Source organism: Triticum aestivum, chromosome 7B (assembly GCF_018294505.1).
Source record: "Triticum aestivum cultivar Chinese Spring chromosome 7B, IWGSC CS RefSeq v2.1, whole genome shotgun sequence".
NCBI classification, from domain to species: domain Eukaryota; kingdom Viridiplantae; phylum Streptophyta; class Magnoliopsida; order Poales; family Poaceae; genus Triticum; species Triticum aestivum.
In genome coordinates, this window is record NC_057813.1 from 565,619,299 (window position 1) to 565,691,387 (window position 72,089).

General features: G+C 44.6%; 2 protein-coding genes across 2 annotated transcripts; one reads left to right on the top strand and one right to left on the bottom strand.

Annotated features, from left to right (window-relative positions):
- Positions 1–19,899: 19,899 nt before the first annotated feature.
- Positions 19,900–43,656, top strand: LOC123158181 (protein BONZAI 3-like). The gene is made up of 17 exons (XM_044576272.1): positions 19,900–19,989; positions 20,588–20,635; positions 34,056–34,201; positions 34,286–34,334; positions 40,223–40,279; positions 40,420–40,590; positions 40,668–40,802; positions 40,944–41,005; positions 41,089–41,137; positions 41,618–41,656; positions 41,751–41,874; positions 41,950–42,026; positions 42,101–42,226; positions 42,708–42,872; positions 42,940–43,053; positions 43,280–43,376; positions 43,481–43,656. Exons 1-17 carry the CDS (start codon positions 19,900–19,902, stop codon positions 43,654–43,656), a joined length of 1,725 nt encoding a protein of 574 aa, XP_044432207.1.
- A 163-nt stretch (positions 43,657–43,819) lies between these two features.
- On the bottom strand, positions 43,820–46,782 carry LOC123159603 (putative tRNA (cytidine(32)/guanosine(34)-2'-O)-methyltransferase). Its single transcript, XM_044577419.1, has 11 exons — positions 46,561–46,782; positions 46,351–46,444; positions 46,191–46,240; positions 46,066–46,115; positions 45,869–45,977; positions 45,721–45,781; positions 45,578–45,630; positions 45,151–45,243; positions 44,800–44,863; positions 44,504–44,611; positions 43,820–44,416 (listed from the first exon to the last, which is right to left on the bottom strand). The coding sequence occupies exons 1-11, from the start codon at positions 46,585–46,587 to the stop codon at positions 44,160–44,162; spliced, it is 966 nt and encodes a 321-aa protein (XP_044433354.1). The 5' UTR covers positions 46,588–46,782; the 3' UTR covers positions 43,820–44,159.
- Positions 46,783–72,089: the final 25,307 nt, after the last annotated feature.

Genomic DNA, 72,089 nt, shown 5'->3' on the forward strand with positions numbered 1-72,089 from the left:
AGAGTTTGCTTTTGTTCTCTCTTGTCTTTGTGGTTGAACTTTATTTGCTTTCCCTTGCTCGAGATACTTTATTGCCTGTGTGATACAATGATGATCATGTGTTTGATCATATGCTACTTAATGCTTGTTGGATGACATTATCCTTGTTATCTCTATACGATCATTCACTTTGCTTGGTGATGAGTGCACGTATTTTAAATATTATCATTTTGAGTGCTCCACCAAGATGTATGTGACATGGGAGAGTAACTCATGAACCTAAATCTATGTGCATTTGCAGTCCAAAGCAAATATTAAACTATGCACAAATTTAGGGGGAGCTCTCACATTTCACATACTTCTCAAAGCGACGACGTTTTTCAATCTTATTATCATTTGTCGAAGCTTTGATCTATATGTTGTCATCAATTACCAAAAAGGGGGAGATTGAAAGTGCAACTATCCCTAGGTGGTTTTGGTAATTCCTAACAACATATAGCTCATTGAGCTCATACTATTCCAAGACAAATATTTCAGGAAAGCTCAATGAATGGCATGGCATGGATGAGAAACGTGGACCCCTCAAAATGCTAAGGATAAAAGGATTGGCTCAAGCTTCAAGCTCAAGGCTCTACATTTTATATTTTAGTGATCCAAGATCACATTGAGTCTATAGGAAAAGCCAATACTATCAAGGAGGGATGAGGTGTTGCTTAATGAGTTTCTTGCTTCATAGTGCTTAGTGATATGCTCCAAAACCCTCAACTACTTTCCCACATCCACATATGACCTAAACCTAAAGTCCAACTCGGCCCCACCGATTCTTTCTATCCGGCGCAACCGAGTTCATATGTCATAGCCACTGCCACAAACCCTAGGCAAATCGGTCTCACCGATAGGGATCTCGGTCTCACCGAGATGGGATTGTAATCTCTCTATTTCCCTTCGTAACGTTTCGTTCTAACCGAGATGAGCGATCGGTCCCACTGAGATTGCAATGTAAACTCTCTATTTCCCTTTCGTAACATTTCGGTCTCACTGAAAAGAGCGAACCGGTCCCACCGAGTTTACCTGACCAACTCTCTTGTTAGCTTATTACCAAAATAGGTCTCACCGAGTTTGTGTAACCGGTCTCACCGAGATTACGTTATGCCCTAACCCTAACCATATCGGTCCTACCGAGTTGCATGTCGGCCCCACTGAAAACCCTAACGGTCACTAGGTTTACTAAATCGGTCTGACCGAGTTTGTTGATTCGGTCCCACCGAGATTGGTAAATTGTGTGTAACGGTTAGATTTTGTGTGGAGGCTGTATATACCCCTCCACCTCCTCTTCATTCGTGGAGAGAGCCATCAGAACAAACCTACACTTCCAACTTATCATTTCTAAGAGAGAACCACCTACTCATGTGTTGAGACCAAGATACTCCATTCCTACCATATGAATCTTGATCTCTAGCCTTCCCCAAGTTGCTTTCCACTCAAATCTTCTTTCCACCAAATCCAAATCCTGTGAGAGAGAGTTGAGTGTTGGGGAGACTATCATTTGAAGCACAAGAGCAAGGAGTTCATCATCAACACACCATTTGTTACTTCTTGGAGAGTGGTGTCTCCTAGATTGGCTAGGTGTCACTTGGGAGCCTCCAACAAGATTGTGGAGTTGAACCAAGGAGTTTGTAAGGGCAAGGAGATCACCTACTTCATGAAGATCTACCGCTAGTGAGGCAAGTCCTTCATGGGCGACGACCATGGTGGGATAGACAAGGTTGCTTCTTCGTGGACCCTTCTTGGGTGGAGCCCTCCATGGACTCGCGCAGCCATTACCCTTCGTGGGTTGAAGTCTCCATCAACATGGATGTACGATAGCACCACCTATCAGAACCACGGCTCAAAAATCACCGTGTCTCCAAATTGTGTTTGAAATCTCCAAACCCTTCCCTTTACATTCTTGCAAATTGTATGCTTTATTTTCCGCTGCTCATATACTCTTTGCTTGCTTGCTTGAATTGTGTTAAGATTTCTTGACTTGTGCTAAGATTGTTAAAATCCACCAAAGACTAAAATTGGGAAAAGGTTAAGTTTTTATTTGGCCAAGTAGTCTAATCACCGCCCCCCCCCCCTCTAGACATACTTCAAGATCCTACATCAACGCTGGCACCAAATAACAATTATTTAGGTCTAAAACTAATCCCGATGGTAGATGTAGAGGTAGCGTGCCGACCGCAATCACATCAACTTTGGAACCATTTCCCACGCGCATCGTCACCTCATTCTTAGCCAACCTTCGCTTAATCCGTAGCCCCTGTTTCGAGTTGCAAATATGAGCAACAGAACTAGTATCAAATACCCAGGTGCTACTGCGAGCATTAGTTAAGTACACATCAATAACATGTATATCAAATATACCTTTCACTTTGCCATCCTTCTTATCCGCCAAATACTTGGGGCAGTTCCGCTTCCAGTGACCAGTCCCTTCGCAGTAGAAGCACTCAGTTTCAGGCTTAGGTCCAGAATCGGGTTTTTTCTCTTGAGCAACAACCTTTTCGCCGTTCTTCTTGAAGTTCCCCTTCTTCCCTTTGCCCTTTTTCTTGAAACTAGTGGTCTTGTTGACCATCAACACTTGATGCTCCTTTTTGATTTCTACCTCTGCAGCTTTTAGCATTGCGAAGAGCTCGGGAATAGTCTTGTTCATCCCTTGCATATTATAGTTCATCACGAAGCCTTTATAGCTTGGTGGCAGTGATTGAAGAACTCTGTCAATGACACAATGAACTGGAAGATCAACTCCCAGCTGAGTCAAGTGATTATGATACCCAGACATTGTGAGTATGTGTTCACTGACAGAACTATTCTCCTCCATTTTACAGCTGTAGAACTTGTTGGAGACTTCATATCTCTCAACTCAGGCATTTGCTTGAAATATTAACTTCAACTCCTGGAACATCTCATATGCTCCATGATGTTCAAAATGTCTTTGAAGTCCCGATTCTAAGCCGTAAAGCATGGCACACTGAATTATCGAGTAGTCATCAGCTTTGCTCTGCCAGACGTTCTTAACGTCATCAGTAGCATCTGCAGTAGGCCTGGCACCAAGCGGTGCTTCCAGGACGTAATTCTTCTATGCAACAATGAGGATAATCCTCAAGTTACGGACCCAGTCCGTGTACTTTCTACCATCATCTTTCAACTTAACCTTCTCTAGGAACGCATTAAAATTCAAAGGAACGGTAGCACGGATCATTGATCTACAACAACATAGACATGCAAAATACCATCAGGTACTAAGTTCATGATAAATTAAAGTTCAATTAATCATATTACTTAAGAACTCCCACTTAGATAGACATCCCTCTAATCATCTAATTGATCACGCGATCCAAATCAACTAAACCATGTCCGATCATCATGTGAGATGGAGTAGTTTTCAATGGTGAACATCACTATGTTGATCATATCTACTATATGATTCACGCTCGACCTTTCGGTCTCAGTGTTCTGAGGCCATATCTGCATATGCTAGGCTCGTCAAGTTTAACCCGAGTATTCTGCGTGTGCAAAATTGGCTTGCACCCGTTGTATGTGAACCTAGAGCTTATCACACCCGATCATCATGTGGTGTCTCGGCACGATGAACTGTAGCAACGGTGCATACTCGGGGAGAACACTTGTTCCTTGAAATTTAGTAAGGGATAATCTTATAATGCTACCGACGTTCTAAGCAAAATAAGAGGCATAAAGGATAAACATCACATGCAATCAAAATATGTGACATGATATGGCCATCGTCATCTTGTGCTCATGATCTCCATCACCGAAGCATCATCATGATCTCCATCGTCACTGGCGCAACACCTTGATCTCCATCGTAGCAGTCGTCTTGCCAACTATTGTTACTATGACTATCGCTACCGCTTAGTGATAAAGTAAAACAATTACATGGCGATTGCATTGCATACAATAAAGCGAGAACCATATGGCTCCTGCCAGTTGCTGATAACTTTGTTAAAAACATGATCATCTCATACAACAATTTATATCACATCGTGCCTTGACCATATCACATCACAGCAAGCCCTGCAAAAACAAGTTAGACGTCCTCTACTTTGTTGTTGCAAGTTTTACGTGGCTACTACTGGCTTCTAGCAAAAACCGTTCTTACCTACGCATCAAAACCACAATGATTTTTCGTCAAGTGTGCTGTTTTAACCTTCAACAAGGACCGGGCGTAGACACACTCGATTCAACTAAAATTGGAGAAGCGGACACTAACTAGCCACCTATGTGCAAAGCACGTCGGTAGAACCAGTCTCGCGTAAGCGTACGCGTAATGTTGGTCTGAGCCGCTTCATCCAACAATACCGCCGAATCAAAGTATGACATGCTGGTAAGCAGTATGACTATTATCGTCCACAACTCTTTGTGTTCTACTCGTGCATATAACATCTATGCATAGACCTAGCTCGGATGCCACTAAAGGGGAACGCAGTAATTTCAAAAAAATTCCTACGATCACGTAAGATCTATCTCTAGGTGATGCATAGCAACGAGAGGGGAGAGTGTTGTCTACGTACCCTCGTAGACCCAAAGCGGAAGCGTTATGACAACACGGTTGATGTAGTCGTACGTCTTCACGATTCGACCGATCCTAGCACCGAAGGTACGGCACCTCCGCGATCTGCACAAGTTCAGCTCGGTGACGTCCCATGAACTCTAGATCTAGCTGAGGTCAAGGAAGAGTTTCATTAGCACGACGGCATGGTGATGGTGATGATGAAGTTACCGGCGCAGGGCTTCGCCTAAGCACTACGACGATATGACTGAAGTGCATATCTGTGGAGGGGGGGCACCGCACACGGCTAAAACAATTGTCAACTTGTGTGTTATAGGGTGCCCCTGCCCCCGTATATAAACGAGCAAGGGAGGAGACCGCCGGCCCTCATGGGGCGCGCCCCAAGTAGGATTCCTACTAGGAATCCTATTCCTAGTAGTTTTCCAACAAGGGAAGAGAGGGGGAAGGAGGAAGGAAGAGGGAGAAGGGAAGGAAAGGGGGGGCCTTCCCTTATCCTATTTGGACTCAAGGGGGCGGGGGGCGGCCAACCCCTCTTGGCCCTTCCTATTCTCCCACTAAGGCCCATCTAGACCCAGTAGTTCCCCTGAGGGGTTCCGGTAACCGCCCGGCACTCTGGTTTTATCCGAAACTTCTCTAGAACACTTCTGGTGTCCGAATAAAGTCGTCCAATATATCAATCTTTATGTCTTGACCATTTTGAGACTCCTCGTCATGTCCGTGATCACATCCGGGACACCGAACAATCTTCGGTACATCGTATCACTTAAACTCATAATACCAATCATCATTGAACGTTAAGCGTGCGGACCCTACGGGTTCAACAACTATGTAGACATGACCGAGACACGTCTCCAGTCAATAACCAATAGCGGAACCTGGATGCTCATATTTGTTCCTACATATTCTATGAAGATCTTTATCGGTCAAACCGCATAACAACATACGATTGTTCCCTTTGTCATCGGTATGTTACTTGCCCGAGTTTCAATCGTCGGTATCTCAATACCTAGTTCAATCTTGTTAATGGCAAGTATCTTTACTCGTTTTGTAATACTTCATCCCGTAACTCAAATTGATGTGCTTGATGCTTGTGCGGATAATCCAGGCCTCTCCACGGCCGAATGGCAGATCCGCTACGGTCTTGAAGAGGCTCTTTCGGGTATTCATCATCAGGAGGAAGTTTATTGGAAGCAAAGAGGCACTATTAACTGGACCTTAAAGGGTGACTCGCCCATGGCCTATTTCTTTGCCATTGCAAACGGTAGACGTCGGAGATGCCTGATTGATAGTCTCCTTATCGAGGGTGTAAGGGTCTCTGATCAGTCTGTGATTATGGGGCACGTGGCCCACTTCTTTTCTAACCTCTTATCTGCTAAACCGGAGTTGGGTTTTAGGTTGGCGTCGTCCTTTTGGACTCCCCTCGAACAGGTGTCGAGTTTTGAAAATGAGAGTCTGATGATTCCCCCTTCTGAAGAGGAGATTTTCGAAGCGATTCGATCTGCCAACTCTAATGCGGCTTCCGGGCCTGATGGATTCTCCATTCCTTTCTTTCGGAAATTCTGGCCTCAGTCAAAAGGCCTCATCCAGGCTATTACACAAGGTTTTTGGCTGGGAACTGTTGACATCTCTAGACTGAATTACGCGGTACTCACTCTCATCCCTAAGGTCAAAGGTGTTGACTTGATCTCCCAGTTTAGGCCCATTGCTCTAATTAACAACTTTGCGAAGATTCCGGCTAAGGGCTTCGCTACTAGGGTTTCTCCGATCGCCCATCGTGTCATTAGTCCTTCTCAATCTGCGTTCATAAAGGGGAGATTTATTTTGGATGGGGTGCTTTGTGCATGAGATAGTCCATGACCTATGGACCAAGGACACTAAGGCTGTGGTTCTTAAGCTTGACTTCGGAAAGGCCTATGACTCAGTGAGTTGGAATTTCCTTCGCCAAGTTCTTCTTGCTAAGGGCTTCGAGGGAGCGGTGGTTCACCGTCTTATGCAGCTTGTCTCGGGTGGGCACACGGCTGTGGCGGTGAATGGTTAGATTAGTAATTTCTTTGCTAATGGTAGGGGCCTTAGACAAGGGGATCCGGCGTCCCCGTTGCTCTTTAATTTCGTTGCGGATGCTCTCTCTCATATCCTTTCTCGAGCAGCCAATGCTGGGCACATTACGCCTGTTAGTTCTCACCTTATCCACAATGGCATCACTCACCTTCAATACGCGGACGACACCATTATTATGGTTGAGCTTAATGAGGACAGCCTCACGAACCTGAAATTTCTCCTCTTATGCTTCAAAGCGCTTTCGGGTCTTAAAATCAACTTTCCAAAGAGCAAAGTTATTGTGACTGGGGTGCCTGATTTAGAAGCTCAGAGAGTGGCTCATCTTCTCAATTGTTCTCTAGGGTCTTATCCTTTCAAATACCTGGGCCTACCAATCTCCGCTCTCAAGCTCTTGGCTAAAGATTTTGCCCCGACAGTGACTAAAGTAGGAAGTAGAGACTTGTCGTGGAGAGGCCGTTATAATTCCCAGGCGGGCAAGGTTGCCCTTACTAATGCGTGCCTCTCCTCCCTCCCGATGTTTCTAATGGGCTTCTATCTCTTGTCCGGAGGGATTCACGCTGGTTTCGACAAGCATAGGGGTGCTTTCTATTGGAACTCCTCTGATAATAAGCACAAATATAGGATGGTTAAGTGGGACCTGATTTGCAGACCTAAGAGCATGGGGGGCCTAGGCATCATTAGTACTTTGGTCATGAACAAGTGCCTCATGGTAAAATGGTGGTGGAAGATTATGTTCCTCGAGGAGCGTCCCACCTGGCTATCTCTTCTCAAAGCTAAGTACTTCCCCTCCTCAAGCCCTATGCTCGCCTCCTCCTCTGGTGGCTCTCAGTTTTGGCGCCAGCTCATTAAAGTTCGATCGATCTTCCAATCCCTTGTTAAATTTGTAGTTCAGAATGGTAAATCCACTCATTTTTGGTTAGACTGGTGGGTAGGGGATACCACGCTTGCGGTGGCCTACCCGACCCTGTTCTCGTATTGCGCTGATCCTGAGATCTCTATCTTTGAGCTCTCGGCTCACGACTGGGTCCTTGATTTCCGGCATTCTCTTTCTCCTGTGGAGTTGGATGATTGGCAACGTCTTACTGCCAGCTTCCCCTTGCTCTCGGAGGAAGATGACTCCGTGGTCTGGCCCCACACTACCTCGGGGCGTTTCTAAGTTAAATCTGCCTACTCCAAACTTATCTCGGGTGCCCGCACAGCTAAATTCAAGGATATTTGGCCAGCTCGTATTCCTCCTAAGATAAAAAATTTCCTGTGGCAAGCTTTCCGGCGAAAACTTCCTGCGGCCGATCAAATTAGGAAGAGGAACGGGTCGGGCTCTGATAGATGTGCGCTTTGTGGGGCTCTTGAAAACACCGAGCATATATTTTTTCATTGCTCTTTGGCTAATTTCATCTGGAGTTGCATTAGACTTTGGCTTCATGTTAATTGGCATCCACCCTATTTTGAGGATTTGCGGCGTTGTGTTAATACTTTAGCAGGCCGGTCTAAGAGGGTATTCTGGTTGGCTGGGTAGCGATCTGTTTGGTTGCTGTGGACTACTAGAAACAAGTTCACTATCGAACACATTTTCCCGGCTAACCCTGTGAATTGCTTATTTAAAGTCAATGTCTTTTTGCGACAGTGGAGATCATTGACTAAGGAAAGGGACCTAGAGGCATTCGACGACATGTTATCTAAGATGAGATCTACGGCGTCTTCCCTGGTGCGGCGCTCTAGGAGGAGGGCTTAATTTATGGTTCTTTTGGACTCTTTGCTGGCATGCGTGCCATGTTTGGCTGGTTGCCATGTACTCGCACTTCTTAACTCTGCTCTGCTCGGCTTATGTGTTGTTCTGAGGGCTATGATGTGATTCTGCCTGATGGCTTTATTTATAAAGTCGGGCGCATGCCATTTATCTAAAAAAAGTTGAATTTGTGCGATCAAAATACTCCCTTCGTTTGCGCACGGGCGATCCTGTCCGCCTTCCATCGTACAGTCTCTCTCTAATAAAAAAAGGAGCTCCCTTCATTGAGAACCACCTCGTGGTGGGAGGATCACAGGATGGATCTGCGATTTGCAAAGGCTAGGATTCAGATCCCTATGCTCACACTGTCACCAATAATGCTGCATCTACGTAAGTTACTAACGTAAACTTACATTCTTTCCTCCCTCAACTTTCCTCCCACTGTCACACCACTGGTGGAAAAAGGGCCTTTGGTCGCGGTTCGCAACTGCCATTAGTCGCGGTTGCGCAACCGCGACCGAACGGGCGCGACCGAACGGGCGCGACTAAAGGCCCCCCCCTTTAGTCGCGGTTGCTTAAGAACCGCGACTAAAGGCCCGTCCACGTGGGCGCCAGGTGGCCGTCGGGGCGGAGGACCTTTAGTCGCGGTTCTTCTGGCCAACCGCGACTAAAGGCCGCCGCAGGTTTAGGGTTTTAGCCCCCCCTTAAACCTGTTTTCTGTTTAATTTGTATTGTTTTATTTCTTTTGTGCTTTATTTTAATTTTGAAGGAGTTTCATATATTCTACGGTACTACATACATGCATATGAATGTACAATTTCAAATAAATTTGAAATTAGAACCAAAAAGAATTCAAGAGGAATATACAATATATATTCAATATCATCGGATGACCATATACAATTTTGAACAAGTTTCCATACATGATTTAATGCATATAAAGTTCTACGTCCCCGTAATAGTGTTCTCCTTTAGGATGGAGGACTTCCCTGCTGAACCATCCAGCTAGTTCCTCTTGAAGTGGTCGGAAGCGAGCTTCTGGACTAAGCATCCACCGGAGGTTATTCCTCTGAGCATTGGTATCACTCGGAACCCGCTCAGAGGTGTATCTCCGGATCATCTCACAGACATAGTATCCACATAGATTGGTCTCCGGTGGCTGAATATCCCCAGCATTCTTAGCCTTTAACATTTTGAATTCTAGCTCTTTTTTGAATTCACCGACCTTTGTATCTACGAACCGTCTCCAAACCCTACGAGGCAAAGAAAATTAAATGAACAAGAGAGTTATTAATTAGTTACTTGATATTAGGAAATGAACGAAATAGGCCGATCGATATAGAGCGCAAATGAATGAAAATAATTACTTCTGCAGCATTCTTCTCATGCCGCCCCAAAGCTTTGGATCCATATTCACAGAGTCGTGGACGAGACATTCTGAGGTGTTAACTTTAATTACTAGCAGAATCCAATGGAACCTGCGGACACGATACATGCACAGTACGTCATGCATAACTCATCGATTAGCCGGCCACATACCATGCATGGAGTAAACAAAAGAGAATGTGCTCAAGACAGAAACACTCACTCAAAATGGTAAGGAAATAGAATATCACTTTTGAGTTCCTGCTTTGTAAGAAACTGCCACAGGTCTGCCTCCACGTCGGCGGGGTAACGCTCCAACACATGTCCATTAACGATGTGTGGGTCAATGAATCCAACATCATGGATGTTCCTTACTCTGCATTCCTTAATCTTCATTCTGCATGTATAATAGCGGACACAACAATATAGTTAGGACATATATATAGTGCAGGCAATATGAACGAGATGGGGTAGAAATTAATAAATCACTTACAGAACGTAGCAACTGATGATAGATTTATCGAGCTCGCGCAGATTGAAAAGCTGGAACAATTCACTCAGTTCAATTTGTACATAGTAATGTTTGAAGTGATGCTCATGTCTAACTTCCGCATAAATATATTCTTTGGTGTTTTTATTTTTTATGTAACCCTTGTACCATTTCAGCAGACCTTTCATTTGTGGAGGTAGATCCTTTTCCTGCGCAGGCTCGACGAGAGGCCCATTCTTGACATATGTAATTACTACCTCCTTCACTGGCGCCTCATCAAGGCCTAACAGTTCACGAAGAGTAATACCTAAGTTGGCCGCTTGTTCTCTGGCACTCGTTACAGTCAATCCCTGTGCTGCCGCAGCTTGTATGATCTCGGGGGCATCCGGACAGAAGGCTTCCACTATAAGCGGGGCAATCGATTGTTTACTTTGTTCCCCGAGCTGGGCAACTTGTTTCCCGCTTTTTTTACTTTCGGCCTTCTCCCGCTCTTTGTTCTCCTTGAACATGAGTGCCTGCCTGCGAAGTTCACGTGCATAGTCGTTAGGCAGATTCTTCGCGGCTTGTGACGGTGTGCTCAAAAATGACTTAGCCCACTTCTTTTGCTCATCAGAAAATACTGGCTTGGGCTCGGGCTCTGTTTTCTTCTTGCAGTCCGCCTTCCATTTCTCCAAATCAGCAGCCGCGGCCGCGTCGACTTCCTCGGCACTACGTTCCCAAGACCTTGTGGGGAGAGGCTTCAGTGATGGCTCCGGTACCTTTGTGGTCTTAGGTACATAAGGGTCCGGGTTAATAATCCAGGACTGCTTCTGCTTCTTTGCCGGAGGTGGATTGGGGGGCGGCGTCTGATCACCCGCCGGACGAGGACTGGGGGGCGGCGGCTGATCACCCGCCGGACGTTGTGGACTGGGGGGCGGCGTCGGCTGACGTGACGGAGGTGTAGGTGAACCGCCACCACCACCACCACCACCACCACCACCGCCACCGCCACCACCACCACCGTAGGGGGGTGGACTTGTTGTCCTTGGCGCCTCGCCTGGAAACTTGATAAACTTCTTTTGCCATAGAATGAAATGGCGCTTGACATCTCCAAGTCTTTTCTCCCCTTCAGGTGTAGCAATGTCAATCTCCAGGTCCTCAAACCCTTGGACTATGTCCTCCACCATGACACGAGCATAGCCATCTTGAATGGGGTTGTTATGGTGGAGTGCTCCAGGTAAACATGGTAAAGCACTGCCGATGGCTACCTTCATGGACATGTTCCCGATAGGATAATACAGATGACATTCTTTCATCTCCTTTATATCGTCCACGGGGTAGCGAGGAGGCTCCGGTGCAGTAATTTCGACCACCAGAGGCTCCGGTGCAGTAATTTCGACCACCAGAGGCTCCGGTGCAGTAATTTCGATCGTCGGTGCATCTGCACCAGCCGGTGGGGCCTCCGTGGAAGCCATGCTGCTTCTCCGCTGCTGGCTTCCGAGATCCGCTGGATGATCTTCATGCTGCACCCGAGCTGCATCTCTTTCGGCTACTAGTACACTCATGGTTTTCTTCATCACATCCATTTCCGATGCCAACCGCGCCACAACATCTGCTTCCCGATCCATCTTTCTCTTACGGCTTCTGTAACCGTACGGGTCATCGTTCTGGGGGAACCCTATTTTCCACGGAATGTGCCCCATGCCTCGTACACGTCCTCCGTGTTCAGGATTCCCGAGGGCTTTTGTCAGCGCGTCGTTCTCTCTGTTGAACTTGATCTTCCCCTGTTGAGCATCCCTCATTGCGTTAATAAGGGCTTGGGTGGGTTTAATTAATTTGCCCCGGTAAACACACTCCCCTGTCTCCGGGTTCTGCGTTCCCCCATGCCCGTACCACCAGCTTTTGGCCCTTGGGTCCCATCCCTCCGTACCTGGACGGATTCCTCGCGCCCTTAGCTCGTTCTCCATCTTCTCCAACCTAGGCACCCAAATGCGATACCCTCCTGGCCCCATAACATGATTGTACTCCTTCTTAGCCGCATTTTCCTTATTTTTTTTCGATATTTGAATGAACTGCTCCGATTTCTTTTGCTTCACAAATTCTGGCCAATCATGTTTCAGTTTCTCATATTGTCCTTTGAAATCCGGAGTCTTGTTCTGCTTGACAAAGTCATGGGCTAGATTTTGCTTGAATTTCCGGAATGCGTCGGCCATCTTATGAAGAGCGAACTGTTTGACTAGCCTCCTCCTCTCCTTGTTTTCCTCAATCTTGTTACCCTCCTCATCGAATTTGTTGTATTCCGGAGGTAGAACGAAATGTTCCATAAGCTTCTTGAAGCAATCTTTTTTTGTTCTCTTATCGACAAAAGTGAAACCATCATTTCGTGCCTTCTTTGGCTCATTCCACTCCTGGACGGTGATCGAGACGTTGTCTCTAACAATGGCTCCGCATTGGCTGACAAACTTGGTGGCGTTCTTGCGGGGCTCCAGCGGCCTGCCGGTTGCACTGTCGACAACCTCGATGGTGCATGTTTCTCCTTGTTTCATCGTTTTGGTTGCGCCACGCTTTGACGACGTACTCGATTGTTTCGACGATCCGGCCGAGGGCTAAAATAAGAAAGAGTCGCGCGCGTTAGTACACACATATTTATTCAAATCAGTTAGTTTGTATCACCAGAGGCTCAATGTATATATATACCTCGGCGCCGGAGGTGGTTGCTACTTCCATTTGAAGATCGTCGTTTATCGACGTTTGTTCGGCATCATCTTGCTGACGGCGCCCTTCATCTTCACCGTCAAGGTTCAGATAAGAAGAGATATCATCTTCTTCTTCTCCGGTCGGCACATATAGAATATCGCCGTTTATGATGCCGAACATATGTGCTTCACCGTCCGGATCATAGTTGTCCATAATCGGGTCAGCTCTATCGTCCGCCATTATGTCAGTCCTGAAAACATGTAGTAAAAACAAATTCATTAAGTGAAGAAGGGGGGCGGTGGCGGTGGCGGTGGCGAAAGGGCGGTGGCGAAAGGAGGGGGCGATGAAGGGGTGGGAGAGGGTGTCGCGGTAGAGCGCGAGAGGGGAGGCGAGGACAACACATTTATAACCCTCGCCGTCCCCTCTCGATCCCTAAAAAAACACCGCGCGCATCGCCGCCCCCCTCGCCGCCCCTCTCCGTTTAAAAATTATTCGTGTATTTCAAAAAATTGATTTTATTAGACACAAAAAATTCTTTCACGTATTTTCACGTATTTAATTTTAAAAATTCTTTCTTTTTTTCTTCTTCCTTTTTTTTCTTCTTCCTTTTTTTCTTCTGTTGTTTTCTTCCTTTTTCTTTTTTTTCTTCCTTTTTCCTTTTTCATTAAATGTTTTCTCAACCAACTGCCGAAAGTCTCCATGTGGGCCTTCCTAATCCAGGATTCAGGCTTCCCCGGGTTGTCCGAGCGTAAAATATTCTTGTGTTTCTCAAAGTACGGAGCCACCAAGCTGGAATTGGTCAGTACAGTGTGGTGTGCTTCAGTCAGAGAATGGCCGTCCATACATATCGTTGATTTCCTTCCGATCGTGCCTTTTCCACTTAGTCTCCCCTCGTGCCGCGATCGAGGAAGACCAATCGGCTTAAGGTCAGGAACAAAGTCAACACAAAACTCAATTACCTCCTCATTTCCATAGCCCTTGGCGATGCTTCCTTCTGGCCTAGCACGGTTACGAACATATTTCTTTAATACTCCCATGAACCTCTCGAAGGGGAACATATTGTGTAGAAATACAGGACCGAGAACGAAAATCTCTTCGACTAGGTGAACCAGGAGCTGCGTCATAATATTGAAGAAGGATGGCGGGAACACCAACTCGAAACTGACAAGGCATTGGATCACATCGTTCTGTAACCGTGGTAGAACTTCTGGATTGATTACCTTCTGAGAGATTGCATTGAGGAATGCACATAGCTTCACAATGGCTACTCGAACATTTTCCGGCAGGAGCCCCCTCAAAGCAATCGAAAGCAATTGCGTCATAATCACGTGGCAGTCGTGAGACTTCAGGTTTTGGAACTTTTTCTCCGCCATGTTTATTATTCCCTTTATATTGGACGAGAATCCAGACGGGACCTTCATACTGCTCAGGCATTCAAAAAAGATGACCTTCTCTTCTTTGGTCAGAGCGTAGCTGGCACGACCTTGAAACCATTCCGGATGCCGGTCATCAGGGTCTTTCAAACGTTGCTGGTCCTGCCGTGCTTCCTTTGTATCATTTGTCTTCCCATACACGCCCAAGAAGCTTAGGAGGTTCACGCAAATATTCTTCGTAACGTGCATCACGTCGATTGCAGAGCGGACATCTAGGACTTTCCAATATTCTAGCTCCCAGAATATAGATTTCTTCTTCCACATGGCTGCGTGCCCGTCAGCTCCCTTCGGAACTGATTGTCCGCCAGGACCCTTTCCAAAGATGACTTTCAAATCCTTGACCATATCAAATACCTCAGCACCAGTGCGTTCCGCAGGCTTCGGCCGGTGATCTGCCTTGCTGTTGTAATGCTTGCCTTTCTTTCTTACTGGATGAATTTTCGGAAGAAATCGACGATGCCCAAGGTACACGTTCTTCTTACAATTTGGCAAATGTACACTTTCAGTCTCATGTAAGCAGTGCGTGCATGCATTGTATCCCTTATTTGACAGTCCCGAAAGGTTACTAAGAGCAGGCCAATCGTTGATGGTTACGAAAAGCAACGCTCGTAGGTCAAATTCCTCTTGTTTGTGCTCATCCCACACACGGACACCACCCTACAGCTGTAAAAGTTCATCAACTAATGGCCTTAGGTACACATCGATGTCGTTGCCGGGTTGCTTCGGACCTTGGATGAGCACTGGCATCATAATGAACTTCCGCTTCATGCACAACCAAGGAGGAAGGTTGTAGATGCATAGAGTCATGGGCCAGGTGCTATGGCTGGAGCTCTGCTCGCCAAAAGGATTCATGCCATCCGTACTTAGAGCAAATCTTATGTTCCTTGCGTCAGCTGCAAAATCTTTGAACCATCTGTCGATCTTTCTCCATTGCGTTCCATCTGCGGTGTGTCTCAACTCCCCGTCCGACTTACGGTCCTCTTTGTGCCATCGCAACAACTTGGCATGCTCTTTGTTCCTGAACAGACGTTTCAACCGTGGTATTATAGGAGCATACCACATCACCTTGGCGGGAACCCTCTTCCTGGGTTTCTGGCCCTCAACATCGTCACCAGGGTCATCGCCTCTGATCTTATAACGCAATGCAGTGCATACCGGGCATTCATTCAAATTCTCGTATTCACCGCGGTAGAGGATGCAGTCGTTGATGCATGCATGTATCTTCAGAACCTCTAAACCTAGAGGGCAGACAACCTTCTTTGCTTCGTACGTACTGGCGGGTAACTCGTTATCCTTTGGAAACATATTCTTCAACATTTTCAGCAAGTTTTCAAATGCCGAGTCAGCTACACCTGCCTCTGCCTTCCATTTCAGCAAATCCAGTGTGCAGCCCAGCTTTTTCAGACCATCATCGCATCCGGGGTACAGCGCCTTTCTGTGATCCTCTAACATGCGATCCAAATTCTCCCTCTCCTTTTCAGTTTCGCAGCGTCTCCGTGCATCAGCAATGGTCCGACCAAGATCATCAACGGGATCATCACATGCCTCTTCTTCACCTTCCCCTTCACCTTCAGCATCCTCCATGAAAGTATCACCGAAATGAGCAAGATAGCTTTCATCGATGAAATCATCCCCTTCTTCATCTTCTTCCATTATAACCCCTCTTTCTCCATGCTTGGTCCAACAATTATAGCTTGGCATGAAACCGTGCCGAAGCAGATGCATGTGAACATCTCTTGAGGAAGAGTAACCCTTCTGATTCTTACAGATAACACATGGACAGATAACAAAACCCCCCTGCTTGTTCGCATTAGCCACTACGAGGAAATCTTTCAAACCCGTAGTGAACTCGCCGGAGAGTCGGTTACCGTACATCCAATGCCGATTCATCTGCATTATTATAATATAAAATATATAATTAACCATCATGCATTTGTTAAACTAACTAGCTACAAACAATATAAATTAAACAATGAACTGCACACATGCATATTTTATCAATGACACACATGCATGAAAGGTTCAAGTTGCTAACCGCGATCGAGGAGGAAAAAATAAATGAGGAACCTCAAGTGTGGCTCCAACACTTCATATCATGTTTGTTTCACCCTCTTAGGGCATTTCATCAAACACCTTGTGTGCATAAGAGGAACCAAAAGCAAACCTACACCCCCTTGTGAAGCTTGTGAAGAGAAGTGGCACCAAATGGCTAAGTGAGCGTGCTGAACTGGTATATATAGGGGAGGAGCTTTAGTCGCGGTTGGCCTGGCCAACCGCGACTAAAGGCCTTTGCGCACCTTTAGTCGCGGTTGACCTGGCCAACCGCGACTAAAGCCCCTCACGTGCACCAGCTGGCCACCGAGCGCCCTGGGCCCAGGCCTTTGGTCGCGGTTCGTCTGCCGAACCGCGACTAAAGACTTCATTAGTCGCGGTTCCTACAGTTTCGCGACTAATGGGGCTGGACGGAAGCCTCTTTTTCTACCAGTGCACATGCACAGATGCGTTCTGTTGGAATTTACTACTCGTAGTGAATTGATAGTCTGTCGCTCTAGCGTGTCGTTAGGACTTAGGAGACGTAAGTGTTGCGTATGACGAAAAAAACTGCTTCCATCGTTTTCAAAAGGAGAGTCGTTGCGAAGGTTCCTTTTACCTGCGACTGTGCGAGGGCGGCAAAAAAATCTATCCAATCCTCAACTTGTCATGACTTCACCGTGTGACCGAGGCTGCGCAAGATAACGTACGCCATGACACAACCTCGGATCACGAAAACTACAGTTATTCTACAATACAGCCACATGACCGGTTGATGATCTGAGTCAAAACTAGATAAAGTTTTCATAAGTCTCTGGGACGTTCTATGAAAAGCCAGGAATGATCTTCTTTTCAATAACGCAGGTTATCCATGCCTCTTTTTTTTGCGAGAAAAAGTCCAATCTATTTATCAACTGTCAAGGTAGTACAAAGAACACCAAAAGTAAAAGGTACATCCAAATCCGTAGATCATCTAGCGACGACTATAAGCACTGAAGCGACCCGAATCGTGTCGCCGTCTTTGCCCCTCCTTATTGGAGTCAGGCAAACCTCGTTGTAGTAGACATCGGAACAACCACCGCCGATGAAGAGAAGCGTCGATCAGAAGAATCCAACTTGTAGACACATGAATACAGACGAACGAAGACATGATCCACGTGGATCCACCGAAGACAAACGTCGACCAAATCCTGCGAGATCCGCCCTCCGACGATGCTAGAAATACCACCGGGATGGCCGGATGGGGACTAGGCGGTGAGAACCTTATTCCATCTTCAGAAAGCCGCCGTTGCCCTGCCTCTCTAAGCAGGACACAAACCCCAACAAAACTCAAAAAAACATGAAAAACGGAGCCCTCCCGCCGGTACGGTCGGGATCCATCGCGCCTCCATGGCCCTACGATCACATGAGACAAGGTAGACCGACAGCGGCACCATTGAGAGGCGCAGGTTATCCAAGCAAAAAGGCAATGCTTAATGTAGGAGGAGGAGGAAAGAAAAACATCTCATTAAGATAACAACTCTAGGTGAAGATTGTTTCTCTCCGGTGTGGAGGGTAGCGGCTAGATCAGCACCGCGTCGCGGACTGCCTCCCAACATCCGTGACAGTGATCTTTTGTGGGAGTATGACCCACCCTCCTGCAATGCTACCGAAGCTTAGCGTTGAGTACTGGCCGACACAATTATCAAAAATTCCGTATCGAGATGGTGATTGGAATACCACTTCAAGTCTAGGTGAAAACCTTCATTCTAGCCTTTAATGGTCAAGATCAGCAACGATGATCTTGCATCGTCACCTTGTTGAAGGCGTTGTCTACTTGCTGATGTGATGGCCTTCATTGGCCAGTCTCGGCAAGTGATAGTCCCCAAGTGCAAGGAATTGTCATAGCACTTTCCAAAGATTAAGGTGATAAGTATGGAGTGTCGAATCCACAAGGAGATAAAGTTAAAATCAATATTCTCTCAGGTCCTATTTGCCACTGATACAACCCTACGTACACCGAGCGTTTGCTTTATCTAGAAATAAGAAATAAAACTACATTGCGAGCATAAATAGGTAACTTTGCAAGATAACGAAGAAAATAAGCATAAATTTTAGGTGTTGCCGAAGTAAAGATATAATATAATATAAATAACGAGTGTGGAATAATGATGGTATGGTGTGCAGAATTGTCCCCATTCAATCAGCTAGGTTATTAAACCGATCATTGTTACAAGTTTATATGTGGGAAAGGCCCCTGCTAGAATGACATCCCTTACTTGGAATTTTATGAACTTATGATTGAAACTATTAGCAAGCATACAAAATTACTAAAAAGCTCATTAAGGTAAACTCAACCGTAGCATTAAGATATATATTGGTCCCCCTTCAGTCCCGTGTTTATCAATTTCTACACTCAGCCTCGATAATCTCTGTCACTCCGACCGGTCTATGCATAGTCCTATCAACATACTACTAGCAATAAGATCTGATTCAATGTCCATTGTTGGTCCCATCATGTTTGGGTTTGCTGGGACTAGCGCCCATTTTTCTTGCTACAACCGTCCGGTTTTTGCTAGAACAAACGTCCATTATTTGCTACCATCGTGAAGGGTTTTGCTAGAACCAGTGTACTTTTCTGTTACAACCGTTCTTCAGTTTTAATGGAGCCAACTTACCTTTTTTGCTACCACCGGCTTTTGGCCACGAGCGATGCCGTCGTCGCAATTGACACTGCAACCGGGGGTGGGCAGCATCAGCAAGGAACGGAGTTGTGTTCGGCGCCGTGGAGCAATAGGGAGGCGACGAAAAAGTTTCTACCGGATCAAACGGCCTTTTGTTTGCAATTTGATGATGGCGAGCTCGCTGGCGGCGAGCGTCTACGGCGAGCGACAGGGGCGGCCGGGCATGAGGGCAGGAACGCATGATGCGCGACGAGAGATGAGAGTGGGTGGCTGCCATTGTTTTGTTTTCATGGTCTCCTTTTTAGGAACATAGGCACGTAGTGTCACTTTCCAATCAGGCTAATCCACCTGGTCGGAAACGAGCGCGCCCGCCGGGTGGCGAGCGCGTGCATATCAACCAAATATGGTAAGCTCTAGATAGAGGATGGTGTAACACTAACACCTGACCGCTGGACGCGCTGTTGCAGACGCGTTAGCTTGCCAGAAATTAAAATACTACCAAAACTGATCAACATTGTCAACTTTTACCGAAAAAGACTTTCACCCCGCTTTATATTATAAAGCAAAAATGCCCAAACCAACAATCCACAAAGGTTCAAACACACAGACACACACAAAGGTCGCACAAACACAGGATCCAGAAGGGCATTGTCAACTTTTTATAAGGCCTTGCCAAATAGGCAAATATTGACACGTCAACTCTGGACATCAAACCAATCATGCCAAACCATCGGCGAGGTGGTCGGGTATAAAACCCGGAGACCCATCGATGTAGCCACTCCCGTCTTTGTTGCCTCTCTCTCACTGATCTCTCTCTCTCTCTCGTTGTGAGCTCCCCGTCTGATCACGCCTCGACCGCTCTAAGGCAACGGGCATTACAGATGGACTGGTGCGGCGGCAGCGTAGGCATGACGACCGTCCACGGGCCAGCCGCGGCGGGGAAGAGCCAGGGCTGGACGAACAGCCGCGCGCTTCACGGCCTCTACACCCCTCTCGAGGTATATATGCTCACTTCAGCGCTTGGCAGTGAGGACGTTTTGTCCATGCATTACCGGTTGGAGGTATTTATATATGACTCCCTGTGGTTTAAAAGTTGTTCAATAAAACATAATACCACTAAGGCCCCGTTCGGATTCCCTCCCACTCCGCAACTCCGCTCCGGAGCGGAGTGGCATGCAGCTATAAATCTGAGCTGGCTAGAACGGCGCTCCATGCGCTCCGCGGTGGGGGAGTGGAGGATTGCCAAACAGTGCCTAAGTCTGGATGATGCAAGTATATATATGCTTGCAGCGATTTGTGTGCCACATGTGTCATGATTCATGCTGGTGTCTGAATTTTGGGCTAGAAGAATTTTGTAGTCTGTTTATCTGTTAAAATGTTTAGACTTTATAATGGCTTTAATGCACGTACAAGAATAATCTATATGCTTGAAGAGTTGCAAGTTTTTTTCCTCTTCTTTTCTAACCTGAGCCAGCAGTAACGTAGAAGAACCAATTCGACTCGTATGTGGGCTTTGCAGGATGAACTCTAGCTGATAGTGGATGTCAATATGATGATCCCATTTCACTGACCTATCGCCATATTCCTGCATTACAGTTATCTTTTTCAGCTTCCAAGCCGGGAAATGCAGATGCTCCTTTTGAGGTAAGAACTTACATTCAGTTGTTCCCACATTTCAATCTGTACATTCATATTCCCTTTCTGCTAGTGCGGCTCAATTTTTGTACAATAACTATGAAAATGAAATAAAGTCTTGGAACTGAACTAGATGTTGCTCAATGTTAGTTATCTTTTGGGGTCCAAAGGGACCAGACCGAGTTTGCTATATCCACATGTTATTTCTATTTTCTAACCTTTTTCTAGAACCAAAAAAGTGTGTGCTGAGCAATATCGCAAGTTCCAAATTGGCATTGTTTAGGCTTGTAGTTTTATGAGGATAGTTGTGATACAAAAGGCAAAAAGAAATGGATTTCTATTTTAGCACTATAAGTTCTATGTAAAGAACTACAATTCCAGTGGACAAATACGTTTTGCATGCGTATTTATGTAACTAAGAAAATATGGACTGAATATTGGCAACCGATAATAGAACCGACAAATCGGTTGGAGGTATTTATATAAGACTCCCTATGGTTCTATTATCGGTTGCCAATATTCGGTTGTAGCTAAGAAAATATGGCTTGCGTCCCGAATGGCTGAATCTCGAAACTACCATTGCAGAAATCGATATGCCTCATTTTCACAATAGATTGCTCTGTTTTCGTTATTATTTTGATATCTTTGTTTATGCCAAAGTTCATTGCAATGATATATTTAATTCAATTCAATTGTGTTTTGTAACATCCCGATTCTCAGAATGTTTGAGAAAAAGATTTCAAAAAATCAGGGCGAGAAAATTTCATTTGTTTTATTTGGTAACAAAGCTTAAATTGGACTTTTATAATTTAATGGATTTAATTTGATCTAATGCAAACTTAAATTTAAATTTGAGTTTTGTTCTTCTCTTTTAGTTGGGTTTTCTTTTTCTCGCTTCAGCATATTAAATTATGCGCATTTGTATTTTTGGAACTTGTTTTGATTGTTGTTTGACCTTCTATTCCATGTTAGTTAGTTTTTCTTTTAGGAAAATCTAATTCATTTCCTCTCTCATACTCTAGGCAAAATTCCCTTGCTCAACATATATCTCTTCCGTAGGTGTAGCCATATTTTTTTTTCCATCCAAATGGGCTAGGTCCATCTTTTCTTCCTTCCTTTCCAGTTGGGCTAAAGGAAGTGGCCCATCTCTCCAACTAACGCCTCTTCTCTTTCTTCTCTTCTGTACGTTCCTAACCTACACAAACGAAACAGCCATGTACCTTGATTGTTGCCTTCCTTTAATTCCTCCTGACTTCCTATTTCTCTCCACTCTCCACCTCTCCCAACGAGGGCCTCTTCTCCTTCCCTTAATTCGTCCTTAAGCTCGCTCGCACACAGAGAGGAAACGTCAGAAGAAACATACAACCACAGTACAGAGAGAAACAGCCCTCCCTCTTTCCTATAAATCCCATCAGTTTCCAAAACGGCAGCCCCTCCTTATTGTGCGCCTCTACCTCCTCTTGCACCCCGCAGAAACTCCTGCCTCTCCCTTCCTTGTTCTCTCCAGAACACTCTGCAAAGAAACGGTGCTCCATGGACACTGGTGTTCGACCCCGATGAAGGAGGCCATCCCCATCTGTTTTCTTGCGCCGGGAACTTCTCCTCCATGCCGCAGCTCCGTTCAGAGAAGAAACAACATGTTCCATCCACCACACGCGAACAATTTTACATGTTCGTCTACACTGTTCATCGAGTTCATCGCACCATTCTACAAACCTCGGTGAGTCTCTATCCAATTCCTTCCACATGCCCACCCAATCCTATCTAACCTACGCCCTAGACAACCCGTTGCAGCCTATGGTAGTAGTTGGCCGCGCCCATGATGTTGTGGTCCTGAACCGTATGATTTTCAATGGCATGGTCATGTTTCTCTCATTTTGGTTCACCGGTTGATCTCCGATCCAATAGATGAACCGTTTATTACAAGCATGGAAACGACGTGGTGGAGTTAGATCGCTAGTTTCATCAATAGGAGTTTAGTATAAATTTTTGTTATAGCCGCTCTTGTCGAAGATTGAATCGGGTTTCTTCATCGGTGAAATTTGTATTGATATGTCATTGTTCAGATGTTTATGAGTGCATCCTTTGGTCTCATAATTTTTGCATGTGACAAATGACTTGTTAGATTTATTTGTTTACCGATTATAGTGTTTGTTGTCGCAAGTCGATAATATTTTGTTTGTATTGTTATTATCTTGTGTTAGACATGTCTATTGATTTTAATATAGTTTCTATTGTTTCATGTATATAATTCATGCCTAATTGTAGTAGTGTGTTACACTTTTGTTTCACATTATTTCTTGTGATTTGTTAACACGCGTAGAGTTGACCGGTGAACTTTCATGTTAGTATGATATTTGTATGTTCGTTGTATGCCTAGAAGTCGCTCCTACTTATTTCATAATTCTATGAGTTAGATGTGATTGACTAGATTTGTTGTAAGGTTTATTTTATTTATTTATTTTATATTGGTACTTGTCTCAAGTGTTATTTTTGTAGCATGTAGCCCTATCTTATACATGCGTACAATATTTGGCGAACATTCGCCGTGTTGGTAATTGCATAGAATTATTCTAAACTTTGTTTTATTTATCTAGTCATGAAATACTTCATATCGTATTTTAATTTTGTTTAGCATGGTGATGTTTTAGATATAGTTTACATATTCTTGTTCTTCCATGTCGCATTCTTATTTTATTGGTTTGAAATCATGGCGTTCTGACAATAGATGTTTATATATTTCTTGTACGTTTTATTGGATAGTTTTGCTTATGTTAGAGATCAAATGAAATGTCTTGTTGATTGGAAATGAGTGCATTATAGTTCGTTGCGTAGAATATAATTTCCTAGTTGTTAAACTTATTTTGTAGATGTTGTTATGATTGATCACTTGGTTAGTTGTTTTATGTCATGGTTCATATTTGTATTACTATATAGAATTTATTCTTGTGACATAGAACTTAGTTTATTACATCGTCTTGCTAATTATCATAGGTGTTTATTTATCTAGTTATTACCATGCTTTGTTAGCAAGTGATTAGAGTAGAACACATGTTTTGATCGTGTCCTATCATCTGATATATGATTGCTAGTTTGTACTATATGGTCACACTTAGGGTTGGTCTTGCTTGGTATAGATACATGTTAGTAGATACATGCTAGTAGTATATGATTCCTTCTTGATTGATCCATACCATGTCATGATGGTGTGATTGCATAACATGTGTGTATCGATTCATGTATTAGATGATGCCTAAGTTGTTTATCTATGTACTAGCAAGTGTATGACATACTATAGATAGGAAATACATGGAATCATGTAATTCATGCTAGTATAATACATGTTGATTTGGTGATGCCATGAATTGGTTTTTACTTTCCTACATGCTTAGTATGCTTCCTCGGTGTGCTTATACATCACAACTAGAATGCATGGTGGTGTCCTATTGCATGCTTGATTGTCATGTTAGTTGATATCAACTAAGAGATCTTATTATTGTGAGTTGTATTCTATTAGCATCACAATTTGGTACCTCGTGTAATGATCATCCCTGCTCAGTGTTATACATGTGTATCTATTGTTGCATTGTTGTATGCCTAACCCTCATTCATGCAAGTGATCTTTCATGTCTTATGATGTTCTGTGTTATAGTTGCCTAGTTTAGTTCTTCCTTAAAGATGGTTTAACTTTGTCTCATGTTAGTATTATGAGTGCTTTATACATGTTTCAATTGCTCATCACATGCTTAGGATAGTTTACCTTTCATGTTAGTTGAGTTGCATTTTTCTCTTATGCTTAGTGTGCATAGTTTGCCATGTTGTTACAAGCATGTGGTGATAATATTGTTGCTAGTGGTCAATTGGACATTTGTTATTTGTTATTATAAAGAGCATGTCCTAGTTTACTATCTTAGCATGATCACTCATATGTGTGATGCTTCTGTTATTCATTGAGACCTCTAGTGATTCGGTACTCACATGCGTTGTGTGATATGTGTGCTATTATTAAGTTGTTTAATAAGTTTCTATCTTAGTATTGGTTTGTCTTCTTTTATAGAAATACTTGCTAATAGTTGTTATGATTGATTTTTAGTCTTTGCTTGTTGTTAACCATTATAAGTATTTGGATTCCTCCAAATATTTATTCTTGGTTGATTGTTACTCTTAATCATATCATGCCTAGGATAGTTGTTCATGCACTTGTTTCGTGTGTTGTATAGTTTCTTGTTAATTGTTTGACAAATGAGTTGGTTGGTATAAAGGAGTTGATTCTACTTTCCTTAATATTGTTTTAAGGTTAAACCTAGGTCCAACTAAATTCATGTTGTTGTATGATGTTTCATTGATTAACTAGTATGGTTTGTAATTTTTGTTTGTTTGTTTATTTGTTTGTCTTATGAAACACTTGCTTTTGAATTGTTATATAGTTGATGTGCATGTTTACCTGCTATTGACCATTATAACTATTTTGATTTCATCTAAATATTTAATTGTGGTTGTCTGTTACCTTTATCATGCCATTCTATGATTGGTAGTTAAAATGCATATGTTGGTTCCATTCCATGTGTGTTGATGCCATTGTGTTCGTTATGTGGTAGTTTCCATTTAGCTAAGATGTGTAGTGGGAACTACTAGTGGATAGTAGCATAGTGCGTATCAGAATGTTAGTCTTGTTGGCAAGCCTTCCTTAGCCATTTCAACCTAAACCATGTCACTTCATTGAGTCCTCTGCTTACCTTCCAATCATGCTATCTCCTTTTGGAATCTCCATCTTGATCAATATCTTACCATCCACTCTTAATTTGGTTTCGATGTTTTGGATTTACTATTGTTTGGGTATTTATTTGTTTTCCATTTGCTATCGTGACGACGAGTAGGGAGTGACGATGTTGGACAAGGACAGAACAGGTTACTGAAGAAGGACTCAACAACGAAGGCATGCCTCCTTCTTTGATCATATTTATCCTATGTTTACAAAATTGCATTGTGTTTTATGGTTACTATATGCATGCTATTTGAGTTCTTGTAGCTAGTGTGTCGATTGACACATTACCCTGATCCGCTTGTCGCCTATTTACTTGACACCTGAGTAGAAGTATATAGTTCCAGTAGAGTAGAAATGCTTAGCCATGCTTATCATCCTATAGGTGCTTTGTTGAATGGCCTCTGGGTCATTGACAGTTGAAACTTAACGCTGAGCTAGGCCAGTTGGCCCTTGTTGATCTCCTCTACTCTCTTCTACTCTCGGTGAAACTTACCATCTGAATACTGGTGCGGGCGACAGCTGAATCAAGGATTGAAGGAGCGATTGGCCGCCCTTCACGTGTTGAAGGGGGAAATCAGTCGTCTGTGCCGCATGAGGCCTAATAAGTCTTGGATTTGAAGATTGTGATAACAGTACAGCCACATGCTATATGGGCACTGGCTTGGTTAATTAGTTAGTTCACTCTTATTGTCGTCATCGCCGTACCGCAGATGGGATAGCTTCCTTGCGAGGAGTATCCTCAGCACAAAAGGGGGGCCCCGACTGTGAACTGCGGTTACTTCCGTGTTGACACCTAGTGGGCTTGGCACAGTAAGTTTGCTCTAATGAAAGACCTCGTCACAATCCCCCTGCCGGTATACCAAATGGTGTACTATGCTAGCGACGGCTAGTGGCAACAAGTCGGGATTGTGTCGTGTGGGTAAAGTGTACAACCTCTGCAGAGTGTAAAACTATTCGAATAGCCGTGTCCACGGTCATGGGTAACACATGAATCTTTCTTGACGTACGGGACCTGTCTTGCTTATTGCCTCTTTGCCCCTATTCTTGAAACCTATGAAGGACGTGAGTTGATCGAGGATCCTCACTTGAAGAAAGATATTATTCTGGAGATAAAATATGTTTTCATCTAAAACCACTATTATTCAACTACCTGATTTGTCAAACAAAATTAGCTTTATGCAAATGAGCCATACAGCCTTCCTTTGAAGCCACATGTAGCTATTAGGTCCTTCCCCGTGGGAGGCATGTTGAGTACGTAATGTACTCATGGCAATACTTTTGTTGAACAACAGAGTTCCATGAAGACGAAGGTGATGACTATGACAACTATGGCGATCCGTAGGAGTGAGGTCACGTGGACTACATCGACTGCCTGTGGCTGAGATGGAGTCGCTACGCATTGTACTTTCCGCTTCTTTCTGATTGTAATAAATGTCATGAGACATTTCTCTATGTATGCCTTGCGGCAAGATATATTTAAACTTGTAATACCTTTTACGCATTGTGCGATGATATCATTTCGCTGTGTTGTCAACAATGATCCTGGGATTGACAAATATACACAGGAGGGTCTGGAAGTTAACTCTGGGTTCTCACAGAAGTGGTATCAGAGCCGATGTTGACCTAGTCGTGTGGCCTTAGTTAGAAAAGGAAAGCCTTAGGGACTATCTTTATAAGAAAAAAATATTTTGAAAAGATACATTCTCATACTCTTCTTGTTCAATATTTCTCTTCTTGCCTTATCTTATTTAAATAAGATTTAAACTCTACTTCCTTATCTTCTTATAGTATATAAAAACCCTTTCCCTGCTGTTGGTTTTGAAAAGGCAGAAGCTTCACAAGATGTGCCAAGAATTTCAAGATAACTTCAACCCGTGAAGTTTTGAGTAGCAACATTTCTCCAAGAGAAGACACTTCGGGACCTCAAGAAGGCAACGACCGTCGATCATGCTCCAATCGTCCATGTCGAAGATTTGCCCCATGATTTATTGTGACCGTCCATATAGGATTAGGTTGGTTAACACCCCTGTAGTGATAGAACTCGTAGCATGTAGACGCAAAACCTTTCTTGTGTGAGTATTTTTTGCATATTTTTGGTGTTTTCCTATGCAGTCATACTAAAACCCTATTTGCCAAAATGAGTTGCTTTTGAGTTTTATTTGGATAGCTTCATGGTTATCTCGGTGTTATCTTTTGTTTATCTTCTGGGGTATCTCTGCCTTGCTTAGGATTCTTTTACTCCTCTTACGCTCTCTCCCTCTTCTCTATCAACCCTGGAGAACACTTTGAGTGGAAAGAAGCTACAACAACCACTTGGATATCTATTATGAAAGTGAACCTTTTGGAAAACCTCTTTTAAGGGGGGTAGTAGACGGTGATTTGTGGCGAGAACGAAGTTTTGAAGACCTTCATCGCAAAGAGGAAAAATAGTTGAAGACCTTCACCGCACCTACCATGAAGTTCAACCTGAAGGAAGGATCAATTAGTCCAACCGCACCAAAGCTTGATCTAAAGAAGAAGGGAAAGATAGAAGAATTTGAACCAACCAAAGAAGCTATCAGATTACCATCGCCAAGACCGAAGGACTGCTTCCAAGCTTTCAGCAAGCTAGAGATAGTATCAACCATCGAGGTATCTCCAATCAAGCCCTGAAGTTGCTTGTCACCAAGATCATAATCGACCATGACCCACAAGTGTCTCTAAGAGGAACTATGTCGAAGACGAAGCCAACCCAAACCCATTCTCTTTAGTTTTCCTGAATCTCGGGGACGAGATTCCTTTTAAGGGGGGTAGATCTGTAACATCCCGATTCTCGGAATGTTTGAGAAAAAGATTTCCAAAAATCAGGGCGAGAAAATTTCATTTGTTTTATTTGGTAACAAAGCTTAAATTGGACTTTTATAATTTAGTGGATTTAATTTGATCTAATGCGAACTTAAATTTAAATTTGAGTTTTGTTCTTCTCTTTTAGTTGGGTTTTCTTTTTCTCGCTTCAGCATATTAAATTATGCGCATTTGTATTTTTGGAACTTGTTTTGATTGTTGTTTGATCTTCTATTCCATGTTAGTTAGTTTTCCTTTTAGGAAAATCTAATTCATTTCCTCTCTCATACTCTAGGCAAAATTCCCTTGCTCAACATATATCTCTTCCGTAGGTGTAGCCATATTTTTTTTCCATCCAAATGGGCTAGGTCCATCTTTTCTTTCTTCCTTTCCAGTTGGGCTAAAGGAAGTGGCCCATCTCTCCAACTAACGCCTCTTCTCTTTCTTCTCTTCTGTACCTTCCTGGGAGATGATTAGATTAGAAAGAAAAAAGAAAAAAAGATAACCGTAGGATAAAGTGGGAGCACGGATGGGAGCACGGGGAGGGAACAGGCAAGCCGGATCCCACAAACGAAACAGCCATGTACCTGGATTGTTGCCTTCCTTTAATTCCTCCTGACTTCCTATTTCTCTCCACTCTCCACCTCTCCCAACGAGGGCCTCTTCTCCTTCCCTTCATTCGTCCTTAAGCTCGCTCGCACACAGCGCACAGAGAGGAAACGTCAGAAGAGAAACAGCCCTCCCTCTTTCCTATAAATCCCATCAGTTTCCAAAACGGCAGCCCCTCCTTATTGTGCGCCTCTACCTCCTCTTGCACCCCGCAGAAACTCCTGCCTCTCCCTTCCTTGTTCTCTCCATAACACTCTGCAAAGAAACGGTGCTCCATGGACACTGGTGTTCGACCCCGATGAAGGAGGCCATCCCCATCTGTTTTCTTGCACCGGGAACTTCTCCTCCATGCCGCAGCTCCGTTTAGAGAAGAAACAACATGTTTCATCCACCACACGCGAACAATTTTACATGTTCGTCTACACTGTTCATCGAGTTCATCGCACCATTCTACAAACCTCGGTGAGTCTCTATCCAATTCCTTCCACATGCCCACCCAATCCTATCTAACCTACGCCCTAGACAACCCGTTGCAGCCTATGGTAGTAGTTGGCCGCGCCCATGATGTTGTGGTCCTGAACCGTATGATTTTCAATGGCATGGTCATGTTTCTCTCATTTTGGTTCACCGGTTGATCTCCGATCCAATAGATGAACCGTTTATTACGAGCATGGAAACGACGTGGTGGAGTTAGATCGCTAGTTTCATCAATAGGAGTTTAGTATAAATTTTTGTTATAGCCGCTCTTGTCGAAGATTGAATCGGGTTTCTTCATCGGTGAAATTTGTATTGATATGTCATTGTTCAGATGTTTATGAGTGCATCCTTTGGTCTCATAATTTTTGCATGTGACAAATGACTGGTTAGATTTATTTGTTTACCGATTATAGTGTTTGTTATCGCAAGTCGATAATATTTTGTTTGTATTGTTATTATCTTGTGTTAGACATGTCTATTGATTTTAATATAGTTTCTATGGTTTCATGTATATAATTCATGCCTAATTGGAGTAGTGTGTTACACTTTTGTTTCACATTATTTCTTGTGATTTGTTAACACGCGTGGAGTTGACCGGTGAACTTTCATGTTAGTATGATATTTGTATGTTCGTTATATGCCTAGAAGTTGCTCCTACTTATTTCATAATTCTATGAGTTACATGTGATCGACTAGATTTGTTGTAAGGTTTATTTTATTTATTTATCTTATATTGGTACTTGTCTCAAGTGTTATTTTTGTAGCATGTAGCCCTATCTTATACATGCGTACAATATTTGGCGAACATTCGCCATGTTGGTAATTGCATAGAATTATTCTAAACTTTGTTTTATTTATCTAGTCATGAAATACTTCATATCGTATTTTAATTTTGTTTAGCATGGTGATGTTTTAGATATAGTTTACATATTCTTGTTCTTCCATGTCGCATTCTTATTTTATTGGTTTGAAATCATGGCGTTCCGACAATAGATGTTTATATATTTTTTGTACGTTTTATTGGATAGTTTTGCTTATGTTAGAGATCAAATGAAATGTCTTGTTGATTGGAAATGAGTGCATTATAGTTCGTTGCGTAGAATATAATTTCCTAGTTGTTAAACTTATTTTGTAGATGTTGTTATGATTGATCACTTGGTTAGTTGTTTTATGTCATGGTTCATATTTGTATTACTATATAGAATTTATTCTTGTGACATAGAACTTAGTTTATTACATCGTCTTGCTAATTATCATAGGTGTTTATTTATCTAGTTATTACCATGCTTTGTTAGCAAGTGATTAGAGTAGAACACATGTTTTGATCGTGTCCTATCATCTGATATATGATTGCTAGTTTGTACTATATGGTCACACTTAGGGTTGGTCTTGCTTGGTAGAGATACATGTTAGTAGATACATGCTAGTAGTATATGATTCCTTCTTGATTGATCCATACCATGTCATGATGTTGTGATTGCATAACATGTGTGTATCGATTCATGTATTAGATGATGCCTAAGTTGTTTATCTATGTACTTGCAAGTGTATGACATACTATAGATAGGAAATACATGGAATCATGTAATTCATGCTAGTATAATACATGTTGATTTGGTGATGCCATGAATTGGTTTTTAGTTTCCTACATGCTTAGTATGCTTCCTCGGTGTGCTTATACATCACAACTAGAATGCATGGTGGTGTCCTATTGCATGCTTGATTGTCATGTTAGTTGATATCAACTAAGATATCTTATTATTGTGAGTTGTATTCTATTAGCATCACAATTTGGTACCTCGTGTAATGATCATCCCTGCTCAGTGTTATACATGTGTATCTATTGTTGCATTGTTGTATGCCTAACCCTCATTCATGCAAGTGATCTTTCATGTCTTATGATGTTCTGTGTTATAGTTGCCTAGTTTAGTTCTTCCTTAAAGATGGTTTAACTTTGTCTGATGTTAGTATTATGAGTGATTTATACATGTTTCAATTGCTCATCACATGCTTAGGATAGTTTACCTTTCATGTTAGTTGAGTTGCATTTTTTTCTTATGCTTAGTGTGCATAGTTTGCCATGTTGTTACAAGCATGTGGTGATAATATTGTTGCTAGTGGTCAATTGGACATTTGTTATTTGTTATTATAAAGATCATGTCCTAGTTTAGTATCTTAGCATGATCACTCGTATGTGTGATGCTTCTGTTATTCATTGAGACCTCTAGTGATTCGGTACTCACATGCGTTGTGTGATATGTGTGCTATTATTAAGTTGTTTAATAAGTTTCTATCTTAGTATTGGTTTGTCTTCTTTTATAGAAATACTTGCTAATAGTTGTTATGATTGATTTTTAGTCTTTGCTTGTTGTTAACCATTATAAGTATTTGGATTCCTCCAAATATTTACTCTTGGTTGATTGTTACTCCTAATCATATCATGCCTAGGATAGTTGTTCATGCACTTGTTCCGTGTGTTGTATAGTTTCTTGTTAATTGTTTGACAAATGAATTGGTTGGTATAAAGGAGTTGATCCTACTTTCGTTAATATTGTTTTAAGGTTAAACCTAGGTCCAACTAAATTCATGTTGCTGTATGATGTTTCATTGATTAACTAGTATGGTTTGTAATTTTTGTTTGTTTGTTTATTTGTTTGTCTTATGAAACACTTGCTTTTGAATTGTTATATAGTTGATGTGCATGTTTACCTGCTATTGACCATTATAACTATTTTGATTTCATCTAAATATTTAATTGTGGTTGTCTGTTACCTTTATCATGCCATTCTATGATTGGTAGTTAAAATGCATATGTTGGTTCCATTCCATGTGTGTTGATGCCATTGTGTTTGTTATGTGGTAGTTTTCATTTAGCTAAGATGTGTAGTGGGAACTACTAGTGGATAGTAGCATAGTGCGTATCAGAACGTTAGTCTTGTTGGCAAGCCTTCCTTAGCCATTTCAACCTAAACCATGTCACTTCATTGAGTCCTCTGCTTACCTTCCAATCATGCTATCTCCTTTTGGAATCTCCATCTTGATCAATATCTTACCATCCACTCTTAATTTGGTTTCGATGTTTTGGATTTACTATTGTGTGGGTATTTATTTGTTTTCCATTTGCTATCGTTACGACGAGTAGGGAGTGACGATGTTGGACAAGGACAGAACAGGTTACTGAAGAAGGACTCAACAATGAAGGCATGCCTCCTTCTTTGATCATATTTATCCTATGTTTACAAAATTGCATTGTGTTTTATGGTTACTATATGCATCCTATTTGAGTTCTTGTAGCTAGTGTGTCGATTGACACATTACCCTGATCCGCTTGTCGCCTATTTACTTGACACCTGAGTAGAAGTATATAGTTCCAGTAGAGTAGAAATGCTTAGCCATGCTTATCATCCTATAGGTGCTTTGTTGAATGGCCTCTGGGTCATTGACATTTGAAACTTAATGTTGAGCTAGGCCAGTTGGGCCTTGTTGATCTCCTCTACTCTCTTCTACTCTCGGTGAAACTTACCATCTGAATACTGGTGCGGGCGACAGCTGAATCAAGGATTGAAGGAGCGATTGGCCGCCCTTCACGTGTTGAAGGGGGCAATCAGTCGTCCGTGCCGCATGAGGCCTAATAAGTCTTGGATTTGAAGATTGTGATAACAGTACAAGCACATGCTATATGGACACTCGCTTGGTTAATTAGTTAGTTCACTCTTATTGTCGTCATCGCCGTACCGCAGATGGGATAGCTGCCTTGCGAGGAGTATCCTCGGCACAAAAGGGGGGCCCGGACTGTGAACTGCGGTTACTTCCATGTTGAAACCTAGTGGGCTTGGCACAGTAAGTTTGGTCTAATGAAAGACCTCGTCACAATCCCCCTGCCGGTATACCAAATGGTGTACTATGCTAGCGACGGCTAGTGGCAACAAGTCGGGATTGTGTCGTGTGGGTAAAGTGTACAACCTCTGCAGAGTGTAAAACTATTCGAATAGCCATGTCTACGGTCATGGGCAACGCATGAATCTTTCTTGACGTACGGGACCTGTCTTGCTTATTCCCTCTTTGCCCCTATTCTTGAAACCTATGAAGGACGTGAGTTGATCGAGGATCCTCACTTGAAGAAAGATATTATTCTGGAGATAAAACATGTTTTCATCTAAAACCGCTATTATTCAACTACCTTATTTGTCAAACAAAATTAGCTTTATGCAAATGAGCCATACGGCCTTCCTTTGAAGCCACATGTAGCTATTAGGTCCTTCCCCGTGGGAGGCATGTTGAGTACGTAATGTACTCATGGCAATACTTTTGTTGAACAATAGAGTTCCATGAAGACGAAGGTGATGACTATGACAACTATGGCGATCCGTAGGAGTGAGGTCATGTGGACTACATCGACTGCCTGTGGCTGAGATGGAGTCGCTACGCATTGTACTTTCCGCTGCTTTCTGATTGTAATAAATGTCATGAGACATTTCTCTATGTATGCCTTGTGGCAAGATATATTTAAACTTGTAATATCTTTTACGCATTGTGCGATGATATCATTTCGCTGTGTTGTCAACAATGATCCTGGGGTTGACAAATATACACAGGAGGGTCTGGAAGTTAATTCTGGGTTCTCACACGTTTGAATATGTAATTGCACCAGCACACATGTATGATAATGTCGACTTTTCATTGTGGTGTACAAAATCTTTTACAGCACATGTGTGTACCGGAGCCTATAACTGTCATCTACTTTGCTTGGTACAGACTAATGCTATTTTAGTGGTTTACACAAAAGTAAATGAAGACCTTGAAGAGATTGGCCGCACTGAAGTGATATTGAATTCACTGGAACCTTTGTGGGTCACGAGAACCATAATAAATTACAGATTTGCAATTTCGCAACTGCTCATGTAAGTCTATAAAATACTCCTATAAACATTCTCATTACTTCTAGAACGATCATACTTACTGTTACTCTTTTTTTGGCATCATAGATTCAGGATATATGACATTGCCAAAGAGCATCTCAACACACCAGTGAAGGTATATTCTGCGCCGTAATTCATGTTTTTGTTGGAGCCATGTTTGAAATCAAGACAAGCTTTGTTGTTTTATTTCACTCTTCTTGTTTTTATGGCTAGATTTAGTGGTGTAAATACCTTTCGTGCTAATTAGAAAATAATTACTGAAAAGAGGCCTGTGGTCAGTGTTAGATGTGTATAGTCCCTTTTCGGTATATCCCCATTGTATAAGGGGTTTTCTGCATTTTGACACACATGTATATGTAATGGCTTTTGGCCCTCAGGAAATACTAGTTGCCATTCATCCAACATGGTATCAGATACTAGGTTAGCCCCTTCCCCCCGCACGCAGCAACTCCGTGCGCCTCGTCCCTAGTCCGGCCGCCCCCGTCTCCGGCCATCTCCGGCCGTCACCCGTCCGGCCTAGACCGGCTTTCCTCTCTGCCACATGGGCTGAGCCCCTCTGCTATCGCCGACGCCCCGGTCCCCAGGTGCTGGACCCCTCGCCCCCGCTCCTCCCAGTGCTGCTCTGCTTCGGGCCCGGCCGCCGCTCGTCAGCACTCGGCTCCCTCGAACGCGCGAGGCTGCATCGGCTTCTCGCTCGGGCCCGGCCGCCCCCGACCCCTCCTCGTCTGCTTCGGTCGGCTGCGGGAGCTCCTGCCCTCGAGCGCTGCTAGATCCCCGGGCTCTGCTGGTCCCAGCTCCAGATCGGGCCTCGTTCGCCCGCTCGATCCCCCGCTCACTCTCTGGCCTCGCGAGCAGTTGTGCCTGATCCAGATCGGGCCTACAGTAGCAGTTGAATCCAAAAAAAGGGAGAGAGAGAAAGAAAGGCAGCAAATTCCTCATGTCTTCTTCGGGTTATATTGTTGTTCCTCGGTGCTCAGTGATTTTTGACGGCACCAACTATGCTGAGTTTGTGGGTTTCATGCGCATCCATATGCGGGGTCTCCTTCTGTGGGGTGTTATCTCTGGCGAGGTTCCCTGTCCGCCCAGCCCTGTTTCTCCGGTGGCTCCTGTTCCACCGGTACCGCCGGTGCTTGCTGCGGATGCTTCTCAGGCTGATCGGGATGCCGCCAAGGCTCTTGATGATGCTGCAGTTGATGCTTATGATCAGCACGTATCCGCATATTCTGATGCTCTTTCTGTCTACCGGGATGATCTATCTGCTTATACTCAGTGGTGCAATGATGATGCTCGAGCTGCTGCTGTTCTTACTGCAGGTGTCCTACCTCAGTTTGCTTCAGAGTTCATGGGCCTCGGCACTGTTGCAGCGATGTGGTCCTATCTTTGTCAGCGCTATCAGCCCTCTGGTGATGCTCTATACCTCTTTGTGGTGCGTCAGGAGCATGCTCTTCAGCAGGGTGACTCGTCTGTGGATGAGTTCTATTCCCAGTGCTCTGCCATCTGGCGTCAGCTTTACTCACTGTGGACAATTGTTTGTGGCACTTGCCGTTGTTGTCAGACTACGAGGTCTGACTTGGAGTTTCAGAGGGTCCATGAGTTCTTATCTCGTCTCCGCTCTGAGTTTGAGCCTCGCCGTGCTCACTTGCTTGCTCATGGTCGTGTTCCTATCTTAGAGATACTTGCTGAGCTTCGTGCCGAGGAGACCCGCCTTCGCTCTGCTGGGTTACTTCTGGTTCCGTCAGTTTTGGCTGCCCGGGCTCCTGTGTCGTCTGCTCGCCTCACTGCTCCACCGCTCCTGCACACTCCTCCGGGGGGGTGAGCCATCCTCCTTATGCTGAGAAGGGAACGTCGTGCCGTGACACCGTCTGTGGTTACTGCTCCCGGCCAGGTCACCCAGAGTCTGATTGTCGCCAGAAGAAGCGAGACCAGAGGTGCTCCTCCAACAGGCCTCCTGTGTCTTCCTCGACTCCGTCACTCACTGACCAGGACATTGTTCGCCTCAAGCATCTTCTTGCTTCCTCAGGCCCCTCGTCGACTGGCTCTGCTGCTACTGTGACTGCATCCTCATCCTCATCATCACAGGCATCTACACAGTCAGGTACATCTTCGTGGGTTCTGGATTCTGGAGCCTCCTTTCATATGTCTTCTGATTCTTCCGTGTTGTCTTCTCTCCGACCTCTTGATTCGCCTGTTAATGTTCTTACTGTCGATGGCACATCTCTTCCTGTTGCTAGTCGTGGTATTCTTTCCACTCCATCTTTTTCTGTTTCGAGTGTTTCACATGTTCCTCAACTTACCATGAATCTTTTTTCTGCTGCCCAACTTACTGATTCTGGTTGTCGTGTCATTCTTGATACCGACTCTTGCTCCATTCAGGATCGTCGCACCAAGGCTTTGGTTGGTGCTGGCCCCCGGCGCCGTGAGTCAGAGGGCCTTTGGGATGTTGACTGGCTTTGTGTTCCTTCCGCTGCCACCACTTCTGCGAGCTCTCATGCTCTTGCTGCCTCTTCGTCTGCGTCCTTCCAGCAGTGGCATCATCGACTTGGTCACATCTGTGGCTCTCGCTTGTCTTCCTTAGTTCGTCAGGGCCTCTTAGGGTCTGTATCTGGAGATGTCTCCTTACATTGTAATGGTTGCAGACTTGGCAAACAGACTCAGTTACCTTATCCTACTAGTGAGTCTGTATCTCAGCGTCCTTTTGACTTAGTTCATTCTGATGTCTGGGGTCCTGCTCCCTTTGATTCGAAAGGTGGTCATCGCTACTATGTTTTGTTTATTGATGATTTCTCTCGCTACACTTGGCTCTACTTCATGAAATCTCGTAGCGAGGTTCTCCCTATATACAAACGTTTTGCTGCCATGGTTCACACCCAGTTTGCCACGCCCATTCGTACTTTTCGTGCTGACTCCGCTGGAGAGTATATCTCTCAGCTGTTGCGTGGTTTTCTCGCGGAACAGGGTACTCTTGCCCAGTTCTCCTGTCCTGGTGCTCATGCTCAGAATGGCGTTGCCGAGCGAAAGCATTGTCATTTGCTTGAGACGGCTTGTGCGCTGATGATTGCTGCTTCCCTTCCACCCCATTTTTGGGCTGAGACTGTTTCCGCATCCACCTATCTCATCAACATTCAGCCCTCGACTGCTCTGCAGGGTGGCATTCCTATGGAGTGTCTCCCTGGTCGCTCTCCTGACTACTCAGCTCTTCGTATGTTTGGATGCGTCTGCTATGTTCTTCTTGCCCCCCGAGAACGCACCAAACTGACTGCTCAGTCGGTTGAGTGTGTTTTCCTTGGCTACAGTGATGAGCACAAGGGCTATCGATGTTGGGATCCTGTGGGTCGTCGCTTGCGCATCTCGCGTGATGTGACTTTTGACGAGTCTCGTTCTTACTACCCACGTTCTTCTTCCTTAAGTTTCTCTGTGGACGACCTTTCTTTCCTTCTCCTTCCCGATACACCCTGCTATGTGCCTCATGTGTCACCTCTTCCTCCGGCACCTCTCATTCCTTCTCATTCACCATCGACCCCGTCTTCTCCATCCTCCTCCTCCACCTCTCCCCCATCCTCTCCAGTCCGCCGTCCTCTCCCACCGTTTCCTCTCAACTATACTCGACGATCTCGTACTGAGGATGTCTCCTCTGACGAGCCTTCCACCTCTGGTGCACCTCCTCTCACGCCTTCCCCGGTTCATAACCTTCGTGCTCGGCCTCGCCCTCCGCCTAATCGCTACTCCCCTGATCGGTATGGTCTCTCTGTTTTGACTGAGCCCACTTCCTATCGCACTGCCATGACTCAGCTTGAATGGCAGCTTGCGATGGCCGAGGAGCTTGCTGCCCTTGAGCGCTCTGGCACTTGGGATCTGGTTCCCCTCCCTTCCGGTGTCCGTCCCATCACCTGCAAGTGGGTCTACAAGCTTAAGACTCGCTCCGATGGTTCTCTTGAGCGCTACAAAGCTCGTCTTGTGGCCCGTGGCTTTCAGCAGGAGCAGGGGCGTGATTATGATGAGACATTCGCTCCTGTGGCCCACATGACCACTGTCCGCACTCTTCTTACCGTGGCTTCTGTTCGTCAGTGGTCTATCTCTCAACTTGATGTTCAGAACGCTTTTCTCAATGGCGAGTTGCGTGAGGAGGTTTATATGCAGCCACCACAAGGGTACTATGCTCCTCATCGTATGGTCTGTAGACTTCGCCGCTCCCTATATGGTCTCAAACAGGCCCCTCGCGCCTGGTTTGAGCGCTTTGCCTCTGTGGTGACCGCCGCTGGTTTCTTGCCCAGTGACCATGATCCCGCGTTGTTTGTTCACACGTCTCCTCATGGTCGGACTCTTCTCCTTCTCTATGTTGATGACATGATCATCACTGGTGACGACAACTGATTACATTGCCTTTGTTAAGGCTCGCCTTCGCGACCAGTTTCTCATGACTGATCTTGGTCCACTTCGCTACTTTCTTGGGATTGAGATCTCCTCGACCTCTGATGGCTTCTACATCTCCCAAGAAAAATATATTCAGGATCTTCTTACTCGCGCTGCTCTCGGTGATGAGCGCACGGTTGTGACTCCTATGGAGCTCAATGTTCAGCTTCGTGCCACCAATGGTGACCCTCTTCCTAATCCCACTCGCTATCGTCATCTTGTTGGCAGTCTTGTCTATCTTGCTGTTACGCATCCTGACATCTCCTATCCTGTCCACATCCTGAGTCAGTTTGTTTCAGCCCCCACCTCTGTCCACTATAGTCATCTCCTCCGTGTTCTACGGTATCTTCGTGGCACGATCTCTCAGCGCCTTTTCTTTCCCCGCTCCAGCTCTCTTGAGCTCCAGGCCTACTCTGATGCTACCTGGGCTAGTGATCCCTCTGATCGACGCTTGCTGTCTGCTTATTGTGTCTTTCTTGGTGGCTCTCTTATTGCCTGGAAGACAAAGAAACAGACTGCAGTTTCTCGCTCGAGTACAGAGGCTGAGTTGCGAGCCATGGCGATGTTGACGGCTGAGGTGATCTGGTTATGGTGGTTACTTGAGGATTTTGGTGTGTCTGCTACTACCTCGACTCCCTTACTGTCAGACAGTACTGGCGCTGTCAGTATTGCGCGTGACCCGGTGAAGCATGAGCTCACCAAGCACATCGGTGTGGATGCCCACTTTGTGCGTGCTGCTGTGCAGGATCAGACTCTTGCTCTTCACTATGTGCCCTCTGAGTTACAGTTGGCGGACTTCTTCACCAAGGCACAGACTCGAGCGCAGCACGGCTTTTTCCTCTCCAAACTCAGTGTTGGTGATCCACCATGAGTTTGAGGGGGGGTGTTAGATGTGTATAGTCCCTTTTCGGTATATCCCCATTGTATAAGGGATTTTCTGCACTTTGACACACATGTATATGTAATGGCCTTTGGCCCTCAGGAAATACTAGTTGCCATTCATCCAACAGTCAGTACAATATTATGCAGTCATGCTGGAGAAAAGGGCCAATATGTTAAAACATAGTCAACATGCCTAGTAAAATGGTTAAAGAATTGAGCACATTGTTTTCTACCAAAAAAAATCCTACTTGGTGATGCATATTTGCCCAACAAATAATTAGCCCTCCAAACTGATGGACTGAGTAAATGGTGTTAAACATGTAGCCAGATTACACGTTTGGGGCCTCATTCTTTCTTCCGCACACATGTGAGCATTCTACCTGTGTTTGTTTGCTCATTATTTTGCCCCTGCGTAATGTAATATCGGGTCAAAAGACGAAAGGTATTAAAACTCGCATAAATATTGTCCATATACAATCAACGAGGGCTCAAACTAGCGGGTAGAACTTTCACAGAATATTTGTTCTAAACAATCTGGATGATGAGCTCATGGTAGAGTTGTTCCATTCACCACAAAAATTAATTGCAAGTTTTCTAGGCTATCATTTACGTTAGTGACTCGCACAAGAGAGAACCTTATAGCATCCTTAGAATTTCTAGTATGTTACTTTATACACAACTATTGAAGCCTAAATTATTTATCTTGTGCAGATGTTGTGTTGGGGTGATCAATATTTTCTAGGGGAAGCCATCTGCAGTTTATCCAAGGTTGTCCAACATCAGTTAGATGATCCAATGCATAATCCAGCTGCAGTATATATTTTCTCTAAATAAATGCAAATGAAGGAAAAGAAACACAAATTCATTCTCCTTATATTTTATTTTGCACCCCTTTGCTGTTTTCCCAGGTACTGACAAGGCCAAATCGGAGCCTAAAATTGAATCTCCGAAATGATTCTGGAGCTCCACTACATAGCACATTGACTGTTCATGCTCAAGAAAATGTTTCGTCGAGGATGGCAGTTGAGATGACATTCCACTGCCTGAACCTGTATAACAAGGGCACTGCCCCAAAAAGTGTATGTATAACTTCCTTGGTATTTATAAGGTTAATCTGATTAGTTGCAGTTGTGAATGACTGATTTATGTTGTGCAGGATCCCTTCCTGAGAATCTCAAGGTCGTCAGAAAGTCCTATTGCAATTCCTCTCTGTGAAACAGAAGTGGTCAATAACAATTTAAAACCTGTTTGGAGGCCTATAGTACTGACATCACAACAGTATGGTAGCAAGGCAAGTACATTTATCTTTTTGGCGGGTGCCAAGTTAGTCCTAATTCTTAGAAAATGAATATTTCCATCGGCCATGTTTTGCCCATGTGAAATTTCAAGGTTAATCTGATCTTTTGTTTTTCAACCTGTGACTTTATTTCAGGATACCCCACTGCTAGTTGAGTGTTTAGACTTTGATGTCAATGGAAATCACAAAATTATTGGGTAGGTTTGTTGAGAAAGTAGTTTGGCATATTTTGCCATTGATCCCTTAGTTTAATCATTTTCGTTACTGTTTTGACAAATAGGACTCTCCATACAACTGTCAGTGAGCTTGAAACACTGTATAAATCAAAGGCTGGAGCAGATTTTGTTAGTGTTGATCTCCACTAGTTGGCCCAACGGCCAACTGGACCCTTGACTTAGTCCTGATCGGGGACGCTCAACACAACTGGGTTGCGGGCCCCTGTTGCGCAGCTCCATATAAGGGAGGTGGGGGCCACGAGTGCAGGACGCCAAGTATGGTTCGGACCCCACCTGCCCTGCCTACCGATTGAGGCGGAGCTGACAGCGGCGGGAAGCGCCGCCGCCAGCGCCACCAGCCACTTCACCGTCGACCTCTACGCTGAGCTCCCCTCCGTTCACCTCCACAGCACCGCCATGGCCACCGACACCATGGCCACTGCATCAGGCACCTCGAACTAAAGTGAAGGTATAATACCGATCTAACCTAGCCTACCCGATCCATGGATCTATCAATGGTATCAGCCCAGGTTGGCTTGTTGGATCTTCGGTAGCAAAAGAAATAGGGAGCTTGAAACACTGTATAAATCAAAGGCTGGAGCAGATTTATACAGCCATAAGGGACAAAGGAAGGTTAGATTTTAATTATACAACGCAACATACTTAACAAAAAATCACTCCATCTAGCCTCTTGATCTAAGCAATCTTTGTTCTTTTGAAAGGACAGCTCTTAAAAAGAAAGAAAGGAAAACTGTTCTTGGATAATTTCCAGGAGAAGGTAAAATATACTTTCTTGGACCATATATCCTACGGTTATGAGCTCATGTTTATGGTGGCTATAGATTTTACAGGTTAGTTTCTTAATTAACAGCTTAAATGATTTTTATGTAGCTATTTTAACGATTTGTTGGTGCTTGTGTTTCCAGCAAGTAATGGTATTCTTGGTTCACAATCGTCTTGGCACTACATTGACCCCTCTGGCAGTCTAAACTTATACCAGCAGGTTAGGAATTTTATGACGTTAATTAGATATTCTTGAAACTGAACGCCTTCTCATTGAACCATTTGATGCACCAGGCAATACAAGGGGTCGGCAAAGTTCTGCGGTCTTATGGCAATGGTAGCAAAATTCAAGCAATGGGTTTTGGTGCAAATATACAAGGCCATCATCTATCATGCTGTTTCAACTTGGTCAATGAGGAGGTAAGATTCATTATGTACTTCATTCATTTACTTGTTTTTCATCAGTAGTACTAGTATTTAACTGAACAACTAATGTTTCGCACACGAGAACATAGTGCTCCAGAGCCAAGTTCTGTTAAGCTTCGAATACCCTTCTCTTTTTGGCTTTCCTTGCAAATGTTAGCGGGCAGATATTGTTGACTCGGGAATTAGATTCATGTTGGACTCATGAATGTCATGGTTACAAAATAGTGATGTTCTTATCATGTTCGACCTATTGGCACAAGAAATATCATGCTACAAAATGAACGTTGTTCATGAATGCTGACAAAATATTAGAGCAACGTGTATAATACAGTAATATAGAATAACTGATGGTATTTTATTTATATTGCTTATACCAGTTTTGCAGACCTAATGCATTTTTTGCAGCTGATAGCACTTGTATTTCTTAGACCGCCTTTCATGTTTACATACTTGTCTAATTCTATTCCCATCACAGCTCACAGGAGTTGCTGAGGTATTTGCAGCTTATGAATATACTCTAAAAGTGGTTTCCCTTGCGGGGCCAACCATGTTTGGGCCCGTGATCAACAAGGCTGCAGAAATTGTCAGCCATTCTGTGGAAAACGGAAGTAAAACATATTCGGTCTTACTCATTATTACGGTATGTAATCAGATATCCTCATGTGATTGATGTTAGCTCACAAAATTCACCCGAGCATTGTTTGCAGGCTGAAGTATTTACTGACAAGCAAGAAACAATAGATTCTATTGTGAGGGCATCAGAGTTGCCCTTGTCTATTATCATTGTGGGAGTAGGAGATGCTGATTTCACAGAAATGAAGGTGAACATTTACTGAATATTTTCAGAATTGAGCTTCTTGAAGGCACTTTAACGGCATCTGCGGTGCCATGCGTCCAACGAAGATGCAGGAATTCACTTGCACCTACCAGAAACAATTTTACGAATCACATGTGGTTTGCCTGATGAACAAAGGCTGCCTGCTTATTTTTCAACGCAACATGAAGTACCACTAATGCTTATCTGACAATTCCCCCTGGCTTTGTCAGATGCTAGAGGCGGGCTACGGTAAGCGGCTGGAAAGCTCAACAGGTCATGTCGCGAGCCGGGACATCGTACAGTTTGCTCGCATGAAGAAAAATGGAGGTACATACCTTCGACTAACTCCGGCTGCTGTACCACCGTGGCTATTCCTGACCTGAAAAATAACTGTGACACCCATCACTGAAAGGCAACAATTTTGTGTGCAGGTCAGAACGTTCTCCAAGGTCTGCTGGATAAACTACCTGGGCAGCTCGTGGAGTACATATCCGGCCCCCGCCCGGTGGATTGCCACACATTAGACAAACTTGGGCTAGCAATTGGAAAAACCGAGAGATGTTTTGCCGCCAACCATTTGGGTGTGTTTGGCAGCAAATTATTGTAAAAACCAAAGTATTGAAAAACAACAGTAGCTTGTTTGTATCCATTGTCCACTAGAGGGTAGTTCAAATGGAATGATTGGGCTTGAGGAAAAAGAAAGGTTACTTTTATACCCATGGGCACCAAATTACCACTCTCCTTCACATTGCTTAATAATCAACTGTGTATGATTCAAGACTTCATTTTTGAATTTCTCATAAAGCACCGTTTGCCACGATTCTTTGCGCTTACACGCAGTACAATATGGAAAATACCAGAAATGACCACAAGGCAAAGTACTACAATGGTGATCCAGGCTTATAGTTCATTACAGAGTTTGCTTAGCCCATGGCATGCATACCCCTCGGTTTATACCATCTCTTCCACATGCTATTGCCTTCAAGATTGGATGAATAACCAAAATTCAGCTTCAACTTCAGCATCTACTCTGCAACATGTGCTGAACGTCACTGCAGGACGATTCATATGTTTCCATGTGGCGATTGGGTAGATGAGCATAAGCTGAAGCTATAATGTTGTTTGGGGGTCAAGAGATAATTTGCTGGTATCTGTGCCAGCGCCGTGGCTAGACGCCTTCTTCATCTCCAATGCAGTTTTGTATGGCGGGGCGATGGGAGGCTGGACTGGATCTAGGCTCTGGTAGGTGCCGCCTTCTGTGCTTGGAAGGGGGTATGAGCGGTCTGAATCGTAACCGCTGAGGTCACCGCAAGCCAGAAACGGGATGTAGACCTTGTTTGGTCCCTCCAACCATCCGCTTCTGCAATCTGCACGTGAAAAATAGCATAGATAATTTGGTATCATGTATCATACGTTCAGCCTATTGCGGCAGTAGAGCATATCATTCTCAGTACCTAGATCATCAGCCCCAGAAGGAGTTCCCACTTTCTCCAGCAGGTGATATAAATCTTTCTCTTTGAAGCCCTCTGGAGGTGAGTAGTTCTCGCAAACTGCAAATGCCTCTGTTTGACAAACATAAAGATAAGATCATATAAAAAACTTCTCATCAAGCAGGAAATATTATCAATGCTAAAAAGACAACATCAGAATATCAGTAATGCGACAAAAATGACGTGCGTCATATAGGAAAATAGGCAGACATACAAAAGGTACATGTTGACTCATTCTCCTTTAAGCAGTGAAGGCTTACCGATACTTGAGTTGCGGCTGCTTTTTGGCTTTGCAAATGTAACTTGTGAGAAGAACAGCTTTAACTGCATAAAACATTGATAGCAATAAGCACTATACTGTTTCCACATAAACACCTCGTGCAAACATCTAGAATGAATCAGTAAGTTAAATGCCACTTCTACCAAACAGAGTGTAAAATTGTAGCAATATCATGACAACTCTACTGTGACACTTAAGAGACTATTTGTAATCAAGCATATACAAAAAAGACACATGAAAGCTGATGACTAACTTCCTCGATGAAACAAAATGTTTCTGAAGTACATATGGAAATTCCTAACCAGACAAGCAAACCAGCACCAACCAATACCTGGCAATACAGGAGACTTGTATCTTTACCCCGGAAAATCTTCGCAACAAATTTTCCACCAACTTTGAGTACATGAGTCACAATTGTCAGTGCCTAAATGCAACACATATATATACACAAATTAGCCAAATAAACAAGCAACTTGCAAGTTCAATCTGGAAAACTAAGCCAATGAAAACTGCAAGTAGTTGAAAATATAACAAGTTAATAGAACCATAGTGTTACACCATGTAGTTCTACAACATACACAGCAACGAATGAGTAAAAATGGTCCAATGTACAATAAAAAATACAAATAAGTAATTGCACCGAAAGTAAACATTTTAAGGCAGAATGCCGAACATAAACTGCAGGGTTAAGGTAGCATTATTTTTGGACAATGTATCTTATGGACGCTGCAAATTGCTTCCAATAAAAATATACCAACCGCCAATATAAGCTGGGACTGAACAAACTCGTCCATATCATGAAGTCCAGTAACTGCAATCATCCAAAGCGAAGTAAGAAACAGAAGTACCATAAACACATGTAACATGGTTATGGACCACTCGTCTAGCAATGCAATCTTACCATCAGGGGCACCATCACAGACAACCAAGTCCGCTTTGCATCCATCAAAATGCCTGATAACCTGGCAGCATATTTACATCTGTTACAGCAAGCAAAAAAATAATTACACAAAATTAATCTATATGTGTCTATCCAATATCCATCTCACCACTTCCGCTGTTCGAGCATTGGTGATGTCGCCCTGCACTTGTATGACACCTTCTATCGGAGCCATCGGTTGCAGATCGATTGCGACGATGAGAGGAAGGCCACCATCTCTGGTATAAGCAGAGCACAGAAACAATAAGATACAAAGAATGAAATTATGTTGGAACATAAAGTGTTCGCACTGACGCTACTACTTACTTGCCGTCAGACGATAGCTTTGCCGGTAGATACAAATTGCGGCTCAAAACCTGCAATTGCGATTGAGATAAGCAACTGAATGAAGGCATGCAAGCATGGATGGGCGAAACTGAGCATGCTAATACCTGGCTCCAGCTCCCAGGAGCAGCGCACAGGTCAACGGCACGCTTCACTCCTGCACACACGAACAGCAAAACGAGAACGCCCTGTGGTTAATTCGATGCTGTGCATCAATGGAAGCAAAGTGGCAGGAAGGCGAACGAGCCGATTGGGTTGAGACGAGACCGTGGAAGATGTTGAACTCCTGGTCGATCTGCATGAGCTTGAAGGCGCTGCGAGCCCTCCATCCCTCCTCCTTGGCCTTCCGGTAGTAGATGTCCTGGGAAACCGATGGGCAGACCAGCGAGCCGCGGGCACGGTGAGGGGCAGCGAAGCGAAGTGGGGGAGGGGAGGGGGCGAAGCTGGGTGAGAACGAAAGAGAGGGAGGCCGCGTACCCGCTTGTCTTTGGAGGCCTTGCCCATGGCGACGAGGAGCCCAGCGCGGCGCAGGAAAGGAGCGGCGCGGTGCGGCGGAGGCCGACGGTGGTGTGCGCGGAGGTCCGATTGGAGATGACGGCGGGGAAGGAGGAGCGACCGGCGGCGCGGCGCGGCGCGGCGCGGGTAGTCTGTCTGCTGGGTGCCGACTGCGGCTGGGCTGGGCTGGGCTGTTGGGCCTATCTCGCTCTATACGGCTGTAGACGGAATCGAGCCCGTTCTCTTGAGATGGGTCCAAACGACCCTGAACCTAGCAAAGTTTTATTTTTCGTTCTAAAAAAAGTATAGTTTTTTACCCGAAAAAGGGAAAATTGAGAAACTCTAATTAGGAAAGTGCAAAGAAGAAGCACATATGCTGCTGGCGTCTTTGGGTGCTGCGAGGGTTCGTTGTGCACACTGGTTTAATGGAAAAGTGGTTTCCCTATCAAAATAATAAATGCTTTACATATGAACTAGGAAAATTGCCCGTGCGTTGCAACGGGGATACACTATTAAAACATAACCGCCATGAAAACTGACGAGGAAGAAAACATGAAAGGATTATGTATGTTTTACCTCCTCACCGTGTCGCTGTTGACACCCTTCCCGCCCTGCATCGTGTACATCGACATCACATGACATGACATGACAAGCAATTGCTTAAGATCCTGCCATGGATCCACCTCAGCCCCGTCGTGAATCCCGGTCGTGTACTGTCATCATGGTGGCCGCACACGACGGGGGTCGTGACCAGTATCTTCATCATCTTTTTCACCGCATTTTTGGGACCTTGGTGCAGGCGAGTATAATGTCCCTGAGCTGACGAGATAATGAATCCTGTCCACTCTTGATGTCTGAACCGAAGATTTGGAAGTCGATAGTCGACGGATCCTCTTCTTGTATCTTAGTGTCTTTCATGGTAGATGGAAATAAGAATTAAGAGGACATAATATGTTTAAATTAGAGGTGTATGTGCTATTATGTTCATCTCTAAAATAGATTAACTGTACAGATAATTTGACCCCCTTAAAAGTTCTCTGTCAGAGCATATAAAATCACCATGTGCAGTTTACCTAATCTGACCATACTAATTAAGTGTAAGTGTAACTCATGCAAAGAAAAAGGAAATTCACTATGCCCACAAAGATCTAACTTTGTTGATCCTCACTTAACAGATAGTGGGCAACTTCAGTACAAAAATCCGAACAAAAGTGCTGTAATTTAAACCACCCGCTGAAGCAATCCTGGTACAAGACTGATTCAATAGCATATTTCAATCTGGTGTTGCAACATCTTACACTCACCTGCTTACCGTCCGCCAAACATGGTTTTGCTCTCTCGCACACAGATGGACCAGGCTGGAGTTTTCAGTTCCTTCCGTTTTTGAACGGGGTTTTCAGCTCCTTCATGCAGCCCAAAAGGACATGGCGCAGATTTATTTTCACCATCCCTGCTACGACCAACAACCATCAGAATAACCCGTAATGCTTTTATCTCCCAGTTTCGTTTTCTTTATAATGGAACTCCCTTCTTCTCACAGATCCATCATTCCTTGCCTGTCGAGCTCCCTTTGTCCTCAGTTCCGCAGCCATCAGAGTCCCCCCGTACAGCCGGCGGCCAAGCAGGCCTGGGACGCAGCACAAGCGCCATGGAGGAGATTGGCCTAGAGGATTAGGGCGTTCGCGCGTCCCCTTCCAGCCGGCGGCCAAGTAAGCATCGGTCATACCACGGGTGCCGTGAAGGAGCTCAGCCGGGAGGAGCAGGACGTCCTTGCCGGTCCCCTTCCAGCCAGCGCCAAGCATGCCCACGTCTCAGCCGGGGTGCCGTGGTCTCTGAAGCCATCAATGCTGCGGCGTTGTACGAGTGATGGCAGGCACAAGCGATGATGGAGCCGAGCGTGGCTATGGGGTGCGTGGGGATGGGCGATGGTGGTGCGGCTCCAACCGTTGGAGGCCAGATGCGGGATTGCGGATGGCAACGCTGCTTCGGCATTAGGAGTCGGCGGCAGAGAGAACGGAGACCCAAAGCTTGCGTACGGCTGCGTATATACATATCTACTTGGCTTAGCCCTCACTACGAAGATCCTGCAAAGTCAGAACGGCAAGAATCAAAGAAGGGGTCAACGGAAGAGGAGATCGAGTCGGCCCCGATGGGGCACCGTGCTCGTGGAGACAAAATTAAAAATAGTGTGCGTGAATCGGGCGTGAATCGGACGAGAAACATGCGATGCATACGTGTGAGGGGATGTACGTAAATTTTTACCACGGACCGAACCAAGCAGACCAAACCAAGAATATCATCTCCTTTTAATAGTAGGTATAGATATAGATATAGATATAGATATAGATATAGATATGACCATGTATTTCCGTTGAAGAAAATTGTTCTCATCATACACACACAAAAAATCGCACAAAATTCCGCTTTGTTGCATATGTAGAAACACAATGTTGCGATAGCTCACTGCACTTGTGATCCTGGCTTTTGATGTAAGGGATGTGTTTACTCATAGGAACACTTTCATGCCAAATACACACACATCACCTACACAGGATGCACAAATAGTATGGACGCAAAAGAAAAAAAAAACTTATGTTTTTTCTTTGAGAATGAAAAAAAGCTTATGTATCCCCGCCATAAAAATAAACAACCATAAATCGTAAATTAAGCATGTAGCTGAAACGGTGATAAGCGAGGTGATAACTCTAACTAGTGGGTCAAATCACTGCAGCTACCAAGAAAAGGGGCAGTTCCAATTTCAAATGCGGATATGAATTTTTGCTAGGGGCTCCAAAAAGTCAGATTTCGCAATTTAGGTGTCCACGTCACACAGATCAATGAGACCATAACCATATATAGATGACAATATGGGAGAAACAATCACACAACTATCTTTTTTTTGAGAATCAACGGGGGGGAGCTCCCCCACCTGAATATATTGCTCAAAGGGTTGCCGTGGCAGCGAGTACAGAATTACATAGGCACGGTGCAACATGCAGAGAGGTAGGAGCGCCACGAGAAGGCGTCCTCCTTGTCTTGTGAAAGCACAAGATGATGAGACCAGAGATCCAAAGCAGTAATAAGGTTCCTAAGGGTTATTACAAAGTTTTGTTCGACCAATCTAAATACCATATCATTACGTGCTGCCCAAATCATCCATAGTAAAGCCAGGAGAACCGAAGGCCAAGCCGTGGTCGGGAGGTGAGGAGGAGTAGTGGCGTCCCATAGGTCTGAGATTTCGCTGGTTGGAGGCAGGAGCCCAAGTCGTTGCCAAATTCTGTTAGCAAGAGGGCACATGATGAAGAGGTGGTTGGAGTCCTCGAGTAGCCTAGCACACCGAGGGCATATATCTGAATCGATTATATGCTTGCGTGCAAGGTTGACCCTAGTGTTGAGACGGTCTTTGAAGAGTAGCCATGCGAATACTTTGAGCTTCCGAGGAACTTTGGCATTCCATATGAAGGGAGCAATGAGATCGTTATCTGGCCGAGCCATGAGGGCACTGTATGCATGTGCTTGGTGGAGAAGGCAATGTCATGTCGTAAGAACCGTTGGTCTTCCCCCGCCGATGGCATAAAATCCTGCAAAATAGCCACAAGCGACACTAGCTCTTGTTCTGCCGTGAGGGAGAGGCGATTACGGAGGTTAGCTTGAATACCGTAACGCAAAATGTTAGCCACTTTAACCAGCTCTAAGGTGGAGTGTGAAAATAGGTGGGGGAAGGTGACGGCAAGGGGTTGTGGGACCAACCAAGTGTCGAGCCAGAAATATGTGTGTGAACCACTATTTGTGAGCACGAAGGATATATTTTGTACAGTAGGGATTTGCTGTGAAATTGTGCGGCACAGAAAAGAGGTTTGTGGGGGTAAGGAGACTAGAGCGTTAGGGTGTTGAAGATCAAGCCACTCCAGCCAGGGTGTTTGTGCAGTGGAGAGTGATTTGGCTGCAAATTTCATAAGGAGGCAGTTGTTCTGAACGTGTAAGTTTTTGAGCCCTAGACCACCAAATTTTTTGGTAAACAGATATTTTTCCATGCAACAAGACATTGAGCACCTGAGCAAGCATCGTCTCCTGCTAAAAAAACTCCTTCTCAGGGAGTCCAGAGTTTTGATTGTTTTCTTTGGGATGCGAAAAACAGACATAAAATAGGTGAGGATTGAATCTAGCACCGCATAAATGAGGATGAGCCGATCACCTTTATCAAGAAGTTTAGCACGCCAACCGGTAAGTAGTTTACTGGTTCGTTCAACCAGAGGGTTGAAAACATTGGTGAGAGGTTTGGTCGGGGCGAGAGGAAGACCACTAGTAGAAAACATGGCATACGTTTGGGCCAGGTAAGCCCATTAGTCCCGGTTCGGCAACGAACCGGTCCCAATGGGCCCATTGGTCCCGGTTCGTGAGGCCAGGGGCCTGCCGGGCCTCGTGGGGGCATTGGTCCCGGTTCGTCTGGCCTCTTTGGTCCCGGTTGATGGGACGAACCGGGACCAATGGTCCTCGCTCCTGGCCCACCTCCATTGGACCCAGTTCGTGGCATGAGCCGGTATGAAAGGGTGGCCTTTAGTCCCGGTTCTTGCCACAAACCGGGACCAATGAGTTGCCTATATATATCCTCGCCCGCGAGCAGAGCACTCCCACTGCTCTGTTTTTCCTGGCCGGCGACGGGGGAGGCTTGTGGTGCTCTAGCTTACCTCCTATGCCCATCAGGTGTTCGATGGAATGCCCGAGCCACACTACTTAAGCTTTCTCCTCTCCAAGCTCGACCTCCAAGCTCCATTTTCCTCAATATTTGTCTAGGTTTAGCGGTCCGTCACGTCACGTCCCTGTCTTCACCGTCGTCGATCGCCCGCGCCGATCTCGTCGCCGGCACCACCGTGGTGAGCCTCTTGTTCTTATCTTCTTTCTGAAAGGAAAAAATTCTTACTTGTATGTTTATATAGATACTTGTATAATTTTCTTACTTTTATTATTGCTTCTTATTCTTTAGTGCGATGGTTTTGGTATCCGCCCCCGTCGGCCCTCGTCCTGTCTATGATTAGGATGTGGTATATATTATCTTTATAACTATTTGGTTCATTTATTGTTTATGACAATTATGCCGACCAGCGTGACATAGATTTTATTTATCTAGGAGGTATGTGGACCGAAAATTCCAACCGACCCTATTGTCGAGAGGTTAAATTTAGTTGAAGAAGAAAACAATTTCTTGAAGGAAAAACTAAAAAAATTGAGGAGGAGAAGATGATATTGGAGTTGCATGTTGCGGATGTCGTCGATGATCACAAGATCAAGATGGATGCAATGCGCTTGAAGATTAGAAAGATTAGAAAATATGCCATTCATACCGAGGCTTGGTATCATTGTGCCGTTGGCTCAATTGTTACCTTGGTTGCGGTTATGATCGCATTTGTTTTGGCATTGAAATATTTTACATAGTTTCAATGTATGGTTTAATTAATTAGATGCTGTGGAGAGCTATATGTTGTTAGATGAGAACAATATATGTACTTTGGTTTTAATGTGATGATGAACTTCTATTAATTTGGTCACTTAATTATCTATTCATGATGTTCTGTAATGTTTTTTGACACACTTAGTTATATATAATGCACGCAGATGAACCGACAATGGATGTATGGTGACAAACACACCTCCGAGTACATTAAGGGCGTGCATGATTTTCTCAAAGTGGCTGAGGCAAACAAGCAGGATGGTTTTATGTGTTGTCCATGCCCTATATGTGGGAATACAAAGTCTTACTCTGACTCGAAAATCATTCACACCCACCTGCTTTATAAGGGTTTCATGCCACACTATAATGTTTGGACCAAGCACGGAGAAATAGGGGTTATGATGGAAGACAACGAAGAAGAAGAGGGTGATGATAACTATGTGCCCCCCGAATACAGTGATGCTGCAACGGGGGAAGCTGTTGAAGATCAAGAGGAACCAGACGATGTGCCCGATGATGATCTCCGTCGGGTCATTGTTGATGCAAGGTGTCAGTGTGAAAGTCAAAAGGAGAAGGTGAAGTTCGATCGCATGCTAGAGGATCACAAAAAAGGTTTGTACCCCAATTGCGAAGATGGCAACACAAAGCTCGGTACCGTACTAGAATTGCTATAGTGGAAGGCAGAGAATGATGTGCCTGACAAAGGATTTGAGAAGCTACTGAAAATATTGAAGAAGAAGTTTCCAAAGGACAATGAATTGCCCGACAGTACGTATGCAGCAAAGAAGGTTGTTTGCCCTCTAGGATTGGAGGTGCAGAAGATACATGCTTGCCCTAATGACTGCATCCTGTACCGTGGTGCGTACGAGGATTTGAACGCATGCCCGATATGCGGTGCATTGCGGTATAAGATCAGACGAGATGATCCTGATGATGTTGACGACGAGCGCCCCCGGAAGAGGGTTCCTGCCAAGGTGATGTGGTATGCTCCTATAATACCACGGTTGAAATGCTTGTTCAGAAACAAAGAGCATGCCAAGTCGATGTGATGGCATAGAGATGACCATAAGAAAGACGGGAAGTTGAGAGCACCCGCTAACGGGTCGCAGTGGAGAAAAATCGAGAGAAAGTACTAGGAGGAGTTTGCAGGTGACGCAAGGAACGTATGGTTTGGTTTAAGCGCGGATGGCATTAATCCTTTCAGGGAGCAGAGCAGCAATCACAGCACCTGGCCCATGACTCTATGTATCTATAACCTTCCTCCTTGGTTGTGCATGAAGCGGAAGTTCATTATGATGCCAGTTCTCATCCAAGGCCCTAAGCAACCCGGCAACGACATTGATATGTACCTAAGGCCATTAGTTGAAGAACTTTTACAGCTGTGGACTGGAAAAGGTGTACGTGTGTGGGATGAGCACAAACAGGAGGAATTTGACCTACATGCGTTGCTATTTGTCACCATCAATGATTGGCCTGCTCTCAGTAACCTTTCAGGACAGACAAACAAGGGATACCACGCATGCACGCACTGTTTAGATGACACCGAAAGTATATACCTGGACAAATGCAGGAAGAATGTTTACTTGGGGCATCGTCGATTCCTTCCGACCAACCATCAATGTCGAAAGAAAGGCAAGCACTTCAAAGGCGAGGCAGATCACCGGAAGAAGCCCGCCATGCGTACCGGTGATCACGTACTTTCTATGGTCAATGATTTAAAAGTAATATTCGGAAAGGGTCCCGGCGGACTATCTGTTCCGAATGATGCTAAGGGACACACACCCATGTGGAAGAAGAAATCTATATTTTGGGACCTACCCTACTGGAGAGACCTAGAGGTCCGCTCTTTGATCAACATGATGCATGTGACGAAGAACCTTTGCGTGAACCTGCTAGGCTTCTTGGGCGTGTATGGGAAGACAAAAGATACAACGGAGGCACGGGAGGACCTGTTGTTGGGGAACGTAGTAATTTCAAAAAAATTCCTATGCACATGCAAGATCAGGGTGATGCATATCAACTAGAGGGGAGAGTGTTGTCCATGTACCCTTGTAGACCGAAAGCAGAAGCGTTAGCACAATGCGGTTGATGTAGTCGTATGTCTTCACGATCCGATCGATCCAAGTACCGAACGTACGGCACCTCCGAGTTCAGCACACATTCAGCTCGATGACGTCCCACAAACTCTGATCCAGCAGAGCTTTGGGGAGAGTTTCGTCAGCACGACGGTGTGATGATGGTGTCAATGATGCTACCGACGCAGGGCTTCGCCTAAGCACCGCTATGATATTACCGAGCTGGAATATGGTGAAGGGGGCACCGCACACGGCTGGGAGAGATCAACATATCAACTTGTGTGTCTATGGGGTGCCCCCTGGCCACGTATATAAAGGAGTGGAGGAGGGGGAGAGGCCGACCCTTCTAGGTGTGCCCCAAGGGGAGTCCTACTCCCACCGGGAGTAGGATTCCCCCCCTTCCATGTAGTAGGAGTAGGAGAGAAGGAAAGGGAAAAGAGGAGAGAAGGGAGGAGGGGGCGCATCCCCTCCCCTAGTCCAATTCGGACTAGGCCTTGGGGGGGCGTGCAGCCTCCCCTCTCTCTTTTCCCTAAAGCCGAATAAGGCCCATCTACTCCTTGGCGAATTCCCGTAACTCTCGGTACTCCGAAAAATACCCGAATCACTCGGAACCTTTTCGATGTCCGGATATAGTCGTCCAATATATCGATTTTTACGTCTCGACCATTTCGAGACTCCTCGTCATGTCCCTGATCTCATCCGGAACTCTGAACTACCTTTGGTACATCAAAACACATAAACTCATAATATAAATCGTCACCGAACGTTAAGCCTGCAGACCCTACGGGTTCGAGAACTATGTAGACATGACTGAGACACGTCTCCGGTCAATAACCAATAGCGGAACCTGGATGCTCATATTGGCTCCTACATATTCTACGAAGATCTTTATTGGTCAAACCGCATAACAACATATGTTGTTCCCTTTGTCATCGGTATGTTACTTGCCCGAGATTCGATCGTCGGTATCTCAATATCTAGTTCAATCTCGTTACCAGCAAGTCTCTTTACTCGTTATGTAATGCATCATCCCGCAACTAACTCATTAGTCACATTGCTTGCAAGGCTTATGGTGATGTGCATTACCGAGAGGGCCCAGAGATACCTCTCCGACAATCGGAGTGACAAATACTAATCTCGAAATACGCCAACTCAACAAGTACCTTCGGAGACACCTGTAGAGCACCTTTATAATCACCCAATTATGTTGTGACGTTTGGTAGCACACAAAGTGTTCCTCCGGTAAACGGGAGTTGCATAATCTCATAGTCATAGGAACATGTATAAGTCATGAACAAAGCAATAGCAACATACTAAACGATCAAGTGCTAAGCTAACGGAATGGGTCAAGTCAATCACATCATTCTCCTAATGATGTGATCCCGTTAATCAAATGACAACTCATGTCTATGGTTAGGAAACTTAACCATCTTTGATTCACGAGCTAGTCAAGTAGAGGCATACTAGTGACACTATGTTTGTCTATGTATTCACACATGTATTATGTTTCCGGCTAATACAATTCTAGCATGAATAATAAACATTTATCATGAATTAAGGAAATAAATAATAACTTTATTATTGCCTCTAGGGCATATTTCTTTCAGTCTCCCATTTGCACTAGAGTCAATAATCTAGTTCACATCACCATGTGATTTAATACTAATATTCACATCTGCATGTGATTAACACCCATAGTTCACATTGTCATGTGACCAACACCCAAAGGGTTTACTAGAGTCAATATTCTAGTTCACATCGATATGTGATTAACACCCAAAGAGTACTAAGGTGTGATCATGTTTTGCTCGTGAGAGAAGTTTAGTCAACGGATCTGTCACATTCAGAGCCGTATGTATTTTGCAAATATTCTATGTTTACAATGCTCTGTACGGAGCTACTCTAGCTAATTGCCCGCACTTTCAATATGTATCCAGACTGAGACTTAGAGTCATCTGGATCGGTGTAAAAGCTTGCATCATTGTAACTCTTTACGACGAGCTCTTTTATCACTTCCATTATCGAGAAATATTTCCTTAGTCCTCACCAAGGCTATTCTTGACCGCTGTCTAGTGATCTACTCCTAGATCAAAATTGTACTCCCTTGCCAAACTCAGAGCAAGGTATACAATAGGTCTGGTACACAACATAGCATACTTTATAGAACCTATGACTGAGGCATAGGGAATGACTTTTCATTCTTTTTCTATTTTCCGCCATGGTCGTGTTTTGAGTCTTACTCAACTTCACACCTTGCAACACAGGCAAGAACTCCTTCTTTGACTGTTCCATTTTGAATTACTTCAAAATCTTATCAAGGTATGTACTCATTGAAAAATCTTATCAAGCGTCTTGATCTATCTCTATAGATCTTGATGCTCAATGTGTAAGCAGCTTCACCGAGGTCTTTCTTTGAAAAAATCTTTTTCAAATACTCCTTTATGCTTTCCAGAAAATTCTACATTATTTCCGGTCAACAATATGTTATTCACATATACTTAGAAATGTTGTAGTGCTCCCACTCACTTTCTTGTAAATATAGGCTTCACCGCAAGTCTGTATAAAACTATATGCTTTGATCAACTCATCAAACTGTATATTCCAACTCCGAGATGCTTGCACCAGTCCATAGATGGATCACTGGAGTTTGCACACTTTGTTGGCACCTTTAGGATTGACAAAACCTTCTGGTTGCATCATATACAACTCTTCTTTAATAAATCCATTAAGGAATGCAGTTTTGACATCCATTTGCCAAATTTCATAAAATGTGGCAATTGCTAACATGATTCGGACAGACTTAAGCATCCATACGAGTGAGAAAATCTCATCGTATTCAACACCTTGAACTTGTCGAAAAACTGTTTGTGACAAGTCAAGCTTTGTAGATAGTAACACTACTATCAGCGTTTGTCTTCCTCTTGAAGATACATTTATACAATATGGCTTGCCGATCATCGGGCAACTCCACCAAAGTCCACACTTTGTTCTCATACATGGATCCCATCTCAGATTTCATGGCCTCAACCATTTCGCGGAATCTGGGCTCATCATCGCTTCCTCATAGTTTGTAGGTTTATCATGGTCTAGTAAAATGACTTCCAGAATAGGATTACTGTACCACACTGGTGCAGACCGTACTCTGGAAGACCTACGAGGTTCTGTAGTAACTTGATTTGAAGTTTCATGATCATCATCATTAGCTTCCTCACTAATTGGTGTAGGAATCACTGGAACTGATTTCTGTGATGAACTACTTTCCAATTCGGGAGAAGGTACAATTACCTTATCAAACTCTACTTTCCTCCTACTCACTTCTTTCAAGAGAAACTTCTTCTCTAGAAAGGATCCATCTTAGCAACGAATATCTTGCCTTCGGATCTGTGATAGAAGGTGTACCCAACAGTTTCCTTTGGGTATTTTATGAAGACACACTTCTTCGATTTGGGTTCGAGCTTATCAGGTTGAAACTTTTTCACATAAGCATCGCAGCCCCAAACTTTAAGAAACAACAACTTTGGTTTCTTGCCAAACCACAGTTCATAAGGCGTCGTATCAACGGATTTTGATGGTGCCCTATTTAAAGTGAATGCAGTTGTCTCTAATGCATAACCCCAAAACGATAGTGGTAAATCGGTAAGATACATCATAGATCGCACCATATCTAGTAAAGTTAGATTACGACGTTCGGACACACCATTACGTTGTGGTGTTCCGGGTGGTGTGAGTTGCGAAACTATTCTGCATTGTTCCAAATGTAGACCAAACTCGTAACTCAAATATTCTCCTCCACGATCAGATCGTAGAAACTTTATTTTCTTGTTACGATGATTTTCCACTCCACTCTGAAATTCTTTGAACTTTTCAAATATTTCAGACTTATGTTTCATTAAGTAGATATACCCATATCTTCTCAAATCATCAGTGAAGGTGAGAAAATAACAATACCCACCGTGAGCCTCAATATTCATCGGACCACATACATCAGTATCTATGATTTCCAACAAGTCAGTAGCTCGTTCCATTGTTCTGGAGAACGGAGTTTTAGTCATCTTTCCCAAAAGGCACGGTTCACAAGCATCAAATGATTCATAACCAAGTGATTCTGAAAGTCCATCTTTGTGGAGTTTCTTCATGCGCTTTACACTGATATGACCAAACGGCAGTGCCACAAATAAGTTGCACTATCATTATCAACTTTGTATCTTTTGGCATCAATATTATGAATATGTGTATCACTATGATCGAGATCCAACAAACTATTTTCATTGGGTGTATGACCATCGAAGGTTTTATTCATGTAACAGGACAACAATTATTCTCTGACTTTAAATGAATAACCGTATTGCAATAAACATGATCAAATCATATTCATGCTCAACACAAACACCAAATAACATTTATTTGGGTTTAACACTAATCCCGAAAGTATAGGGAGTGTGCGATGATGATCATATCAATCTTGGAACGACTTCCAACACACATAATCACTTCACCCTCAACTAGTCTCTGTTTATTCTGTAACTCCTGTTTCGAGTTACTAATCTTAGCAACCGAACAAGTATCAAATACCCAGGGGCTACTATAAACCTAGTAAGGTACACATCAATAACATGTATATCAAATATACCCTTGTTCACTTTGCCATCCTTCTTATCTACAAATATTCAGGGCATTTCCGCTTCCAGTGACCATTTCCTTTGCAGTAGAAGCACTCAGTTTCAGGCTTTAGTCTAGATTTGGGCTTCTTCACGGAAGTGACATCTTGCTTTCCATTCTACATGAAGTTCCCTTTCTTTCCCTTTGCCCTTTTCTTGAAACTAGTGGTCTTGTCAATCATCAACACTTGATGCTCTTTCTTGATTTCTACCTTCATCGATTTCATCATCATGAAAAGCTCGGGAATCATTTTCGTCATCCCTTGCATACTATAGTTCATCATGAAGTTCTACTAACTTGGTGATGGTGACTAGAGAACTCTGTCAATCACTATCTGATCTGGAAGATTAACTCTCACTTGATTCAAGCGATTGTAGTACCCAGACAATCAGAGCACATGCTCACTAGTTGAGCGATTCTCCTCCATCTATTAGTTATAGAACTTGTTGGAGATTCCATATATCTCAACTCGGGTATTTGCTTGAAATATTAAGTTCAACTCCTGGAACATCTCATATGGTCCATGATGTTCAAAACATCTTTGAAGTCCCGATTCTAAGCCGTTTAGGATGGTGCGCTAAACTATTAAGTAGTCATCATATTGAGCTCGCCAAATGTTCATAACATCTGCATCTGCTCCTGCAATAGGTCTGTCACCTAGCGGTGCATCAAGGACATAATTCTTCTGTGCAGCAATGTGGATAAACCTCAGATCACGGATCCAATCCACATCATTGCTACTATCATTTTTCAACTTAGTTTTCTCTAGGAACACATATAAAACATAGGGAAGCAACAATGCGAGCTATTGATCTTACAACATTATTTGCAAAATACTACCAGGACTAAGTTCATGATAAATTAAAGTTCAATTAATCATATTACTTAAGAACTCCCACTTAGATAGACATCCCTCTAATCATCTAAGTGATCACGTGATCCAAATCCACTAAACCATGTCCGATCATCATGTGAGATGGAGTAGTTTTCAATGGTGAACATCACTATGTTGATCATATCTACTATATGATTCACGCTCGACCTTTCGGTCTCAGTGTTCCGAGGCCATATTTGTATATGCTAGGCTCGTCAAGTTTAACCTGAGTATTCTGTGTGTGTAAAACTGTCTTACACTCGTTGTATTTGAACGTAGAGCTTATCACACCCGATCATCACGTGGTGTCTCAGCACGAAGAACTTTCGCAATGGTGCATACTCAGGGAGAACACTTATACCTTGAAATTTAGTGAGAGATCATCTTATAATGCTACCGTCAATCAAGCAAAATAAGATGCATAAAGGATAAACATCACATGCAATCAATATAAGTGATATGATATGGCCATCATCATCTTGTGCTTGTGATCTCCATCTCCGAAGCACCGTCATGACCACCATCGTCACCGGCACGACACCTTGATCTTCATCGTAGCATCGTTGTCGTCTCGCCAACTATTGCTTCCACGACTATTGCTACCTCTTAGCGATAAAGTAAAGCAATTACAGGGCGATTGCATTGCATATAATAAAGCGACAACCATATGGCTCCTGCCAGTTGCCAATAACTTTGTTACAAAACATGATCATCTCATACAATAAAATTTAGCATCATGTCTTTGTTGGAAATATGCCCTAGAGGCAATAATAAAATGATTATTATTATATTTCCTTGTTCATGATAATTGTCTATTATTCATGCTATAATTGTGTTATCTGGAAATCGTAATACATGTGTGAATACATAGACCACAACATGTCCCTAGTGAGCCTCTAGTTGACTAGCTCGTTGATCAACAGATAGTCATGGTTTCCTGACTATGGACATTGGATGTCATTGATAACGGGATCACATCATTAGGAGAATGATGTGATGGATAAGACCCAATCCTAAGCATAGCACAAGATCATGTAGTTCGTTTGCTAGAGCTTTTCTAATGTCAAGTATCATTTCCTTAGACCATGAGATCGTGTAACTCCCGGATACCGTAGGAGTGCTTTGGGTGTACCAAACGTCACAACGTAACTGGGTGACTATAAAGGTATACTACAGGTATCCCCGAAAGTATCTGTTGGGTTGACACGGATCGAGACTGGGATTTGTCACTCCGTATGACGGAGAGGTATCTCTGGGCCCACTCGGTAATGCATCATCATAATGAGCTCAATGTGACCAAGTGGTTGGTCACGGGATCATGCATTACGGTACGAGTAAAGTGACTTGCCGGTAACGAGATTGAACGAGGTATTGGGATACCGACGATCGAATCTCGGGCAAGTAACGTATCGATTGACAAAGGGAATTGTATACGAGATTACCTTAATCCTTGACATCGTGGTTCATTCGATGAGATCATCGTGGAACATGTGGGAGCCAACATGGGTATCCAGATCCCGCTGTTGGTTATTGGCCGGAGAGCTATCTCGGTCATGTCTGCATGATTCCCGAACCCGTAGGGTCTACACACTTAAGGTTCAGTGACTCTAGGGTTGTAGAGATATTAGTATGCGGTAACCCGAAAGCTGTTCGGAGTCCCGAATGAGATCCCGAATGTCACGAGGAGTTCCGAAATGGTCCGAGGTGAATATTTGTATATGGGAAGTCCAGTTTCGGCCACCGGGAAAGTTTCGGGGGTCACCGGTATTGTACCGGGACCACCGGAAGGGTCCCGGGGGTCCACCGGGTGGGGCCACCTATCCCGGAGGGCCACATGGGCTGAAGTGGGAAGGGAACCAGCCCCAGGTGGGCTGGTGCGCCCCCCTTGGGCCTCCCCCTGCGCCTAGGGTTGGAAACCCTAGGGGTGGGGGGCGCCCCACTTGACTTGGGGGGCAAGTCCCCCCCTTGGCCGCCGCCCCCTTGAGATTAGATCTCTAGGGGGCGGCGCCCCCCCAGGGCCCCTATATAAAGAGGGGGGAGGGAGGGCAGCCGCACCCTAGTCCCTGGCGCCTCCCTCTCCCCCCGTACCACCTCTCCCTCTCGCTGAGCTTGGCGAAGCCCTGCCGAGATCGCCGCTGCTTCCACCACCACGCCGTTGTGCTGCTGGATCTCCATCAACCTCTCCTTCCCCCTTGCTGGATCAAGAAGGAGGAGACGTCTTCCCCAACCGTACGTGTGTTGAACGCGGAGGTGCCGTCCGTTCGGCACTAGGATCTTCGGTGATTTGGATCGCGACGAGTACGACTCCCTCAACCCCGTTCTCTTGAACGCTTCCGCTCGTGATCTACAAGGGTATGTAGATGCACTCCTATCTCATGTTGCTATATGACTCCATAGATTGATCTTGGTGAAGCGTACACATTTTTTATTTTCGGCAACGTTCCCCAACAGTGGCATCATGAGCTAGGTCTATGCGTAGTTTCTATGCACGAGTAGAACACAATCTTGTTGTGGGCGTAGATGTTGTCAATTTTCTTGCCACTACTAGTCTTATCTTGTTTCGGCGGCATCGTGGGATGAAGCGGCCCGGACCGACCTTACACGTACGCTTACGTGAGACAGGTTCCACCGACTGACATGCACTAGTTGCATAAGGTGGCTAGCGGGTGTCTGTCTCTCCCACTTTAGTCGGATCGGATTCGATGAAAAGGGTCCTTATGAAGGGTAAATAGAAATTGGCATATCACGTTGTGGTTTTACGTAGGTAAGAAACGTTCTTGCTAGAACCCTATTGCAGCCACGTAAAAACATGCAACAACAATTAGAGGACGTCTAACTTGTTTTTGCAGCATATGCCTTGTGATGTGATATGGCCAAAAGGTTGTGATGAATGATATATATGTGATGTATGAGATCATGTTCTTGTAATAGGAATCACGACTTGCATGTCGATGAGTATGACAACCGGCAGGAGCCATAGGAGTTGTCTTAATTATTGTATGACCTGCGTGTCAATGAATAAACGCCATGTAATTACTTTACTTTATTGCTAAACCGTTAGCCATAGTAGTAGAAGTAATAGTTGGCGAACAACTTCATGGAGACACGATGATGGAGATCATGATGATGGAGATCATGGTGTCATGCCGGTGACGAAGATGATCATGGCGCCCCGAAGATGGAGATCAAAGGAGCAATATGATATTGGCCATATCATGTCACTATTTGATTGCATGTGATGTTTATCATGTTTTTGCATCTTATTTGCTTAGAACGACGGTAGTAAATAAGATGATCCCTCATAATAATTTCAAGAAAGTGTTCCCCCTAACTGTGCGCCGTTGCGAAAGTTCGTTGTTTCGAAGCACCACGTGATGATCGGGTGTGATAGATTCCAACGTCCACATACAACGGGTGTAAGACAGATTTACACATGCAAAACACTTAGGTTGACTTGACGAGCCTAGCATGTACAGACATGGCCTCGGAACACAAGAGACCGAAAGGTCGAACATGAGTCGTATGGAAGATACGATCAACATGGAGATGTTCACCGATGATGACTAGTCCGTCTCACGTGATGATCGGACACGGTCTAGTTGAGTCGGATCATGTATCACTTAGATGACTAGAGGGATGTCTAATCTGAGTGGGAGTTCATTAAATAATTTGATTAGATGAACTTAATTATCATGAACTTAGTCTAAAAACCTTTGCAAAATGTCTTGTAGATCAAATGGCCCACGCTCATGTCAACCTCAACTTCAACGCGTTCCTAGAGAAAACCAAGCTGAAAGATGATGGCAGCAACTATACGGACTGGGTCCGGAACCTGAGGATCATCCTCATAGCTGCCAAGAAAGCATATGTCCTAGAAGCACCGCTAGGTGAAGCACCCATCCCAGAGAACCAAGACGTTATGAACGCTTGGCAGTCGCGTGCTGATGATTACTCCCTCGTTCAGTGCGGCATGCTTTACAGCTTAGAACCGGGGCTCCAAAAGCGTTTTGAGCAACACGGAGCATATGAGATGTTCGAAGAGCTGAAAATGGTTTTCCAAGCTCATGCCCGGGTCGAGAGATATGAAGTCTCCGACAAGTTCTACAGTTGTAAGATGGAGGAAAATAGTTCTGTCAGTGAGCACATACTCAAAATGTCTGGGTTGCACAACCGCTTGTCCCAGCTGGACATTAACCTCCCGGACGAGGCGGTCATTGACAGAATCCTTCAGTCGCTCCCACCTAGCTACAAGAGCTTTGTGATGAACTACAATATGCAGGGGATGGTGAAAACTATTCCTGAAGTATTTTCAATGCTGAAATCAGCGGAGGTGGAAATCAAAAAGGAACATCAAGTGTTGATGGTCAATAAAACCACTAGTTTCAAGAAAGGCAAGGGTAAGAAGAACTTCAAGAAGGACGGCAAGGGAGTTGCCGCGCCCGGTAAGCCAGTTGCCGGGAAGAAGCCAAAGAATGGACCCAAACCTGAGACTGAGTGCTTTTATTGCAAGGGAAGGGACACTGGAAGCGGAACTGCCCCAAATACTTAGCGGACAAGAAGGCCGGCAACACTAAAGGTATATGTGATATACATGTAATTGATGTGTACCTTACCAGTACTCGTAGTAGCTCCTGGGTATTTGATACCGGTGCGGTTGCTCATATTTGTAACTCAAAACAGGAGCTGCGGAATAAGCGGAGACTGGCGAAGGACGAGGTGACGATGCGCGTCGGGAATGGTTCCAAGGTCGATGTGATCGCCGTCGGCACGCTACCTCTACATTTACCTACGGGATTAGTTTTAAACCTCAATAATTGTTATTTAGTGCCAGCTTTGAGCATGAACATTGTATCTGGATCTCGTTTAATACGAGATGGCTACTCATTTAAATCCGAGAATAATGGTTGTTCTATTTATATGAGAGATATGTTTTATGGTCATGCCCCGCTGGTCAATGGTTTATTCTTAATGAATCTCGAACGTGATGTTACACATATTCATAGTGTGAATACCAAAAGATGTAAGATTGATAATGATAGTCCCACATATCTGTGGCACTGCCGCCTTGGTCACATTGGTGTCAAACGCATGAAGAAGCTCCATACAGATGGACTTTTGGAGTCTCTTGATTTCGAATCATTTGACACGTGCGAACCATGCCTCATGGGTAAAATGACCAAGACTCCGTTCTCCGGAACAATGGAGCGAGCAACCAACTTATTGGAAATTATACATACTGATGTGTGCGGTCCAATGAGCGTTGAGGCTCGCGGTGGCTATCGTTATGTTCTCACTCTCACTGATGACTTAAGTAGATATGGGTATGTCTACTTGATGAAACACAAGTCTGAGACCTTTGAAAAGTTCAAGGAATTTCAGAATGAGGTAGAGAATCAACGTGACCGAAAAATAAAGTTCTTACGATCAGATCGTGGAGGAGAATATTTAAGTCACGAATTTGGTACGCACTTAAGGAAATGTGGAATCGTTTCACAACTCACGCCGCCTGGAACACCTCAGCGTAACGGTGTGTCCGAACGTCGTAATCGCACTCTATTGGATATGGTGCGATCTATGATGTCACTCACCGATTTACCGCTATCATTTTGGGGATACGCTCTAGAGACAGCTACATTCACTTTAAATAGGGCACCGTCTAAATCCGTTGAGACGACACCGTATGAATTATGGTTTGGGAAGAAACCTAAGCTGTCGTTTCTAAAAGTTTGGGGATGCGATGCTTATGTCAAGAAACTTCAACCTGAAAAGCTCGAACCCAAGTCGGAAAAATGCGTCTTCATAGGATACCCTAAGGAAACCATTGGGTATACCTTCTACCTCAGATCCGAAGGCAAGATCTTTGTTGCCAAGAACGGGTCCTTTCTGGAGAAAGAGTTTCTCTCGAAAGAAGTAAGTGGGAGGAAAGTGGAACTTGATGAAGTACTACCTCTTGAACCGGTAAGTAGCGCAGCTCAGGAAGATGTTCCTGTGGTGCCTGCACCGACTAGAGAGGAAATTAATGATGATGATCAAGGTACTTCGGATCAAGTTACTACTGAACTTCGTAGGTCCACAAGGACACGTTCCACACCAGAGTGGTATGGCAACCCTGTCCTGGAAATCATGTTGTTAGACAACGGTGAACCTTCGAACTATGAAGAAGCAATGGCGGGCCCAGATTCCAACAAATGGCTTGAAGCCATGCAATCCGAGATAGGATCCATGTATGAAAACAAAGTGTGGACTTTGACAGACTTGCCCGATGATCGGCGAGCGATAGAAAACAAATGGATCTTTAAGAAGAAGACGGACGCGGATGGTAATGTTACCATCTATAAAGCTCGACTTGTCGCTAAGGGTTATCGACAAGTTCAAGGGGTTGACTACGATGAGACTTTCTCTCCCGTAGCGAAGCTGAAGTCCGTCCGAATCATGTTAGCAATTGCCGCATACTATGATTATGAGATATGGCAAATGGACGTCAAAACGGCATTCCTTAACGGCTATCTTAAGGAAGAACTGTATATGATGCAGCCGGAAGGTTTTGTCGATCCTGAGAATGCTAACAAGGTATGCAAACTCCAGCGATCCATTTATGGGCTGGTGCAAGCATCTCGGAGTTGGAACATTCGCTTTGATGAGATGATCAAAGCGTTTGGGTTTATGCAGACTTATGGAGAAGCCTGCGTTTACAAGAAAGTGAGTGGGAGCTCTGTAGCATTTCTCATATTATATGTAGATGACATACTTTTGATGGGAAATGATATAGAACTTTTGGACAGCATTAAGGCCTACTTGAATAAGTGTTTTTCAATGAAGGACCTTGGAGAAGCTGCTTACATATTAGGCATCAAGATCTATAGGGATAGATCGAGACGCCTCATAGGTCTTTCACAAAGCACATACCTTGATAAGATATTGAAGAAGTTCAATATGGATCAGTCCAAGAAGGGGTTCTTGCCTGTGTTGCAAGGTGTGAAATTGAGCTCGGCTCAATGCCCGACCACGGCAGAAGATAGAGAAAAGATGAGTGTCATCCCCTATGCCTCGGCTATAGGGTCTATTATGTATGCCATGCTGTGTACCAGACCTGATGTAAACCTTGCCGTAAGTTTGGTAGGAAGGTACCAAAGTAATCCCGGCATGGAACACTGGACAGCGGTCAAGAATATCCTGAAGTACCTGAAAAGGACTAAGGATATGTTTCTCGTTTATGGAGGTGACGAAGAGCTCGTCGTAAAGGGTTACGTCGACGCTAGCTTCGACACAGATCTGGATGACTCTAAGTCACAAACCGGATACGTGTATATTTTGAATGGAGGGGCAGTAAGCTGGTGCAGTTGCAAGCAAAGCGTCGTGGCGGGATCTACATGTGAAGCGGAGTACATGGCAGCCTCGGAGGCAGCGCATGAAGCAATCTGGATGAAGGAGTTCATCACCGACCTAGGAGTCATACCCAATGCGTCGGGGCCGATCACTCTCTTCTGTGACAACACTGGAGCTATTGCCCTTGCCAAGGAGCCCAGGTTTCACAAGAAGACCAGGCACATCAAGCGTCGCTTCAACTCCATTCGTGAAAATGTTCAAGATGGAGACATAGATATTTGCAAAGTGCATACGGATCTGAATGTCGCAGATCCGTTGACTAAACCTCTTCCGCGAGCAAAACATGATCAACACCAGAACTCTATGGGTGTTCGATTCATCACAATGTAACTAGATTATTGACTCTAGTGCAAGTGGGAGACTGTTGGAAATATGCCCTAGAGGCAATAATAAAATGATTATTATTATATTTCCTTGTTCATGATAATTGTCTATTATTCATGCTATAATTGTGTTATCCGGAAATCGTAATACATGTGTGAATACATAGACCACAACATGTCCCTAGTGAGCCTCTAGTTGACTAGCTCGTTGATCAACAGATAGTCATGGTTTCCTGACTATGGACATTGGATGTCATTGATAACGGGATCACATCATTAGGAGAATGATGTGATGGACAAGACCCAATCCTAAGCATAGCACAAGATCGTGTAGTTCGTTTGCTAGAGCTTTTCCAATGTCAAGTATCATTTCCTTAGACCATGAGATCGTGTAACTCCCGGATACCGTAGGAGTGCTTTGGGTGTACCAAACGTCACAACGTAACTGGGTGACTATAAAGGTATACTACAGGTATCCCCGAAAGTATCTGTTGGGTTGACACGGATCGAGACTGGGATTTGTCACTCCGTATGACGGAGAGGTATCTCTGGGCCCACTCGGTAATGCATCATCATAATGAGCTCAATGTGACCAAGTGGTTGGTCACGGGATCATGCATTACGGTACGAGTAAAGTGACTTGCCGGTGACGAGATTGAACGAGGTATTGGGATACCGACGATCGAATCTCGGGCAAGTAACGTACCGATTGACAAAGGGAATTGTATACGGGATTACTTGAATCCTCGACATCGTGGTTCATTCGATGAGATCATCGTGGAACATGTGGGAGCCAACATGGGTATCCAGATCCCGCTGTTGGTTATTGGCCGGAGAGCTGTCTCGGTCATGTCTGCATGATTCCCGAACCCGTAGGGTCTACACACTTAAGGTTCGGTGACGCTAGGGTTGTAGAGATATTAGTATGCGGTAACCCGAAAGTTGTTCGGAGTCCCGGATGAGATCCCGGACGTCACGAGGAGTTCCGGAATGGTCCGGAGGTGAAGAATTGTATATAGGAAGTCCAGTTTCGGCCACCGGGAAAGTTTCGGGGGTCACCGGTATTGTACCGGGACCACCGGAAGGGTCCCGGGGGTCCACCGGGTGGGGCCACCTATCCCGGAGGGCCACATGGGCTGAAGTGGGAAGGGAACCAGCCCCTGGTGGGCTGGTGCGCCCCCCTTGGGCCTCCCCCTGCGCCTAGGGTTGGAAACCCTAGGGGTGGGGGCGCCCCACTTGACTTGGGGGGCAAGTCCCCCCCTTGGCCGCCGCCCCCCTTGAGATTAGATCTCTAGGGGGCCGGCGCCCCCCAGGGCCCCTATATAAAGAGGGGGGAGGGAGGGCAGCCGCACCCTAGTCCCAGGCGCCTCCCTCTCTCCCCGTACCACCTCTCCCTCTCGCTGAGCTTGGCGACGCCCTGCCGAGATCGCCGCTACTTCCACCACCACGCCGTTGTGCTGCTGGATCTCCATCAACCTCTCCTTCCCCCTTGCTGGATCAAGAAGGAGGAGACGTCTTCCCCAGCCGTATGTGTGTTGAACACGGAGGTGCCGTCCGTTCGGCACTAGGATCTTCGGTGATTTGGATCACGACGAGTACGACTCCCTCAACCCCGTTCTCTTGAATGCTTCCGCTTGCGATCTACAAGGGTATGTAGATGCACTCCTCTCTCTCGTTGCTAGATGACTCCATAGATTGATCTTGGTGAAGCATATAATTTTTTTATTTTCTGCAACGTTCCCCAACAGTCTTGACCATACCACATCACAACATGCCCTGCAAAAACAAGTTAGACGTCCTCTACTTTGTTGTTGCAAGTTTTACGTGGCTGCTACGGGCTGAGAAAGAACCGTTCTACCTACGCATCAAAACCACAATGATAGTCGTCAAGTTAGTGTTGTTTAACCTTCTCAAGGACCGGGCGTAGCCACACTCGGTTCAACTAAAGTTGGAGAAACTAACACCCGCCAGCCACCTATGTGCAAAGCACGTCGGTAGAACCAGTCTCGCGTAAACATACGCGTAATGTCGGTCCGGGCCGCTTCATCCAACAATACCTCCGAACCAAAGTATGAGATGCTGGTAAGTAGTATGACTTGTATTGCCCACAATTCACTTGTGTTCTACTCGTGCATATAACATCTACGCATAAAACCTGGCTCGGATGCCACTGTTCGGGAACGTAATAATTTCAAAAAAATTCCTATGCACACGCAAGATCATGGTGATGCATAGCAATAAGAGGGGAGAGTGTTGTCCATGTACCCCCGTAGACCGAAAGCGGAAGCATTAGCACAACGCGGTTGATGTAGTCGTACGTCTTCACGATCCGACCGATCCAAGTACCGAACGTATGGCACCTCCGAGTTCAGCACACGTTCAGCTCGATGACGTCCCACGAACTCCGATCCAGCAGAACTTTGCGGGAGAGTTTCGTCAGCACGACGGCGTGATGACGGTGTTGATGATTCTACCGACGCAGGGTTCACCTAAGCACCGCTACGATATTACCGAGGTGGAATATGGTGGAGGGGGGCACCGCACAAGGCTGAGAGAGATCAACAGATCAACTTGTGTGTCTATGGGGTGCCCCCTGGCCACGTATATAAAGGAGTGGAGGAGGGGGAGAGGCCGACCCTCCTAGGCGTGCCCCAAGGGGAGTCCTACTCTCATCGGGAGTAGGATTCCCCCCTTCCATGTAGTAGGAGTAGGAGAGAAGGAAAGGGAAAAGAGGAGAGAACGAAGGAGGGGGCGTAGCCCCTCCCCCTAGTCTAATTCGGACTAGGCCTTGGGGGGGGGGCAGCCTCCCCTCTCTCTTTTCCCTAAAGCCCAATAAGGCCCATCTACTCCCCGGCGAATTCCCGTAACTCTCCGGTACTCCGAAAAATACCCGAATCACTCGGAACCTTTCCGATGTCCGAATATAGTCATCCAATATATCGATCTTTACGTATCAACCATTTCGAGACTCCTCGTCATATCCCCAATCTCATCCAGGACCCTGAACTACCTTCGGTACATCAAAACACATAAACTCATAATATAAATCGTCACCGAACGTTAAGCGTGCGGACCCTACGGGTTCGAGAACTATGTAGACATGACCAAGACACGTCTCCGGTCAATAACCAATAGCGGAACCTAGATGATCATATTGGCTCCTACATATTCTACAAAGATCTTTATCGGTCAAACCGCATAACAACATGCGTTATTCCCTTTGTCATCGGTATGTTACTTGCCCGAGATTCGATCGTCGGTATCTCAATACCTAGTTCAGTCTCATTACCGGCAAGCCTCTTTACTCGTTATGTAATGCATCATCCCGCAACTAACTCATTAATCACATTGCTTGCAAGGCTTATAGTGATGTGCATTACCGAGAGGGCCCAGAGATACCTCTCCGACAATCGGAGTGACAAATCCTAATCTCGAAATACGCCAACTCAACAAGTACCTTTGGGGACACCTGTAGAGCACCTTTATAATCACCCAGTTATGTTGTGACGTTTGGTAGCACACAAAGTGTTCCTCTGGTAAACGGGAGTTGCATAATCTCATAGTCATAGGAACATGTATAAGTTATGAAGAAAGCAATAGCAACATACTAAACAATCAAGTGCTAAGCTAACAGAATGGGTCAAGTCAATCACATCATTCTCCTAATGATGTGATCCCGTTAATCAAATGACAACTCATGTCTATGGTTAGGAAACTTAACCATCTTTGATTAACGAGCTAGTCAAGTAGAGGCATAGTAGTGACACTATGTTTGTTTATGTATTCACACATGTATTATGTTTCCAGTTAATACAACTCTAGCATGAATAATAAAAATTTATCATGAAATAAAGAAATAAATAATAACTTTATTATTGCCTCTAGGGCATATTTCCTTCACCTGCAATGTTTGCACGAAAAATACGGCTTGCCTCCAAAGCAGTATGAAGGTCCTGCCGGCTACGCTCTTACCAAAGAAGAGAAGGAAATCTTCTTTGAATGGCTGCTCAGTATGAAGGTCCCGTCTGGCTTCTCGTCGAATATAATGGGAATTGTAAATATGCCAGAGAAAAAGTTCCAGAACCTAAAGTCTCATGACTACCACGTTATTATGACGCAACTGCTTTCGGTTGCATTGAGGGGGCTTCTACCAGAAAACGTTCGATTAGCCATTGTGAAGCTATGTTCATTCCTCAATGCAATCTCTCAGAAGGTGATCGATCCAGAAATCCTACCAAGGTTAAGGAGTGATGTGGCGCAATGTCTTGTCAGTTTCGAGCTGGTGTTCCCACCATCTTTCTTCAATATCATGACACACGTCCTAGTTCATCTAGTCGACGAGATTGTCATCCTGGGCCCTATATTTCTACACAATATGTTCCCCTTTGAGAGGTTCATGGGAGTCCTAAAGAAATATGTCCGTAACTGTGCTAGGCCAGAAGGAAGCATCTCTATGGGCCATCAAACAGAGGATGTCATTGGGTTTTGTGTTGACTTCATTCCTGACCTTAAGAAGATAGGTTTCCCTCAATCGTGGTATGAAGGGAGACTGGGTGGAAAAGGCACACTAGGAGGGGACTCAATAGTATGTAGGGACGGGCATTCTTGGTCTCAAGCACACTACACGGTTCTACAGAATTCTACCTTGGTGACCCCGTATGTCGATGAACACAAGAACATTCTACGCTCCAAACACCCGGACCAGTGTGAGGACTGGATTACATGTGAACACATCAGGAGTTTCG

Excerpts from the sequence above, each read along its gene's own strand:
- LOC123159603 (XM_044577419.1), bottom strand. The coding sequence starts at position 46,587 with ATGGGCAAGGCCTCCAAAGACAAGCGG. Across the intron at positions 45,244-45,577 it reads AGTCCCAGCTTATATTGGCG|GCACTGACAATTGTGACTCA; the intron begins GTTGGTATATTT and ends TGTTGCATTTAG. Across the intron at positions 44,864-45,150 it reads CAAGTCTCCTGTATTGCCAG|TTAAAGCTGTTCTTCTCACA; the intron begins GTATTGGTTGGT and ends TGTTTTATGCAG.
- LOC123158181 (XM_044576272.1), top strand. The coding sequence starts at position 19,900 with ATGACGACCGTCCACGGGCCAGCCGCGGCGGGGAAGAGCCAGGGCTGG. Across the intron at positions 19,990-20,587 it reads GCCTCTACACCCCTCTCGAG|TTATCTTTTTCAGCTTCCAA; the intron begins GTATATATGCTC and ends CCTGCATTACAG. Across the intron at positions 41,006-41,088 it reads GGAAATCACAAAATTATTGG|GACTCTCCATACAACTGTCA; the intron begins GTAGGTTTGTTG and ends TTTGACAAATAG.